This window comes from Adiantum capillus-veneris, chromosome 25 (genome assembly GCF_014529385.1).
Source record: "Adiantum capillus-veneris isolate H3 chromosome 25, ASM1452938v2, whole genome shotgun sequence".
In the NCBI taxonomy this organism is placed as follows: Eukaryota; Viridiplantae; Streptophyta; class Polypodiopsida; order Polypodiales; family Pteridaceae; genus Adiantum; species Adiantum capillus-veneris.
The window spans coordinates 111818722-111890810 of record NC_140955.1 but is presented as its reverse complement, the minus strand read 5'-3'; positions in this window follow the sequence as shown (position 1 = coordinate 111890810).

Here is a 72089-nt window from a genome sequence, read left to right as displayed (position 1 = left end):
GCCAAAGATCTGTCACACAACAATCAACAGACATAGATCGTATTTGAGCAAGAAAGGTAATCTCAATAACAAACCCCAAAGGCACCTTATCAGAACTTTAACCACAACAGCATCCCTAGTAAAATAGACCATTCCGCTTATCTTTAAACCTCTAAAGTAAGCTAATACCTACCATATAATATAGGGTCATTCACCAAGTTGTAAGAAAAAACTTCTATCAGTACTTTTTAGCTTAAAAAATCTCAAGGAAACCATTATCTGGAAGGGTACAACCTTTCAATGTTTTTCACTACTCATATAACGCCTATGACAAGTCAGTAGACATATATTGAAAGAAATCCCTAAACTCAAAAGGAGAGTAAAAAACCAGTGCCGCAGATACCAAAGGTTGCTCATATACACGCCTATGACAAGTCGTTCATATATTGAAAGCATTTTCTAAACTCAAAAGGCGCAACAATACACACCCTTGGAGGAAAAACCCTCACAATCCCAAGGTACAAACAACCCTTCACTAGTACACACGCACACCACAGAAGCACATAGGTACCAACCCTAAGTGAGCATGTAAGCTCACCTTTTATAGGGTTCGGTGCCAGTAGCCGCATTCCTTCCACAAAAAAAAGGCGGGTCCAACTTCATGAGGGAGAAGAACCATTACCGTTGCCTCACACACACACACACACACACACACACACACACACACACACACACACACACACACACACACACACACACACACACACACACACACAGCGCTAGAGAGCGCATTGTAGAGTAGATGCCGCTAGGAGGGAGCCACCGTGTCATCAAGCGGATGAGGAAAAGGTATACAGAGTCAGGCCAGCCCGCCCAAAACCCCGTCATCCCACTTAACTCGTAAAGTGTTAGGTACGATTAAGAATCCACCCCTAATTTCCCATTTAGAAATTCACCTAGTGAGTTCAAACCTTTATTCACAAGAAATTTCTCAGGGCAATACTAGTTATTGAGACCAATCCCCAACTAATATTTATACCTAGGAAGTAGCAACAAGCCACTCCTATATACCAGAAGGAGTTATATTGCATATAAACATCAACATGTGTGTGTGTATGTATGTTTGTGTTTTTAAGAAAGATTATCTAGCAATAGTTTGATTTCACAAACTATTGAACCATCCAATGTGACTAGAGACGGGTCGACATGTAAATAACCAAACCTTATGTATACATTAGATAACAAGTAGATAAAGTTAAGACTACAATTGACATTTACTAGACTTGATACTGACATATAGTGGATTACATGTTATTATAAAAGAATCATATACAAGGGTCATCTATCAATTCTAAAAATAACCGAACAGTCGATGATCTTATGTTATTGCTACAATTGTCATTGTAATCCCAAGGAAAGAATCTCTTACCTGTCACCATCCAAGAAACACAAGCCTATCAGATTTGGCATTCCTTGGGAAGACAGGTGTCAACGACTCCCTCCCCTTGTTATTGGTGTCCAAAATTACAACAAAAACTAACACCATAACATGGATCAAATATTAAGTTTAAAGAATGGGCTATTTATTTATGATAATTTTTACATCATTTAATTTCAAAAAAAATCGAACAACATCCTTTGTAATTTCACTACAAGAGGTTCTTCATATTAGCAACGCTAGCAGTGCGACGCTCAAAAGTTAAAATCCACGGCGTCGCTATGAGCGTTGCTATTTTCTTTGTTGCATAGCGACACTCATAGTGATGCCGACAGGGATAAAAAATAAAGTGAGAGTGCCAAAAACTCAGATCTCAGATCTGAGTTTCGGCACTCTTGCAAAAGAGGTAAACCCGTGCCTCTCCCTCCCTCCCTCCCTCTCTCTCTCTCTCTCTCTCTCTCTCTCTCTTCCCCCCTTCCTCCCCTCCCCCCTCCCCCCTCCCCCCCCCCCCCCCCCCCCCCCCCCCCCCCAACACACACACACATGAGGAGAAAAAGGAGAGCCAGGTATGCTCCTCCTCTCTCCTCCCTCTCATGTTCCCTTCCCCTCTTTCTCTCTCTCCCTCTCAATCTCTCTCTCTCTCACACACACAGACATTGTGTCTTTGAGTGAGAGAGAGAGAGAGAGAGAGAGAGAGAGAGAGAGAGAGAGAGAGAGAATGTACACACATGCATAAACAAAACACATACACACACATTGAATGTACAAAAAATTAGACACACGTGCATAAACAAAGAATGCATACACACACATTGAAAGAAGAAGAAGAAGAGAGAGAGAGAGAGAGAGAGAGAGAGAGAGAGAGAGAGAGAGAGAGAGAGAGAGAGAGAGGGGGGGGAGAAGATGAAAAGAGAGAGGTAAGGGGAGAAAACAAAGAGAGAGAGAGAGAAATAGATAAAAAAAGTAGAGAAAATATGAATTAATGAAATGTTATATTAAGATTTAGGATTAAGTTAGATTTAAAACTACATTTAAGATTAGGTTAGATTAATATCTAAGATTACGCTAGATTACATTTAACTTATATTTAAAATTTATGCTAAATTCAAAATTAGGTTAAGATTAAAAATTAGGTTATATTACATTTAAGTTAGATTACATTTAGGTCTAGGTTAGATTTAAGATTAGATTAGATTTAGGTTTATGTTGAGTTTAAGATTAGAATAGATTTAGATTTATGTTAGATTTAAGATTAGGACAAGATTTAAGATTAACGAAGCTAGATTTAGATTTAGATTTTAGGGCATGTCAATGAGGGTGGAGTTCCAGCTAAGCTTAACGCTTTGCCCAAAGAGAAAACACTAGGTACACAAGGCAATGAACTGTCCCATCAGAACTGACACCTATTAACTCACCCACTAACCATGTTCAATTAGCTCAGAATTGTTAAAGTTACAAGTCCAACACATCTACTTGAATAAGGTGGGAACAAAGGCTTAAGCATGATGCTATGGTAGCATGATGACATGGTAGCTTAGGATGATGACTTGACATCATTTTGGATGGTCAATAACCCTTGTATCATCAGCTATACACGTTGAAGCATCTACAACAACCACCAAGCAGTTAGGTGGAAAGGTACCTAAAAGGTAGGAGCAGATTCAGGAGGTGCAACACGCAGATTTGTAGGGATGAAAATAGCCACCTACAGCTGTGATCTCGTGGAGAAATACAAAGAGAAATTGTTCTACTCCATGTGGACTATAATCCTATCACAGGGTTTATCCTAATTCAGCTTCTACTATATTTGGTAAAGGTGCCAAGTTGGCTGCCTGCAGAGTTGCAGACTGCACACAGAGGATAACCTGCAAACTTGGGAGCTACCTATTTGGAGATACAGCCATGATCTCTTCTTGGACTATGAAGGAGATATGTTCCCCACATAATGGTGCATCTACCTACCAAAGGGATCCACGACTTATGCTCAGCATTGAGAAATGCAGGTATATAAAGATGTACCAGTACACTAGTTCGACAGTGAGACACAGAGAGAAAGACAGAGAGATAGAGAAGCAGAGAGACAGAGAACACACAGAGAGAGCTAAGAGAACTTGTGAGGCTTAGATCATCTTGTATAGAGTGTTTTCATCTGGGAAAACACACTCATTGTACTTGGGACTTTAACCTCTAGCTTGGGTTTGGGGATCAACCATTCAGTCTCACAGAAGTACCTTTACAGTGTACCATTGGTACTTTCCGAGTACCTGTCTAGGTACTTCCAGAGTACCATAACTGTCTGTTTGGTACTATTTACTCTCTGTTATTAGTACTGTTAAGACTGTGTCACAGTACCTGTATTGGTAGTCTGCAGTACCCGCATTGGTAGTTTGCAAGTACCAATATATTATCTCAAGGAAGCTTCATCATCAATAAAGATATTCCTTTCAGTATATCATTGTCTCTCTCATATATTTCAGTTAAACACTTGTCATTCTCACACATATCTTAGTACAAAGATCCATCCCTTCACTCCCTATTTTTTCACATGGTATGAGAGAAGGTTGTAGTGCCAAGATAGAGTGATCTTGAGTGAGTGCAAAAATCCCCCTTCATCACACTATTTGTGAGAAGTTGAAGATGGCACCAAGCCTACATAATCTACATTTAGAGGGAGCTGAAAAGCTCAATGGCAACAATTATGCAACTTGGAAGGTGAAGATGGAGTCCCTACTGCTCTTCCAAGATTGTTGGCAGCTGGTTTCCATGGAGAGACCAAGTGAAGAAGAACATGATGAAGAGTAGCTAGAAAAATGGGACAAGAAGGCCATGTTTGCAGTCCACATGCTGAAGTTAAGTGTCAAAGATGACATCCTTAGCCACCTAATGGATGTGAAGACTCCCAAGAAGGCTTGGAACACAATGAAGAACATCTATGAGTCAAAGAGCACCTCAAGGCAAGTAGCATTGAGAGCTGAACTTACCAACACCAAAAGGAATCATGGAGAGGATGCTACAAGCTTCATCAAGAGGCTCAAAGCTCTACATCAACAACTAGTAGCTGTTAGAGACAAGATGACAGACAATGATTTGTCTACAATCATCATCCATGGATTGAGAGAAGGATACGAAGGTCTTGTCCAAGGGCTTATTATCTTGAGGGAGAAGCCATCACTTGATGAGATGGAACAAATCCTTAGAGATGAGGATCAAAGGCAAGCAGCCATGAAGATCATACATGAAGGAGGAAAGAATACAAGTAGTACCACCAACAATGACAAAGCACTCTTTTCAGCAAGAGGAAGAGGAAGGACAAACACTCAAAGAGGAAGAGGAAGGCATCAACCCAACAACACTCATGATCAGTATTCTCATGAAGGTAACTCATCCTATCATGGTAGAAGAGGTCATTCATCTAGAGGTAGAGCAAGAGGAAGAGGTAGGAGCACCTACTACTCTATGCAATGTTATAAATGCTCAAAGTATGGGCATATTGCAAGGGATTGCAGAAGCAACCGAGCTGATTGGAAAGGAAAATCAGCCAACTATATGGATGGAGAAAAAGAAGAAGGAAGTTCACATTGCTTTCATGAAGATACATCATTGCTGTCCTTGGAGGAGATGGCAACTCACACTCATGAAGACCCATGGTGGATTGATAGTGGGTCAAGCTCCCACATGACCTCACATGCTGAGTATTTCTCTAGTTTAGATGATACTCATAATGGCATCATATATACAGCAAATAGTACTCCTAATAGTATTGCAGGTAAAGGAGATATACCCATTCAATTGGGCACAGGAATGAAGAAGACTCTTGGAAATGTTCTCTTGGTACCATCCCTTACCAAGAACCTACTTTCAGTTGGAGCTATGACAGAGAAGGGCCTCAATGTGGAGTTTGAAGGCCAACAATGCCTCATTAGAGATCCAAAGAATCACTACAAAGTACTTGCCAAAGGGCAAAAGCATGGAAAGCTCTTCAAATTGGAAGGAACACCATCAACATTTTCAGCCACAGGTGGTGGTGAATCAGCACCTATTTCAGCCACAGAGTTATGGCATAAAAGGTATGGGCATTTGAGCTTCAAAAGCATGTGTATGCTAAAGAGTCAAGGCATGGTTTTGGGCATTCCAACCTTACAAAGGATTGGAAAAGTATGTGAAGCATGCTGTCTAGGAAAGTAGTCTAGAAGCAAGTTTCGTAGGAGCAAGACTAGGTCAATTGGGATAATTGATTTGATCCATGCAGATGTGTGTGAATCAGCCCACACTTCCTCACTTGGTGGGAACACTTATTATGTGAGTTTCACTGATGAATTTTCTAGATATACTTGGGTTTACTTCGTGAAGTTCAAGGCTGAAGTATTTCAGATTTTCAAGCTCTTTCACATGATGATTGAGAAGAAGACAGGTAGAAGAATCAAAGCTCTCAGGTCTGACAATGGAGGAGAATTCTTATCCAAAGATTTCAGCAAATACCTCCTTGAACATGGGATCAAGAGGCAACTAACTTGCAGCTATACTCCTCAACAAAATGGAGTAGCAGAGAGGAAGAATAGGACACTCTTTGAATCAACCGGGTGTATGCTCAAAGACAAAGGACTTAGCAATAGCTATTGGGCTGAAGCTATCAACACTTCATGCTATTTGATGAACAGGTCTCCTACAGATATCTTGAAGGGAATCACACCATATGAAGCTCTACATAAGGTCAAGCCAAAGGTAGATCACCTCAGAGTCTTTGGATGTTTGGCATTTGCTCACATTCCAGATGAGAAGAGGAAGAAGCTGGATGACAAGTCAAGGAGATGCATACTTGTTGGATATAGTGATGTAAGCAAAGCTTACAAGCTATATGATCCTATAAAGAAGGAGTCATTCATTTCAAGGGATGTCATATTTGATGAGAGTGTAAGCTTCAAATCAGCCACAAAGTCAGAGGATGCAAGATCTCCATCACCTCTCAAGATGGACATACCATCCAGCATGCAAGAGGAGATTATTGAAGAACTAGAGGAAGAAGATGAGGAGCATCAAGCAGCCCTTAGAAGGTCTTCAAGGACTAGAAGACAACCTCAAAGATTAACATATCACAGAGGTAATGAATCAGATCTTCAGCAATGCAATCTTGCACTTGTTAGCTCCATATTACAGCATGAAGAAAATACAAGGTAGCTAGTACCAAGAAGGAATGGAACCAAGCTATGGAAAAGGAGATGGATGCTCTCCACAAGAATGAGACATGGGATCTATGTCCATTACCCCCCAACAAGAAAGCCATTGGATGCAAGTGGCTTTACAAGCCAAAGTTCAACAAGGAAGGGAAGATTGATAGGCACAAAGCAAGATTGGTAGCCAAAGGCTTTGCTCAACAATATGGTTTGGACTATGATGAAACCTATGCTCCTGTAGCCAAGATGAGCTCTATTAGGTTGTTAATTTCTTTAGCTTCTCTCTTAAAGTGGAAGCTTAAACAAATGGATGTCAACAATGCCTTTCTCAATGGGCTACTTGAGGAGGAAGTCTACATGCAGCAACCAGAGGGATATGTTGTTGCAGGGAAAGAGGACATGGTATGTAAGCTCAACAAGAGTTTATATGGATTGAAGCAAGCTTCAAGAGCTTGGTATGGGAGGATTGATGATCACCTCCAATCTCAAAGATTTCAGAGAAGCCATGCTGATCACACTCTTTACTATAAGGTACAAGGCAAGGATATTATTCTTGTTATCATCTATGTGGATGATCTTATCTTGACAGGTAGCAATGAAGCTATGGTGGAGGATGTTCAATCTCAACTCTCCAAGGAGTTTGAGATGAAGGACCTTGTATATTTACACTACATCCTTGGTATTGAAGTCTCTAGGCTGAAGAAGGGAGACATCTTTATCTCTCAACAAAAGTACCTCCACTCCATTTGGAATGATCAGCTCAAAGCCTATTTCTACACCTATGGAGTCTAGTCTTAGACTCACTAAGGATGAACATGGTATTCCCTATGATGCTACACTCTATAGATAGCTCATAGGTTCTCTTATCTACTTAACTATCACTAGGCGTGATATTTTCTTTGCTGTCCACTCACTTGCTCAATACATGCAAGCCCCAAAGATATCTCATTGGAATGCAGCCAAGAGAGTACTTTGGTACTTGAAAGGTACTCCTTCCTTAGGTATTTTGTATGGAGGAGACAAGCTGAATCTACATGGTTTTAGTGACTCTGATTATGCAGCAGACTTGGTGGATAGGAAGAGCATTAGTGGCAATGCTTTCTTTCTAGGTGTAGGAGCCATCTCATGGAGCTCCAAGAAACAAAACACCATCAGCCTTTCATCAACAGAGGCTGAATATAAAGCTCTTACTATAGCAGCTTGTGTAGCTATTTGGTTGCAAAGATGTTTGGAGGAACTTGGTTTCTATGGAAGTGGCCAAGCTACACCTATCATGTGTGACAACACCTCAGCTGAATCTTTAGCAAAGAATCCAGTGCTACATCAAAGGACCAAGCACATTGAAGTTAGAGAGCACTTCATCAGGGAGAAGGTGCAAAGTGGAGACATAGTCTTACACCATTGCAACACCATGGAGAATGTTGCTGATATCTTTACCAAAGCTCTAGGGAAGGAGCTTTTCTTCAAGCATAGATCAGCACTTGGCATGATGGAGCTTCCCTTAAGGGAAGGAATTGAAGAATAAGGGAAGGCTCTTCATGCAAGATCAAGCAATAAGGGAAGGCATCACAACAAAGCCTTCAACAATTTAATGTTTGGTTTGCTTTAGTTGTTTTTGATTTCAGGTTTTACTCTTTTCAAGATGCTTATGGACTTGAGGGAAGGTGTTAAAGTTACAAGTCCAACACATCTACTTGAATAAGGTGGGAACAAAGGCTTAAGCATGATGCTATGGTAGCATGATGACATGGTAGCTTAGGATGATGACTTGACATCATTTTGGATGGTCAATAACCCTTGCATCATCAGCTATACACGTTGAAGCATCTACAACAACCACCAAGCAGTTAGGTGGAAAGGTACCTAAAAGGTAGGAGCAGATTCAGGAGGTGCAACACGCAGATTTGTAGGGATGAAAATAGCCACCTACAGCTGTGATCTCGTGGAGAAATACAAAGAGAAATTGTTCTACTCCATGTGGACTATAATCCTATCAGAGGGTTTATCCTAATTCAGCTTCTACTATATTTGGTGAAGGTGCCAAGTTGGCTGCCTGCAGAGTTGCAGATTGCACACAGAGGATAACCTGTCAACTTGGGAGCTACCTATTTGGAGATATGTTCCCCACATAATGGTGCATCTACCTACCAAAGGGATCCACGACTTATGCTCAGCATTGAGAAATGCAGGTATATAAAGATGTACCAGTACACTAGTTCGACAGTGAGACACAGAGAGAAAGACAGAGAGATAGAGAAGCAGAGAGACAGAGAACACAGAGAGAGAGCTAAGAGACCTTGTGAGGCTTAGATCATCTTGTATAGAGTGTTTTCATCTGGGAAAACACACTCATTGTACTTGGGACTTTAACCTCTAGCTTGGGTTTGGGGATCAACCATTCAGTCTCACAGAAGTACCTATACTGTGTACCATTGGTACTTTCCGAGTACCTATCTAGGTACTTCCAGAGTACCATAACTGTCTATTTGGTACTATTTACTCTCTGTTATTAGTACTGTTAAGACTGTGTCACAGTACCTGTATTGGTAGTCTGCAGTACCCGCATTGGTAGTTTGCAAGTACCAATATTGTATCTCAAGGAAGCTTCATCATCAATAAAGATATTCCTTTCAGTATATCATTGTCTCTCTCATATATTTCAGTTAAACACTTGTCATTCTCACACATATCTTAGCACAAAGATCCATCCCTTCACTCCATATTTTTTTACAAGAATCACCATATGTTCAATTAGGTTAGATGTAAAATTAGATTTTGGATTTAGTTTTAATATTAAAGTCTACCTTCAGGATTACGGGAAAAAATTGGAGTTAGGCCAATGGTGATCCCTCTCTTCCTCTCTACGGATGCGACCTTCAGTTGGAAAGCTTTCAATGACATGATACTCAGATTGGAAGCCAACATGTAATGTGCACAGTAATCTCTCGAACAAGGACCTGTTGTAAAGAGATGTTAAGATGCTGTAAATTGCTACAGCTAAAGAAGAGGCAAAGGGGTTTTGTCCACTACATGCATTGCCATGTAGAAGTGGGTGTGTAGATTTCTCATACCCATAAATATAGGCATTGACCAATAAAGATAAGATTATAACCCGGTGGTTCTAATCTCCGTGCACCTCGAGACCAAGGTGTGTGGAGATCGGACATGACTAGAGAATGTGAGGTAGTTTACAATGTGATCAGAGAGAGAGAGAGAGAGAGAGAGAGAGAGAGAGAGAGAGAGAGAGAGAGAGAGAGAGAGAGAGAGAGAGAGAGAGAGAGATAAGACAACAGAATGCTAATAGAAGATTAAATTTATTTCCAGGTTGTAAGGTTTTTACATTCATTACGAGTAGTGATAATAATGTGGGGCCGTCCAACTGAAACACCTATCTCTCAACAAGGATCTTATGTCCTTGTAATCAATGCAAACATGCTGTGCGACCGACAAGACGCGTTTTCTTGCAGCATGTTCACGAATTTGGTGAGTTTTGATCCATCTATTATAGATCGAGTTGTTGCCAATTATAACTCATCGAACTCTAACGCTGGCCAACAGGAAACAATCTTGCAACCCAATAGACGTATTCGTAGGCGCTTTGATCAAGCAGCATGCGTGAGGCCACAAGATGTAGCCTCTGATAGCTCGGAGGATGATCATGCAGACCACATTCCCAACGAGGCTATGTTTGAGCCCGAGATCGATGAAATGATCGATACAATCATGGATTCAGAAAGGCTTATCTATGATGATATGAAAAGTGAAGCCGATATGCCATTGTATGACCTCAAAAGCAAGGCTTCTACAAAGGAAATCATCAAATATGGATACCGAAGCCCAATGTCTATCAAGTCATCAAGCAAAACGATAAAATGAAAAAGACAGTCACACACGAACCAAAAACAAGATGGGTGCCAAAATTGCTAGTGGAAACTCAATCGACAGTAAATATTTTTCACCTACATGGTAAATGCAAATCACTTTTTACCTACATTAACTTTTTTTACCCATGGTAAATATTTTTTACTGCACCATAAGTATTTGGTAGGTAATAGTTCACTGTTACTAGAAACAGTGATTGGGCATCAACAATGCAGTTATAGGAGGAGAAAAAGGGAAAATCTTATGGTAAAGGTGAGTCAACAGGGATAAAGACTTTTGAGTTGAAAAGAGACATGCTGATTTTTTCAAAGAACACATGTCAAAAGAAGCCATGGTTGAGGATTTTTTGAGAATTTGATATTCAGGAGGACCCAGCAGGTCCCCCCCTGACATGTGCAGAACCTCCAGTTTCAACAGCCACCTTACCTGCTCTTAAATGTTGGTTAAGGCCTTATCCCCATGTGTCACAATCAGAAAAATCAGCATTTACCCTCCCCTCTCACATCACTCTAGAGAATATCTTGATGGTGACATATCAGGTGACCTCAATCTGTTGACCACCCTAAGCAAAAAGTAACCCCAATCAGCGGGTTTAAGCATGTTTATCCCTAATCCTAAACCCTCTCAGAAACCTATATAAGGAGGCCTTCTCTCACTCAAAACCAACACTTCACCCACTTCACCAAGCAACGAAGCTATGACGACATTGCTCACAACGAGGAGCTATGGAGGGAGCTCTACTCTCTCTCCCTCTAGTATGCTACATTACTAGCCCTAAAACCTAAATAAGGAGTCTTCTCTCATGCTCCATGGCCACCATCCTCGCCATCATTCTCTAAGGTATTGATGTGTTGCTAGTAGGATCATACCTACTTGCTGGGTTGATTGTTTTTGACAAGGGATTATGCCATCCTTGGCTTGCTTCTCTATATCCTTGTTATGTATGATCAGATGCCGTTGTATTGTTAAGCTGATGTCTTGTGTATATATATGCTACATAAGGTCCCTAAGCTTCGTTTCTATGTGTTTTGCCATATGTTTTGATGCCATCATAATTCCAGAAGTCTCACTTGCCTATGTGCACTATGTGTGAGGTCCCTAAACCTCTTAATTTAGGGTGGTGCCCCCTTTGTTTTGTTCTTTGCTTGTTTGCATGAGGCGTGGTTTGTGGAGTGTGCACGAGTACAGAGGCCACCTGATTGCACTGCTCTTTTTCCCGCTATCATTTTGGTGCCCCCACTGAGGAGGGCTACACAAAATTTCAGTCCACAAGCAATGAAGATGTGCAATCTACAACATGGACGAATGGCGTGAGGAGTTTGCAAATTGGAGAATAGAAGAGGAGGAGGCTTTAGAGGCCTTAAAAGCTTTCATCGAGGTCTTGTTACCAGGTTGCAGTGTCATTGAAATTCAAGAAGTAAGTTCTTCTACATGCCTTGTTCGTGATCGTCGCCAACGAAGGAGAGTAAGAAGAAGAGCTTGATATACCTCTCCTCTCAACCTATGAGTGCTCCAGAAACCTCCAACGCACACGAGCTTGAAATATTCTACATCAACATACACGAAGGTACTGTGACACACATTAAGGGAAGAGAAAGCATCACCAGACCTCTCTTTCCTGAGAAGCCGACTAAGAGGAGGAAGATCACCTCTACACCTAAGTGGCCCAAGGCCGCAGCGCGTGCTCAAGCGTAAGGTAACATTTGGCTTAATCTCATTAATAAGGGATTACATGACCACTACAGGCAAGAAAAAGGCTAGTGAGCAACCAACTTCAACCTCCAACTTGCAACCACGACTCTCATCCCTAAATCCTCCTGAAGCAAAGAGGCGAAGGCTTGCCTACAAGATTGCCGCCCGTCTGCGAGTGCTCCCAGTGCACTTTGTGAATCCAGACACCACCAATCCCAAGCCAACCTCCTGTCCATGTGAAGATCACTTTGGATATTGTCCAAAGTGCTTTGGAGACCGGGTGAAAAGCCTCCCTGCCCTACCTTTGTTGCTAATTTTCAAGAAGTTATCTCAATCTAAGGAAACTATCTTAGTTGATGATGTGCTGCACATTAATGGTGTCACTTTCATTCGTCATGCTGATTATGGTAATAGCATCCAATTGTTGCTTGCTAAAAGGCTCAGCATTGTACAAAGTGTTGCCATCATGCCTTACGTCTTCACAGATGCATCAGGAAGAGTCGAAGTGATCCGAGGTGCTGACCTTCTGTGGCTGATCAGGCTCATTGGTCCCAACGTGGTGCAACTAAGCTAGGCTCTTGTGTGTAAGTATGGATGCCAATAATGAGAATGATGATCCCCGCATGTTTCCTTTCCATTTTGTGCGTCATATCCGTGTGAATATTTGTGTTGATAGAAAAATCTTTTATCAGCAAAGAATAGCCCTGTTGTTTGGAGCCGAGAGACTTGGGGAAATCTTGCGCTCTCCTCATCCTGTCATTCTACCCTTACTAGACTATTACCATTCCTTTGATGTGTCGATTTTCATCCTATTTTGAGCTAAGTTGTGCTAAAGCTCCAAATTGTAATTACCATACTCTATTTTAAAATAAATTGGAGCTGTTTGTGTAATTATTTACTCTCTCACTTATGGCCTTCCCTAATTTTTATGGTAAGCCTGGGGAGGTTGCTCCAGAATTTTTGGATAATTTGGAAATGGCCTTTCTGGTATCGGGAAGGGATGATGAAGCTACTAAGTTAAGGGCCTTTCCTTTGGTCTTGAGGGAAGGTGCAAAATTATGGTATCAAACTTTGGCACCTGAAGAAAGAAGAGACTGGGAGTCCTTAAAGATGGCCTTCATCGAAGTGTTTCGCCGTCATGAGCCTCCAGAGGAGATATGGAGAAAGCTCTTAGAGCTACACCAAACATCACCCAATGACTATAGAAGCTATGAAGGAAAGTTTTCCAACCTGTGGGAGAAATGGTGTGCATCACTAGGTGAAGGAGAAAGGACGCCAGAATGCCTAAAGAAGGACTGTTTCCTGGCAGGGCTTTACCCCATCCTTCGAGAAAAGGTAAAAGGTAAATTCCCAGATACCTTTGATAAAGCTATGACTTATGCAAGGGAGAAGGATAGGAAGTTAAAATTCCAAGCTCAACTACAAGTGGGAATGGAGCCTCCACCGCTAGCTCAACCTACGACAAGGGTAATAGCAGGGACAGGAGCAACATACCAAGAGTCCTCTCAACAAGAATTACTTCAACAAATCACCAATCAACTAGAGAGCCTGTCCATCAATCTGGTTCAAGGTGTAAGGGCTCCCCAGCCAGGAAATGAACGAAATAGACAAGAAGGACAAAGGCAAGCACGTGAGTACATTTGCTACAAATGTGGAGAGGTAGGTCACGGCATGTATTATTGCCCCCATCCACGACGCTATCAAGGAAATGGTAATCAAAGACGGCCTCCTCGCCAACAAGTCACTCCTCCTCGAGCTAGGCCACTAAATGGACAAAATGCACACGTGGCTCCACCAATCCAAATATTGAGACCCCCTCCTCCACCACCACAAGCACCGGTAGAGATCCCTCCACTACCATCGGGAGGGGAGGACAGGGCTGTCTCTGTCATAAGTCTTGACAATGGTAAGGATGAAGGGAAAGAAAAAATGGAGGAAGCTGTTGCCATGCCAATAAAGAGAGTTAGGAGACAAAGAACTGATGAAATGGAAGCTTTAGAGCCGGATAAAGGGAATGAGGGTTCCTCCCAAGTGATAGGAGACAAGAAAAGGAAGAGTAGGTCAAGGAGGCACATAGGAGTAGAAGACTTTCCACTTGGGGTAGGATCCATACCTTACGACCTGGTAGCAGATGTGAGTAAGCAATGACCAAAGATTTCATGGCAGCAACTCCTCCACCTTTCCCCAAAGATGTGTAGAACCTGGTCTAAGATGGTCAGCACCAGGAGGGCTAAGGCAAAGTCAGTTGGGTCTATTAGTGCAAGATGCATGAAGGATATCGTGCCAGTCATTGATGCAGAGATTAAGAGTCAACGAGTCTCCAATGTGTACGTAGATGGTGGAGCCGAGATTTGTGTTATGACAGAGAAATTAATGCACAGGTTGGGTTTGGAAGTAAACAAGCAAACTTCCTTACAAGCTAAGATGGCAAATAATGTAAGGGTGGCTTGTGTGGGAAAGGTTAATGGAGTGAAGGTTTCAGCTTTTGGTGTTGCAATCTCAATTGATGCTTATGTGATCCCAACTAAGGGGGAGGGCTATCCGCTAATCCTTGGAAGACCTTGGCTTATGGCTATGAAAGCTAGGCAAGATTGGGAGACAGGTTCCCTTGAGTTGTGACCAAATCATAAGGTAGGTGGCAAGCAACAAAAAATTGTGTATGACATGAAGTAGGGTAGACAACAAGACCTAGAGATGGAGACTTCTATGGATGAATGGAGTACAAGCAGTTGCTCTTCATCTGAGGAGGATGCTAGCTCTTTGGAAGTCATGGGCATAATATTGCGAAACCCAGAAGGAGAAGGTGGTCAAGACTCTCTAAACAAGGAAGAAGCCACAGGCTTAGAGGAGATGCTAGCTAAGGACCTACTAGAAGAAGAGAGAGAACCCTATTTGCAGGTACTAAAGAAGCATGCTGGCCTCTTTATAATGGATTACGAGCACATTAAAGGAGTGACGGTAACCCAACACCATATCCAATTAAAGGAAGGTGCCAAACCAGTGGTGCAAAGGCTAAGGAGATTAGGGCTAGTGCAACAAGATGCACTCTTAAAAGAAGTAAAAAGATTACTCAAGGCAAGATTTATCTACCCAGTGGAAGATTCTGAGTGGGTGTCTCCAGTTGTGGTAGCACCAAAGAAAAATGGGAAGTGGAGGGTATGTGTGGATTACAAGCCTCTAAACGTAGCCACAAAAAGGGACCATTTTCCTTTGCCTTTTCAAGATGAAATACTAAATTAAGTGGCTGGTCATGAAAGGTACACAGTGTGTGATGGGTACTCAGGCTACTTCCAAATCAGAATTACAGATGAAGACCAAAGAAAGACTACCTTCATAACACCTTGGGGGTGTTTTGCTTATAGAGTTATACCTTTTGGTTTAACTAATGCCCCAGCTACTTTCCAGAGGTTTATGAACTTGGTGTTTCAACCTTACTTTGGTAAGTCCATACGAGTCTTCATTGATGATTTTTGCATTTACAGCTCTAGGGAAGTACATCTGTCCAAGGTTGATGAAGGTTTCACCCATCTGGCCCAATTGGGTGGGCAATTGAATAAAGACAAGTGCCACATAGGTGAGAGCAAGGTCACTCTACTAGGCCATGTTGTGTCTCAAGATGGTATTGAGGCTGACCCTGAAAAGGTAAAGACATTGTTAGCTTTACCTACTCCTTCAAACGTGAAGCAACTAGTCTCCTTCATTCAAAAGGTTCGCTACATGGGACGATTCATACATCTCCTTTCTCAAGCAATCTATCCTTTGCAGCAGCTCACTAAACACACTACATTGACATGGAGTGAGGAGGGTGAAAGGTGCTTTCAAGAAGTTAAAACCATTTTGAGCTCATTGCCTATCGTCCTACAACCCACATGGGGTGAATTATTCTATGTAAATCCTAGTGTAGGTCCAGAAGCTCTAGGAGCTATCTTGATGCAAAAAGACCCAAGGACATCTCTCATGAGACCAGTCTACTTCTCTAGTAGAGTGATGACAGCTGCTGAAAAGGGTTTCAGCGCAACTCAGCAATTGGTGCTAGCTCTTAAGTTTGCAGTGGAGAAGTTTCGGGCTTACTTACTTCCGAGACAATTTGTGGTGATCACAACTGAGGAGGTTTTTCCATATGCCCTACAACACATGGAATTGTCTCAAAGAATAGCAAAGTGGGTGGTGCAGCTTCAAGAGTTTGGCTACACACTACAATTAGAGGATTCCACCCGTGCTTGTTTGGCAGATGTCCTCACACAAAGGTGTTATGAGAAGGCCAAGAAAGAGGCACCTAGTAAGGTACCGCCTATTCCAGAGCCTGAAGTTCTACTGGGAGCACACAGTCTGTATTTTGATGGGGCTTACAAGAGGACCAAAGACAAGGCATCAGCACGCATAGTAATATTAGGTCCAGAGAAGGAGAAGATCTTTGCAAAAGGGTTTCATCTAAAAGAGGTTCATTCTAACAATGAAGCAAAGTACCATGCCCTTGTTTTAGGGTTACAATGTTGTCTTTCTCAGGACATCACAAAGCTAAATGTTTTTGGTGACTCCATGTTGATTGTTAAGCAAATGGTTGGTGTATGGGCCTGTAAAAATGACAAATTGTCTGTTAAGATGAGGGAAGCAAAGGCCTTGTTGAAGGGTTTTAAAGAAGTTCGAGTGCACTTTGTACCTAGGTCCAGAGAAGGAGAAGATCTTTGCAAAAGGGTTTCATCTAAAAGAGGTTCATTCTAACAATGAGGCAGAGTACCATGCCCTTGTTTTAGGGTTGCAATGTTGTCTTTCTCAGGGCATCACAAAGCTAAATGTTTTTGGTGACTCCATGTTGATTGTTAAGCAAATGGTTGGTGTATGGGCCTGTAAAAATGACAAATTGTCTGTTAAGATGAGGGAAGCAAAGGCCTTGTTGAAGGGTTTTAAAGAAGTTCGAGTGCACTTTGTACCTAGAGATCAAAATCGAGAAGCAGATGCCTTAGCAGGTGAAGAACTACAAACTCTCATAGTAGGTGCTATCCTTGTGAAAAGTCCTTTATACCAGGGAAAGGAGGAGCTGCATGATTTACTTTACTTTCTTGAGCATTGTGAAGCAGCCTCTGGTATGAGTAAAAGTGAACGTAGGTGGTTGGCAAAAAAGGCTACCAACTATAGCTTAGTGAATGAGGACTTGTATTGTAGAGGGAAAGATGCTGTCTTAAGGAGAGTTCCTGCATCCCAAGCGATAAAGGATATTTTGTTTAGTTGTCATGAAGGTGTGTGTGGTGGCCACTTTGCACAAGAGATTACTAGCAGAAAGATTTTACAAGCAGGGTTCACGTGGCCAAGCCTCCATCGAGATGTACAACATTGGTGTCGCACATGTGAGGTTTGCCAAAAAGCTGGACCAAGGCGTCTTACCCATGAAAATCAGCATCCAATCAAAACCTATGGGCCATTTGAAAAATGGGGGATAGATGCAATAGGGCCACTACCTTGCACTCAATCAGGGAAGGAATACATCATTATGGGGGTGGAGTACATGACCAGATGGGCAGAAGCTCGTCCCACAAAGCGCATCACAGCCAAGGACGTGAGTGATTTCATTTTTGAATGCCTTTGTTGCCGTTTTGGCACACCTTTGGAGATTCTCTCGGATAGGGGACCGGGATTTCGAGCTGATTTAGTCGGGCAATTGATGAGCAAGTTAAAAATCAAGCGCAGGCACTCTACACCATACTACCCTCAGTGCAATGGTCTCGTCGAAAAGGTAAATGGTCTTATATGTAAAATCATCACTAAGCAAGTGCATTTACATCCTAAGGCATGGGACAAACACCTAGATGCATCACTTTAGGCCTACAGAACATCCTTTAAAACATCCTTGGGGTATACACCTTTTCACTTGGTTTACGGGCAAGAGGCACTATTGCCTATAGAAGTGGAGCTAGCGAGCCTCCGAGTTCTAAAAGCACATCAAGAGGATAGTCAAGAGAAGCAGGTGGAAGGAAGAATCATCGATTTGGAGAGGTTAGGGCTAGATCGAGAGTCAGCAGTGAAGTACTATGCAGCTCAGGCAGAGAAGAAACGAAAGAAGTTCAATCGCAACCTTGTCAAGAAAGGTATCAAGGAAGGTTCTTTAGTGCTCAGATACGACAATCGCTTTGATCGCAGGAAGGATGGTAAGTTCTTGCTTAAGTGGGAAGGCCCTTTTGTAGTGATACAGAGGTTCTCAAATGGTAGTTACCAACTAGGTGACCTAGATGGTAAGGTACATCAGACCCCGGTAAATGGTTGGCGATTGAAGGCCTACCAATGTCGTCTTTCACAGCCATATGCTGGTGAAATCAATGCTAAGGATGGTTCAGAGGAGAGCTCATCATATTCGAGCTCCAACTAATGTAACAATCATGTACATAGTCGTTTCAAAAAAAAAAAAAAAAAAAGGAAAAAAAGAGAAGAAAAAAAGAAAAAAAGAGAATGCTACCAGTGAAAGTGGATATTGACAATGGATGGGGTATGGCTTTCAAGGGTCTAGGAGACCAGTTGTTAGTCATGGATGGATACAATTATTCATCAGAAAGGACTAAACAGGGTGCATCAGCCAAGAAAGCAGTAACATGGCAAATTCAATTGGTACCAGGTGGGTAAGTATTCAAGAGAACCCTATTGTAGCACAACCTACAGCTAGAGGCATCAAATACCTCTAGCTTAAGGGGGAGGGCTATATGATGCATGGTTTTTAGGACCCCTTCTGAAGATGCAATAAAGGCACAGTCAGTTGTTAGGGAGATGAGGATACTCTAGTCCAAGGGATCTCGAAAGAGAAGAAAAACCTACTTCACAAGCACCAAAGAGTAAAAAGTGCCATTGACAGAAGATACGTGGGAACGAGCTCTTATGCATGCCTACAACCTATATCTTACAGAATAGCCCATTCTAGGTGTGAATTTCTAGTGAAATTTACACGAGGATGTTCGTGTGGACTCACAGCACAGCATACTCCGTTTTCACTTTTTTACCGACAGTAAATATTTTTTACCTACAGTAAATATTTTTCACCTACATGGTAAATACAAATCACTTTTTACCTACATTAACTTTTTTTACCCATGGTAAATATTTTTTACTGCACCATAAGTATTTGGTAGGTAACAGTTCACTATTACTAGAAACAGTGATTGGGCATCAACAATGCAGTTACAGGAGGAGAAAAAGGGAAAATCTTATGGTAAAGGTGAGTCAACAGGGATAAAGACTTTTGAGTTGAAAAGAGACATGTTGATTTTTTCAAAGAACACACGTCAAAAGAAGCCATGGTTGAGGATTTTTTGAGAATTTGATATTCAGGAGGACCCAGCATGCCCCCCCTGACATGTGCAGAACCTCCAGTTTCAACAGCCACCTTACCTGCTCTTAAATGCTGGTCAAGGCCTTATCCCCATGTGTCACAATCAGAAAAATCAGCATTTAGCCTCCCCTCTCACATCACTCTAGAGAATATCTTGATGGTGACATATCAGGTGACCTCAATTTGTTGACCACCCTAAGCAAAAAGTAACCCCAATCAGCGGGTTTAAGCATGTTTATCCCTAATCCTAAACCCTCTCAGAAACCTATATAAGGAGGCCTTCTCTCACTCAAAACCAACACTTCACCCACTTCACCAAGCAACGAAGCTATGACGACATTGCTCACAACGAGGAGCTATGGAGGGAGCTCTACTCTCTCTCCCTCTAGTATGCTACATTACTAGCCCTAAAACCTAAATAAGGAGTCTTCTCTCATGCTCCATGGCCACCATCCTCGCCATCATTCTCTAAGGTATTGATGTGTTGCTAGTAGGATCATACCTACTTGCTGGGTTGATTGTTTTTGACAAGGGATTATGCCATCCTTGGCTTGCTTCTCTATATCCTTGTTATGTATGATCAGATGCCGTTGTATTGTTAAGCTGATGTCTTGTGTATATATATGCTACATAAGGTCCCTAAGCTTCGTTTATATGTGTTTTGCCATATGTTTTGATGCCATCATAATGCCAGAAGTCTCACTTGCCTATGTGCACTATGTGTGAGGTCCCTAAACCTCTTAATTTAGGGTGGTGCCCCCTTTGTTTTGTTCTTTGCTTGTTTGCATGAGGCGTGGTTTTTGGAGTGTGCACGAGTACTGAGGCCACCCGATTGCACTGCTCCTAGATTCCATTCTCTTCCTAACGAAATGAAGCACATCTTGAGATATTTGAAACATAGGGAAAACAACTGCTTATGATTTTGGAATAGTGATATATTCATTGTGGGTTACACGGATGTGGATTATGAAGATCAAGATCCATGTCTGGCTATGTATTTCTCAGGCATTACTAAAATGAGATCCATCTTGCATACCTCAAGTTGTGATTGCTTATGTGATGTTTCTTGGCAAGCAGAGGAAACAACATGCCATGCAATGAAGGATACATACATCTACAACATGTTCAAACGGATGTCAATGGCATGAGAAGTCTTTCTTGCTATGGCAATGCAAGCATTGTGGTCTATCCAAGAACAAATTTTGTCAGTGAGAGTTAATTGAGAGTAATTCATGTGTTTGAAGTGAACATATCAATATGCCAATGATGGAGAAATAAAAAAAGAGAGGTGAGAATAAAATAATCAACATGGTATATAAGGAGATAGCTCCAACATTATTGATTGGGAAACTTAAACATTAACTATAGGTATTCATAACATACAAAAGTTAGGGCCCAATGGCAACACTCACGATTCAAAGAATTTTTGGCAAACATTGCAAGAAATATTTTGGTGTCAATGAAAGACTTTTCTGACACTCCAAACAGTGTTTAGAATGCTCGGAAAACATTCTAAACAATGTTGTGGTGTCAATGTTAGATTTTTTTGAGAATTCTGCTTTCCAAAAACAAAACAAGGTACAATCAATGCATTGGCTTAGTGAGCAATGTACAATTCTTGTGCATATATGCTACTGGTAGGAAGAAGGTGAGTTGGTAGAGGAGTTAATGTGGCATGTTCCACCCATGTTTTATTGCTTTTTGCACTTCAAAAAGCTTGTGCTTGCAGTACTCAAGCATCCGCACCTTCATCAGGTCTTCATTGAAGTGCTCATCTCAATTTGACACGGGAAACTCATCATGCATCATGATGATGACTCTGTCTTTTAATACATTTGGCACTTCACTCCAGGTGTTTAGTATGTAGTGTCAGAACACCTAAGAGCAAAGGCCACGCATGTGCGATATCACCTTCTTGCGGTCATCATCCAAGATGATCCTGACGCTATGGTCGACAGAGTATGGCAAGCCCTCTCACCTCGCCCGTGGACCTGGGTGTCTCAGCAGGGGTCTCCTCAAGTGGCATCTCTCTCTCTCTCTCCCTCTCTCTCTCGCTTTATCTTTCTCTCTCTCTCTCTCTCTCTATTTGCTTTCTCCCCTTATCTCTCTCTCTCTCTCTTTGCTTTCTCTCTCTCTCTCTCAATGTGTGTGTATATGTGTTCTTTGTTTATGCATCTGTGTGTACATTTTTTGCTCTCTCTCTCTCTCTCTCTTCCTCTCTCAATGTGTGTGTGTGTGTGTGTGTGTGTGTGTGTGTGTATGTGCTCTTTGTTTATGCATGTGTGTGTACATTCCCTCTCTCTCTCTCTCTCTCTCTCTCTCTCTCTCTCTCTCTCCCTTTATCTCACACATACACATGTGTGTGTGTGTGTGTGTGTGTGTGAGGGAGAGAGGGAGAGAGAGAAAGAGGGGAAGGGAACATGAGAGGGAGGAGAGGGAAGGAGCATACGTAGCTCTCCTTCCTCTCCTTGTGTGTGTGTGTGTGTGTGTGAGAGAGAGAGAGAGAGAGAGAGAGAGAGGGGGGGGAGAGAGAGGGACACGGGTATACCTGTTTTGGAAGAGCATCAAAACTCAGATATGAGATCTGAGTTTTTGGCGCTTGCGCATTATTTTTTTACAAGGTCGGCGTCACTATATGCGTCTCTATGAGCATTGATATAAGTGTCACTTTAGTATTTGTTGCATAGCGATGCTTGTAGCGACACTCATAGAGATGCATATAGTGACGCTTTGAATTTTCACATTTGAGTGTCGCACCGCTACCGTCGCTACTATGAATAACCTCTTGTAGTGCTATCCCTTAGCTACCTGCAATCCCTGCGGATGATGATCAACCTCTGTGATGATGAGTATATCGATGACTGGAGCCTCCTCACTTTAGCTCGATGATCCCTTTGCATCAACCTACATGAAATTTCTGTTTGCATCAATTTGCTCGCTTGGTAATCGGCATACCATGTTTCTATCATGTAAACGTACAATTCACAAGTACTCATCTCTTCATTAGTTAGCACTTAGTTCTCACTAGCTTGATCGTCCTACAAACAATTTAGAAAGCCAAAACCTCAAAAACGCAAGCCAAACCTATCATAAGAGCACAAGTTCTTGGTGCCGTTTGTCTACAAGACCTGCAATACGACTGCCCTCATGGTGGACAAACAAACCACTAATGAAATCATTGATGCATCCTCCTCTTAGGTGGAAGGATTCTATAATATGTTTCTTCCTTTCTTAGGAGACTCATGTTATCTTTCTTTAAGATTTTTTCACATTAAACTTGTCTTTTAGTAATGCGATACCTTTTTTGACATAGAAAACCAATGTCTTCACTCGGTACAATCACTAACATGCATAAATTTAGCATTTTAGAGATATTTATATTTGCAAGTAATTATGAGTAATAACACTTGCACTTTAAATTTTTACTGCAAGATATTTATACTTACAAGTAATTATTAGTAATAACCCAAGTGGTGATGCGAGCTCCCTGCCTCTACTCACGCTCTGGCTGTTTCCTTTTGTTGCTTCCACTTGTCAAGACTCTCGTGTGCTGCTGTCTTTTTGCATTCTTCCAATCTACTTTGGCTAGCCAATCTAGCCTATTCTACCCATGTTTTATTGCTTTTGCCACTTGAGAAAGCTTGTGCTTGCAGTACTTGCACATCCGCACCTTCATCTGGTCTTCATTGAAGTGCTCATCCCGATTTGACATGGGAAAGTCGTCATGCAGCATGATGATGACTCTGTCGTTTAATTAATTTGGCACTTCACTCCAGATGTTTAGTATGTAGTGTCAAAACATCTGAGAGCAAAGGTCGCGCATGGGCGATATCACCTTCTTGCCGTCATCATCCAAGATGATGCTTTCACTGTGTTGACAGTATGGCAAGCCCTCTTGCCTGTGACGCATGAACCCGGGTGTCTTGACAGGGGTCTTGAGTGGTGTCTCTCTCTCTCTCCTCTCTCTCTCTCTCTCTCTCTCTATTTTCTTTCTCCCCTTCTCTCTCTCTCTCTCTCTCTCTCTCTCTCTTTGCTTTCTCCCTCTCTCAATGTGTGTGTTCTGTGTGTTCTCTTTGTTTATGCATGTGTATGTACATTCTTTGCTCTCTCTCTCTCTCTCTCTCTCTCTCTCTCTCTCTCTTTTCCTCTCTCAATGTGTGTGTGTATATGTGCTCTTTGTTTATGCATGTGTGTGTACAGTCTCTCTCTATCTATCTCCTTCTCACACACACACACATACACACACACATACACAATGTGTGTGTGTGTGTGTGGGAAAGAAGGAGAGAGAGAAAGAGGGGAAGGGAACATGAGAGGGAGGAGAGGGAAGGGGCATACCTGGCTCTCCTTCCTCTCCTCATGTGTGTGTGTGTGGGTGTGTGTGTGAGGAAGAAAGAGAGAGAGGTGGGGGGGGGGGGGGGGGGGGACAGAGAGGGACACGAGTATACCTGTTTTTGGAAGAGCACCGAAACTCATACATGAGATCTGATTTTTGGCGCTCGTGCATTATTTTTTTACAGGGTCGGCGTCGCTATATGCATCTCTATGAGCGTCGTTAAGCGTCACTATAAGCGTCGCTTTACCTCTCATAGTGACACATATAGTGACGCCGTGAATGTTCACATTTGAGTGTCACATTGCTACCATTGCTACTATGAAGATCCTCTTGTAGTGCTATCCCTGAGCTACATGTAATCCCTGCGGACGATGATCATCCTCTGTGATGATGAGTTTATTAGTGATTGGAGCCTCCTCACTTTAGCCCAATAATCCCTTTGCATCAATTTACATGCAATTGCCCTTTGCATCAATTTGCTCGCTTGGTAATCAACATACCATGCTTCTATCCCATAAACATACAATTCACAAGTGCTTGTCTGTCCATTGGTTTAGCACTAAGTTCACACTACCTCGGTCGTACTACAAACAATTTAGAAATCCAAAACCTCAAAAACGCAAGCCAAACCTATCATAAGAGCACATGTTCTTGGTGCCGTTTGTCTACAAGACCTGCAATACGACTGCCCTCATGGTGGACAAACAAACCGCTAATGAAATCATTGATGCATCCTCCTCTTAGGTGGAAGGATTCTATTATATGTTTCTTCCTTCCTTAGGAGACTCATGTTATCTTCCTTTAAGGTTTTTTCACATTAAACTTGTCTTTTAGTAATGCGATACCTTTTTGGACATAGAAAACCAATGTCTTCACTTGGTACATCACAAACATGCATAAATTTAGCATTTTAGAGATATTATACTTGCAAGTAATTATCAGTAATAACACTTGCACTTTAGATTTTTAGTTATTACGATATATCTTGAAAATAACAATTGAAGCTGACTTTGAATAGATTGCGGACTTTCATAGTTGTAACAATTTTTTGGTTATTCATAAACTAATTAGGCTAGCATATAACCTTATAAATCTGTGATTAAAGAGTTAAAATTAATCCTTATGTACAAAAATATGATTGCTAAGCAAATAAAGCATAAACTCCCTTTAATGTAGTACTTACAATACTCTTTGAAACATTTGGTATAAGCTTGTTACTATAATCACAGGTACTTATAGATTTCAATTTGCTAAACATTTTGCCTCTCCCTAGGACATTATGGGCCCCTTCATTAGCTATAATTGATAGATTCTATTCTTGCCCTTGATTGGGATATGATGTAGTCCATACATAGATTCTGTTTACACATTATTAGAGTATCAACTCTAGCAAACCACTTGCTTATATTGGTCTAGAAAAAAAAATGTTTGTCATCTTCGAACTGTTTTTGATGCATGGATAATAACTACTGGGTCCATCCATCCTATAATTGTTGGGCATGACCCCCCACTAGCCTTGCCCGCCTTGATTGACTTGCCTTTTATTTTTCTCAGCTTTTTTGGGCCCCACCATGTGTGCTTTACCTACAAATCAGTTGGTGCATGCTTGATCCACCCCTTTTTCCTTTTTCAAGGCTTCACCAGGCTCACCTCATTTTTTGCAATGTTGCCAAGGGCCCATCAAAGCCACACACACACACACACACACACACACACACACACACACACACACACACACACACACACACACACACACACACACACACACACACAATCTGTATAGCATAGAACTCAACTATTTTTATCATTTGATAGCATTGGAGACTCTCTCCTAATGGTTAAAATATAGTACAATTTAAATCTAAAAGGTTGCAGGTCTTTCCTACTCTCACAATCCCTCCTTTTACGTACAGATACTATGGTCATAGCCCTTAAATCCACATTCTCTCTAGTAGTCAAAACTTTGATCTTATACTGTTATCAATCTAGTAATCCATGATGGGCGCTTAACACAAAATTAAAGTTCCTTGACTGTTGCCTTTGCTTTCCAACATCTAGTATACATTCGCTTATTTTTCTAATGGGATCGTATCTTTGACTCCCCAATCACACCCTCGAGCCTCTTTTGACGAGACCCTCACATGCATATGGGTATATGCATCTTCCTCGACACATATTCTCTAGTGATACTTGCATACACTTTGATTTCTCTCTCAAAACTGTATGGCGGGTTAAATTGGGCATTGAATCTTGATGCATCAAGGACTTTGACATATACATAAGTTTTATATAAGTTTATTACTCTGCAAAAAATGTTGGAACTTTTTGAGAAGTGATTTCCACTACAACTACCCCACCTACCTTCCCTTTGGTCCTAGTTGTCTAAAGCCTTTTTGGCACTTGGCAGATAAAAACAAGAGCTCATTTGCTTCTCATGTGCATGCAGCTACAGACACATGCACACACACCCTCTACAAGACTCCCAAGGTGGAATTATAAATGGGAATTCAATGTCTCTCCCTATCTTCTTTTTGTGAACCCTATCAAGAGCGTTTTTTGTCCCTGGCTACGCATGCTCATCCTTTTAGTAGCATTGCATTCTGTATGATAGCCTTGTACACACATACACATGGGTGTTAAATTGAGATATGTACACACACATGCACATTGAACTGAGCCCTTTTTTTTGACATGCACTTGCAGATGTTGTTTCACCCTGCTGGAGTATCCACAACCCCTATAGCTCACCTGTAAGTCGTGTCCACCATTGAACCCTGAGTAAACGGCTGAAAACACACATGCACGCACACACACACACACACACACACACACATGCGCGCGTGCGCACACACACACACACAATCTATCTATCTATCTTAAATCTCTCTAGCTATGGCCACTACCGGGACCTTTACACCTACTCTTACACTACCTACCTTAAAACTAGATTCCTAACCCCCTAGCATGGGGCGCGCACACACACACACACACACACACACACACACACACACACACACACACACACACACAATACCTATGAAGGCCGCTAGCTATTCCAAAAAAAACCTACATTACTCTTAACATTTATTCCTACACACTCGTACACTTACTCTAATACTACCTACCTTTAAACTGGATTATTAAACTCTCTTGCATGGGGCACTACCCTTACATGATAAAACTTATTATCTCCTAATATTGGGGGGCATATGGCCATTACACTTAATGCCCTCCCCCAAATCGAGCCTGCCTGCGATCTCTGTTCTGTCTCCCCACTCTACACGGCGCACTCATTCCCTCACTCCTGCACTCTGTCGCGCGGATTCCTATACGCTCTGCTCTGCTCACTCAGAACGCCACCGAAGGCATTAACCTCGGGGATCGTCCGTATGGATCTTTCCCACTCCTCCAGCTGCGCGAGTTGTATATAAAGGTGAGCTCTCTTGGAGCTCACTTAGTGTTGTGCACTTGTTCATTTCGTTGTGGGTTTGCAAATACCACTTAGTAGTCGCACTATCTCTTGTTGGGGAAAAGCTTTGAGTGATGGTTAAAGGGAAAGATAAATTGGCAGTTGTGGAGCTGGCTGCTCCAACTCAAACACAGGTATTACTGTTGGACATGGGCTTTCAAATACTTGATCTCTTGTTTGATTTTTGTGGTAAAAAGCTGGCTTGCGGTGATAGCCGTTTTTCGGCTCTTTGTAATTGCCACAGTGAGTTACCTCACCCTACCAAAATCACCCAAACACTGTGGCTATCCCTACCATTTCACTGTACATAGGCGTGCGTGAGTCACGGGACTTTTCCCATATCTTCTTAAAAAACCCTCAATTAGCTAGTCATTGGGCTAGTTGAGCCAAAAAAATTAAAAAAATTAAAAAATATAAGTATATTATGGCCCATGCGTATGTAAATATTTCTTTGTATATAGGGCCTAAATAAAAGATTTTTTCATAATTATTTTGGTATTTATTTAAATATTTCTACCTAGGTGTGTGTTATTTATGCTCTTTACATTGCCTCACCATTACCACAATTTTTTCTTACCATTTTTCATACTCTTTATTCCATATAGAAATATTTTCATGTAAGCTTCTCTTATATTTGGTGTAACTCCACCCCAACAAAAATCCAAAAAAACTAGTTTTATTTATGCGTATATTTTTTCACTATTTTGATTTTTCCCTTCCTACATCTATTTTGTTTTTTTTTTCTAAAAAATTAGAACACCAAAAATATTTATCTTTTTATGGTAGCCTCATAATGAGAGAGATTTCTTTTGACCCCTTTATATTTTTTCCACTTATATTATTTATATTTGACATGTACATATTTTTTAGACCCCTCAATATTTGATTTTCTTAGTTGTACTATTCGCTTATATCATAATCTCAACAATATCTTCAATTATAGACCTACCAAATAAGGTCAAGGGTAGGTGGCATGCATACATGCACTATGGAGGGCTCACTCTTGGAGGTATTCAAAAGAATCATCCAAAGAAGGACCCCACAAGGACCTTGTGCAGTGGAAAAAAACGGTCGGTTTTGCTGAATTTTTAAAGTTCACTTGCTCTCCGAATTTGAAAAGGTGATACAAACAAAAGTTGTAGCTCGTGGGCTGAACTTTTGCCTCAAATTTTTTCATATTTTTTTGAGCTACGAGCTGTGAGCTATGATTTTATTAGTGGACCCCAGTTTTCCCATGCTATGCAGCCACACTCTCTCTTCCACTTTATCATTTTCCTCTTTCACACACACTTCTCCACTCATCATCCCCACCTCTCTCACCACTCCTCTCTGCACCCTACTCACCTTCTCCTCAACCTTGAAGAATAAGAGAAACCATGGTGAACTCATACCTCCCACACACAATTCCATTCCAAAATTGACCACCTAGTCTCATTTTTCCTTCTCCAATTTACCCATATCTATCAAAAAAACCACAAAATTCAGCCTCTTGTCTTAAAAGACAGCATCATGGTGGTTGATTACTCAGCTTCAATTACCTTGTCTCTCAAGGAAGGTCAAGAGTGGAGAAAAAATGTACCGTCAAAGCTAGTGGACCGTCAACAAGCGTCAAAATTGGCCCTACTCAAGACACTTGGAGCATCAACCTTGTAAGAAATCCACCTTTTCTTACCTCTTAAGAGTTTTTCTTCCTTATTTGTATCCTACATGGATACTCCCATTGTAAATATCCAATTCCATTTGCAAATTAATACTAACTCTACTAACACTAACCCACTATGAAAAGTCCTATCACCTCCATTTCTCTCCTCTCTCTTTCCCCACCAACTTCTTGATAATTCCAAACAAAAGAAATTAGATAAATGGCTGAAAATCTAACCCAACCATGGTTAGAGGAGTAACCCTAGCCTTCAAAATTGCTATAAAGGAGGGTGTAGCTAGCACAAAAGCGGGGAGCCATAAGCAAGAGCACTATGCTATAGCTTGAGAAGCCAAGCTCAACCTCTCTAGAAGGAGCTCTTGAGTGGAAGCTCATTGTCTTATGCATGTGCATGTGTTGTAATAGGGGATTAGCAAGGGAACTCTATGCCATTGTAAGAGAGAGAGTGATCATTCAATTTGAGAGTAGGAAATCTATCATTTCTCCTACTAGTGTAAGCCCAACATTTGCTGAATCAAGGAGGGTGGATTTGGACTAAGCTTGGATATTTTGTCTCCCTTCCAACGTGAAGTAATGGACAACAATGATGCGTAAGTGTCTTGGTGTTTTTTGTTAAGTTCTTGATAGCTTGTTCTCTGTTGTTGTCATCAACCTAGCCATAAATCCCACATACTGTAAGAGGGCGACAGGGTGGAGAGGACTCCCCTGGCTTTAAGACAGTGATTGGGGTGGCTTTTCTTGTGATGTGTTGTGGTGAAATTTATGCAAGCTATGTTGAACAAATACTAATTTCACTTTGATTTGTCATGACAGATTTGTAAGAAGGTATTAATGCAACAAGCACCCCCTCCCCCTTTCTCTCTCTTTCTTAAATATATAGCTGTGTTTGCTTGATCATTGTCGATACGTTTCAAAGCAGCCCGAGCACTATCTCTCTCTCTCTCTCTCTCTCTCTCTCTCTCTCTCTCTCTCTCTCTCGTGTTTTAGTGTGTGAGAGTGTTCCATTGGTGTTAGGGTTAGTGTAAATTCCTTGCTTGTTTGTGGGTTGCTCTAACGATTCTCCTCTTTTGCGTCCTAGTTCGCTCTTAGACTAGGTGGTGCCCCTTGTGTAGTTGGGATTTGGCTGTGGGTTTGTTGTTTTGGTTTGTGTTTTGTTGTGCCCCAGCCCCATTGAGCAGCACGGGAGCCTTGAAGGGTGTCTAGAGGTTGCTCTTCTTGTTGCCCGCCCCGGACCGCCTCAGCGGTTTGGAAGCAGTCTAAATAGTTTTTTTTCTCTCCTTTACATAACTCAATGTAGTTGGGTGTTTCCGTTATAATCCGACTGTAAGTTGCCTACGACGTTTTCATATCGTTGTTTTGGTTATCTACCCATGACTAAATGAGTAGGAAAATCTCATTGGATTGGTTGTTTTCTGCTGGCCGGAGATTTTGGGGATGGTGCTGTAATGAGAAAACTCTGATCTGGAAAATTTTGAGGTTAAAATATCACCCAGGTTCTGTCTCTATTTTGTACTAGTAAAGGATATCCAGATTTTGTCGATTATTCTATGAACTTCTGTCTAGGCTTGCTTGCTTTGGAGACTGGACTATTTTTAAAGGGCTCTTGTGCTTAGCCAAGCAACTTATGTTCTATGGTTATAACTAAGTAGTGGGATTTTGGTCTTTTGGCGTGAATACCATGCCTGACTTAAGGATACTCGCAGAACTCGGTTGATTGAATGCTTATGCCTGCATTTATATTGAGCTTTATTTAGGTTCAGCTTCATGTGGTTTTGTAGCTGCTCTTCTCCATTCTGATAGGCCATGTGTGGCATTACAGCAATATAACATACATATTATGACTGGTGATTTTGGTGGAACTTGGCCTAGTGGAGCTTCTCTAGGTCTGCCTATGGTATATGAATGGTTCTCTGTTTGGGAGATGTGTTACTGTTCTGTTTGGGGTTGAGCTACATCTATATGGCTCCATGAAAGTCTGGCCATTTCACCGCTTTGCTTAAGGGGGCAACTGATTGTGACTGAATTCGAATTCACTTTTGCACTATTGGCATGAACTTTATTTATTTGTTTGGAAAGCCGTATCGGTTATATTCTACAATCAATTTACCTATACAACTATGAGGTGGATACCTTGCTTTTTAAGCTTCATGTGTTTTTGCTGCTCTTCTTTATTTTAATAGGACTTATATGGCTTATGGACTGGTTCTTATGGTCTTTTTTCCTACATCTCATGACAGCATTATGGCTTGTTTGATATAGCCGATGGTTTTGATAGAACTTGGCATGCTGGAACTCCACTAAGGTTGACTATGGGTTTGGGAATATTTGAGTTTTGGAGCTCTGGTTGGGAGCTAGGCCGCTTCTCTGTTTGGGGCTGAGGTGCATCAGTATAACTCTATGAAAATCTGGTCAATGTGTTGGATAATGGAGTGGCTAATCATGGCTGCAGTCTCTTTTGTTTTGTTACTAACCTGAACTTTTTGCTTATGCAACTATGTAGTTGGCTTGTGACTTAATGCAACTATGCTATTTTGTGGTATTGGCCGTCTCTTTGTTGATTGAATGCTTATACCTGCATTTGAATTGAGCATCATTCTTGTACAACTTTTTGTGTTTTTTTTGGCTGCTATGGTGTCCAAGGACACAACTTTGGCAACATTCGGATACCGGATTCTTGGTTTTTTGTCAAGATAGCTTGCGGATCTGGAAGCGGTCTAAATGGTTTTGTGTCTCTCTTTTACTTCACACAATATAGTTGGTTTGTGTCCTTTAGGCCTGGATGTTTCAACAGCATGTGGCCTACGATGGTTTCGTATCTTGGCTATAGTTTTCTATCCATGGTTAAATAGGTAGAAGCATCTCATTGGGTTGGTTTGTTTTTTGCTGGCCAGAGATTTTGGGAATGTTGCTATAGTGGAAAACTTTGATCATGCTGATCTGGAAAAATTCTGAGAATAATTTTCTTAAAAAGTTATCCAGGTTTTTTGTATTAAAGGGTATCTCATGGCTCTTTTTCACTGGGTGCTGATTGATTTTCTGTACTAGATTTTGGGCTGGGTCTTGCTTATTTTGGATGTTTAGCCATAACCAAATATGGCGCTCATAAGCTGGCTAAAAGTTTTCATCGCACTGGTTAAAAGTTTTCATCTCTTTACTTTAATTGATAGAAATTTTAAAGTTGGGTGACATCGATAACAAGTGGGATATCTATGCATCACCTGCAGTCAGTGCCAATACTAACTAAATGTTATATTGTCTCTATGGATGCAGGTGAGGGTTACCTTCTCAACTCTAAGCTATCAAATTTTTGCTGGTCTGGAGATTTGCAGGACTTGTATCTCTTCATCCTTACTAGGGAAGCTTTTTAAATTTCCCCACTTGTGTATAAGACCATTTTTTGACATGATAATGGAATTATACAGCCCTCTTTCCTGACATAGTTTCTAGTGTCTTTTGAATCTGGTCAAATTCTTTGGTGTCTATGTATTAATATTATTGAAACACACACACACACACACACACACACACACACACACACACACACACACACACACACACACACACACACACACTATGGTTAACACTATGGAGTCATATATTTTTCCCCCCCCTCATAGGGTTTCTTCATAAAAAAGAAAAAAAAAACAAGAAAAACAACCCCCCCCCCTCCCCCTATTGACAAAATAGGGCCTTCATTGCTACATTGTGCCACCGACTTGGGTATTGGACAAAGGGCTCTTAAAAAATCCTCAAACTATCATTACAATGGGAAGGCGGCTCCTTCCACCCTCGGACCGTGTAATGGCGCTCTCTCCCCAGGCAGTAATGGCTTCTGACGCGTGAGGGGCTCTCACAGCAAGGGGCGGCTCTGCTCTTTTCACTTCAGACACTCAGGAAGCGTGCAAACCAACCTATAAATTCTAAGGTGAGGGCACTCCTTAGCCCTCACTTAGCTTGAGATTCAGTGTTTTTTTTTTGGGTAAACCCGCTCTGTGTTATTTCTACTTGAAATTTCAAAAGCAATGGAGCTTGCTGCTCAGACTCCGCAGGTACTATGGTTTACCTAAACTTTCTTTTGCCTTTGTTATCAGAGGCCGACTGTTGTTTTTTTGGGGAGTAAAAGGCTCCTCTTGAGCCAGGCAATAAAAAGAAATACCATCCGCACTATGGGTTTTTGTTTCTTTTGCATAAGTTGTCATAAACCCTTAAATAAGGTAGCAAAGTATTCTCTCGCTAAATGGGCACCTGATGAAGACTTAGGCAAAGTTTTGAGGGATCTACTGTCGACTGTGTACAGATGCTATATTACTTCTGTTGGTAAGCATTTAGAAAACCTGATATGGTTATACTTAAGGGTATTATACCGCCGCCTTGGATAGCACTAAATGCTCCCTGTATAGCACTATGTGCTTCTTGCTTTGACATCTTGCTGAACGTAGTAGGAAAGCAGGGGTTTTGATGGTTTTGCTTAACGAGTTATCTCTGACAATCAACCACTGTGGTTCTTAAGATGTTTTAGCATGGCATATGGTCGCTAATTACTACATAAGCTCTCAAATGCTTTAGGAATCGCTGAACTAACTGCAGACTATGATTAGGCATTACACTGGTTTTTGGTCTTTTTGGAGTATTCTGCTTAACGGATTTTATAAACGCATCCTATGGTTCCTAGAGATAGATTGTGGTAGCATAACATATGGGTGATGCTACCTACTCTTAGCCCTCAAATGAGGTTGGACCTTACCTGGTTGTTTTTGTGGAAAGGTACCTGGGAATGAGTTGTTGGTTATGGGTTTTGTGGTAAGGTACCTGGTTACGGATTATGGCATGGTTAGGCTTCAATTGGGAGCCTGTTGGTATAAACACTAATTAACTGGTTTTTTTTGAATGAAACTACTGGGCCGGGGCATGTTTTAGCATTGCCTTAAGACTTCATATGCATAGAATGGGACATTATTGTGGGCCTTGGGACTGCTTGTGCATAAGAAAACAACTGTTTTTTCTTTTTTGGCCTTTCTTATGACTGTACCAATGGAGATAAACACCTGAGGGAATGGTGTTTGCTTAGTATGGTAACTATGGGCATGCTACACCCCCATCTGCTATGGGCTGACATGGTATCATATAACATCATGGTAATGCAAACGGGAGGTGGTCCTAACCTTGGACTGGTTTTGCCGCATCTTTGGTAAACTGTTGGGGTCTGTCGGCTCTTCATACTGTGTGTGGTTGGCACCTCTTAGGCCAATAAAAGATAATGACTGGCTGGAATGATTTGGCATACATTGGTAGATAGGGTTTTTCTACTGTTTTTTTTGGAAAGGAACTGTGTGCAGTATACTGCGATATGATCTTGTAAATGGGTTTCTTTTAAAACTGCTGCAGGGAATTACCGTCTGCATGCTTTACCTAATCTCGGCATAACTGGTCTTTTTTCAGAAAAATTGGGGTTATTCTTAATAACTGAGGCGTTGTTTAATTTTGCACTACTGTACAATTCTCACATTTCCTAGTCTCGGCATAACTCGTTCTTTCAAAAAATGGGGGTACCCTTAGCCTATGTAGCAACTGAGTCACTAGGTAGTCTATATCACTGTGCGTGCTCGCATTATGAAGAAAGGATCATCATCTATATTTAATAAAGCTGGTTAGAACCCAACATTTTGGGTTTGCTTATGGTTTATGAAATGGTCCTCTATACAAACTGTTTGAGAAGGTAAGTATATGGCAGTTTTTGGCTTCAACAGTAGCTCGGAAGGAGTGTACCTAACAGTCTTGCTAGCCAGTTATACTGGTATCTTATTGGTTGTTAAGAAGCAAGGTAGTTATCATCCTCATTTGATACCTTTGGTTGACAAAAAGTAAGTCGGATTTCACATCCCCTTAGCTAAAGGGGTACCTTTGATACCATGGGTTTACTAATTTTGAAGGTAAGTATATGGTTTATGTGCTATGGCTCTCGAAATAGTTTGACTCTTAATGGACTTCACCATGTAAGAAAGTAGACTATAACACTCACTTGTGAAGTAATAAGAAAAGATGACTAAAAATACCAGTTCTAATGAATAACCTAGCTTGTCTAAAGTAACTAAAACCTATAAGATCGGCATGGATAACAACTGATTTGGTCCATTGATACCTGTAATACACATCCAAGGCTAACTGAATTGTTGTCTTGTTTGGATGGATGCAGGTAAGGACTCTATCTTATCTTGGAGGGTTTCTTTGGCAAGCAACATTACTATTATGAAATATCCATTGAAGAACGGGGAAGTTTTTTACTACCAACCACATTGAAAGAGGATCTCTTTCTTACAATCATTGTACTTAGATAATTCTGATACTGAGTTATTTTTGTACAAATCAGTTCATTGATCCTTGGCCAGTTGTCTTTAGAATGTAAAAGTCCAATTATGTCTTATTAAGTAAGATTTAATACAGCTACACACACACACACACACACACACACACACACACACACACACACACACACACACACACACACACACACACACACACACACACACACACACACACACACACACACACACACACACACACACACACACACACACACACACACACAAGAGAGAGAGCTTCTGTTAGAAGTGGAAGCAGCCTTCCCACTTCTTTGACCTGTCCCTTTCCAACATTCGGATGATAAGCATCTGCATCTCTTCACTTGGTTGATGATCCCTAATTACATCCGGAATGGCATACGGATAGGTGCTTATGCACCTACTCAGTACATTTAAAAGTTTTGGATTCTCTAAAAATCGGTCTGTCTTCATTATTAAGCATGTCATGCCAAGGGTAGGACTATGGGAAGGCATGGCCCTGGCCAAGGGCCGATAGATACACATGCGGTATAGGGGCTATATATAGGAGGGCCAAGGGCCTATATATAGGTATGGTTGGGTGGTTATTGGCATGTCTATCTCCCTATGTCCTCTCATTGGTATCAGAGCTCAGGGGAGGAAAGAGCTATGGAGGAGAGAGGAAGGCTTTGCATGTGCTATCTCTCTCTCTCTCTCTCTCTCTCTCTCTCTCTCTCTCTCTCTCTGGGGTTGTGGAAAAATCCTCTAACAAGGGAGGCGCGGGCTACCATGGGCAGGCGCCCTAAGCAGGAGATGGAGGAGATCTTTGCTACAGTGGGCATGGCCCCTTAAGAGGATGAAGTCAAGGCCATCGGCAAGAAATAGGGCAGTGGGAGCGGGTGCTTGCAACCAGGGCAGGCTGGAGGCATACACGGGCAGGAATAGCCTCTTGCAAGGAGGGGGCAGCTGGAGTCGATTGCGCAAAATGCATCAAGCGAGCAATTGCACCGAGTCATTTCATATTTGGGTGCCCTAAGATCACCCTAGGGGCTTTCCCATAGCAAGAATATGCATGCCACCCACCTAGGTCGCTCCCACAGATTCGGCCACACACGTTCGTAGTCGACGATCAAAGTCGTATGCATGGATCATGCAAGACGTACACAAGCAACAGAAAGTTGTGATATGACCAAGCTTTGCACGGCGGCGTAAATTTGTACAAGGCGTCATGTATGAGCAGGTCTCGAGAAGGCGGTATCGAACGAACATGCCCTCACAAATTCTGCAGAATCTTTTGGCACGACCAAGATTTCTTTAGCCATACATATTGACCTTGAAGCGACTATCACCATCTCTCTGACAAGGCTCGGTTTTTGGTGGTTTTTGATGACGTATTCCTATATCGACAAAGACGATAATGCTCATTGATTTGAGGATATTTGACGCATTGATCCCATAAAGCAGAGCAAATTGCCAAAAGCACTCAGTTTACTTTTTCCGCAGTTGTTGTCGCATAACCACATAAAGGTTTTCATGGCATGTTTGCATGTCAATTCAGCATCGAAATTCAAGGAACTTTGAATGCATAAGCTATGTGCCCGACAAGGTCGGGCAACTACAAGTCGAGAATGAGGCATCAGGTGGCAAACTTGGGGCAGTTTTGGCAAATATGCTTACAGGTTATTTCATTATGTGACACACGAGCGTATATGATACATGGGACGTATCTGTACATGTGACAGATCCACTCGTGCAATAGATATGTCTATGCACCATTTTTAAGAAAGTCTTCTTCCACGGATGATCGGGCCAATTGGTAACAACAACGACCATGTTAGCCAATTTTACAATCTTCTTATTTTTCCATGTTTACATCCTTGATTGGAAACTATTGCTTTTGTGCAAAGCGATGTGCTTTGACAATTTTACATGAAACAAGGCTTCTTCCTTGTGCTAAGGTACTGCCCAATGACTTGGCATCAAGGGCATTGGCACACAAGTTTGGGAAACTGGAAAAATAGGGAATCTCAGCTCACAGAATCCCTACCAGTTTAAACTGTGCAAGGGACTTATGGTTTTCGCTCTCACGTTTGAGGCCATCATTTTTGCTAAGGGCTTAAGTTTATGTATGCATGGCATGCTAGCTAGGTGGATTCAATTCTACCGCCTCTTGAAACACGCTTTCGCTATAACACCAGACACTGTGTCAAGGACAAGATAAGTTCTGGATTGTTTCACATAATTTTGGTTGCTGTCAACGCACAACAACATTAAAAAGAACCTAAATCAAGGACTTAATTCAAAGGCAAAGTGTTATCATTAAGTCACACTGGTGTCGTCACAACCACATAAACGGTAGGTGGGTCAGTCTGTGACTTGTTCGTGTTTTTCTATTACCTCTCTCAATGAGGGAGTCATAGCAGAAAATTGTTGCACGCTTATATGATAAGCTACATGATACGCATAAGATGCACACGAGCATGGGAATAGCATATACAAAGTGGTCACTTAAGGAAAGTTCCTCAACCCAACATTCTCTCTCACTCTCTTTTGTATTTCTCTCAAAGAATAAAGAAAACATTTTTAAGAATCTTTTTATACATGTTTTGCTCGTGAGTCAGCCTGAGCCAAGGTGCTCTAACTCTCAGCTAACACATGGCTAAGATGCTACTCAAATTAGTCTTCATCGGTTTGTCCATTGAACACTAATGTGCATAATGGCTATGAGCCACACGGGCTAAGAGCCATTGTCAGGCCAAGGGTAAGACCTAACTATTGGCATTTCTTGGGTGATTGTTTTCAAGATCGAACAGATCTACCCTGGGAAGTACACATCGGGGTTACTGGACAAGCAAGAGTCTTGTCATTACGGATGTCTAGGGTGTCATTTTTGAACTACATGTTTTAGTGCGACACTCAAGTTGAGTTTTTGATAATGTTCAACTCACAGCAGCTGATCTCTACAAGGAAGTATCGATGCAGCAATCAGTTGAGACAGCATGGTTGCCCATAAGAGCTAGGCATTTCACTTTTGTTGATTTCCTTCTCTCTCCATAGCACTACCAGTGGCTATGGACGCATTGTTTTGGGGTAAGACCCCATGGGTGCTTACTGAATCACCCCATAGACATAGGGGATCACAGTTTGATCTATTCCACTTATACTTTCAAGGAAAGAATTCTACAATCTACCATGTGGTAGTGGAAAAATTCTACTTTTCAAGTTGATTCTCATCATTACGTAAATGGTTAACTATGTTTGTTATCGTTACCTGCTAGTTGAGTAGTTTCTACAAGGGTCTGACCAAGGGGTTTGACTACATAGATTCTACCCAATGGGTTTGGATTGCGAAGGGAACACCTAGTGTTTCAGTGCAAGGTTGCTTGGTTTTTTCACAGGTGTGAGACGTGCTCCTGTGCATTTGAATACGGGTAACTGAAATTTCAGTTCAATCCCAAGGGCCATGCCAAGGGCATGTCGGAACAAATATTTTGGGCCGTAGTGTCTAATGTACATTATGTTGTTATGAGTCCACTTGTCAGATTCGATTTGGCACATGTTGTCACATGGGATACAACATGGTCTAGGGACTCAAGAAGTTTGGTTTAGCCACTGTGAAGCGATGAATGAGGGTCCTCTCACTCTTGTCATGGAGTGTTTAGAGTTACCTCCACACCCAAGTACATCTCGTACTTGAAGGACGTTTTTTCAGACGTTTACAGACAGTCAGTTATCCAAGGGGATAGGAAAATTACAAAGTATAATCTTGTGCTAAAGGATATGCAAAGTGCGTACATTAGCACATGCAATCCATTTGATAAGCATTTATTGCTCTACTTGGAGTTTGCTTACCATCAGATAAAGCATGTTTGCGATTAGGTTTAGTCTCTTCATGTATAAATCAGGTTCTCAACCTTGAACACTAGTTATGGTGGGGTTGTTTACTGATGAAATTTGAGAACAAGTCAAGGACTTATACTTGGCTGATGAGTTATGTCAGCAAGTTACTTTCATGGAAAGTGGAAAGCGGTACTCTTTTAGGTACATCTTTGTTGTGATAACTCGTTTAAGCATGCTCATCTGCATTCTAAATGGAGTCTACACACTAGATGGTTCCAAAAGGAGAAAAATGTGCAAAATCATGATGTTACTCTTGATTTCATTGAACCTCCTACTGTACAGTGCTTTGATCAAACAAACGGCTGGATCCATGATGGATACCACTTTGGAAAACATTAGTGTTCTTATGAAGATCCAACCACTTTTGTTTTCACGGACGAAAATGCTTCTCCAAGGGGGGAGGTAATGTCATGCCAAGGGTAGGACTATAGAAGGGCACGGCCTTGGCCAAGGGCCGATAGATACACATGCGGTACAGGGGCTATATATAGGAGAGCTAAGGGCCTATATATAGGTATGGTTGGGTGGTTATTGGCATGTCTATCTCCCTATGTCCTTTCAAAGCATACAAGTATGTATTCTGGAAAAGATTTGTGTCGACCTTTAAGGAACTTTGACCTTTATCTGATTGCATTTACCTGGCTACCTACCTATACATAGCTCATAGTATAACTTCTATGCCATGGTATTGGACATTATGGTGACTCTACTAGACTTTAGGGTTTGGAAGTGGATTTGTGTAACATTCAAATTGGTATTTTGATGCACTTTTTGGGTCCTATAATGCATTTGGATGATGTTCTACTGTTATTTTTGGAAAAATGGTCAGATGCACAAGCAAATTACTGGCATAATTCGTACTCAGCTCTGAAAGTTAATGAAAACGGTTTTTTTTAAAAGTTACTCATTTAGATCTACATTTAGTCATAGAAGGATCTGAGAAGTCTCAGCTGAAAGTTAAGGAAAATGTTTTTTTACTCATTTGGATCTATATTCAGCCATAGGAGGCATATTCCTAATACTGGTGTGTATTCCCTCTAAGCTAGAAATGGTACAGGATAATGATAAAGTTTGAGTACTTGTACTTTTTGATGCACTTTATGGGCCTTATAATGCTACCCCTCTTTGGTTTTAATAATAAATACATGCTTTGTATGATGACTTTACATGAAAATTTAAACATCCGCCTCACAACATGGTTTTGGTAGACCTGATTTGGGGATCCATTGGCAATGGTATCTGCCTGGGTTGCTAACTACGTTAGTGAAAGATCTTGAGCAAGATGTTACTACCTGGTTCAAACTTCTTGTTACTACATGGTTTTTTGCAGTTGATGTTGACCTTTTTCACATTTATGGTGGTAGGTGTATGACTATAGCTGTATGGCTGTAGTTGAGTATATTCACTTTAGTAAATTCAGTAATGGGAGCTGCTTTTCAACACTTTTCTCTTTGTTGAATAGATGCATAACTTTTGAAATTAGTGTTAGTGTTTTACTTTGAAACATACTCCAATGTTTTTTAAAAGAGCCATAATCCTCACGTGAGGGTCTCAGATGAGATGGCATTGGACTGGACTTTTGAAAATTGATTCAAACACTACAAGAGGTTATGTGCACTTGTGACACTTTTAGCGACGGAAATACATTGGGTTTTTTTACTCCCTGGCATCGCTAAAAGCGCTACTAAAAGCGTCAGTATAGGCGATTTAGCGATGCATATAGCGACGATTGCAGTTCTTCTATAGCGACACTCATAGCGACGTTGTAGAACCTTATATAGAGACTCTTATAGCGACGCCCGATATTTGTTTTTTGGGTGGTAGAGCATTGAATGCCCTGCCACCCATGAATGATATTGAATGTTTCTAGAATAAAGTATACCTAAATGAATCCAAGATAAGCACAGATTCACCTTTGAAAGAAAGTGCAAGGTATAGGCCCAAAGTAGTCACCCACAAGAAAATATAACCATTCACTCCATGATGCATAGTATTGTTTGCAGAATAAAGATACAAAACTGACAAAAGTAATTGGAAAAAAGTGAATTGATGAAAGTTAGTCAATGACAAAATTATACACATCATAGGCAAAATCACTTGATTGTTAAGCTTTGCAAATGTAATAGTTACAACATAATTGTCATGGATTTGGGAAAATACATCGTTTTTCAATAGTTACAAAAAGACGTATACACATCATCTCATTACGCATGCTATGACAAAAGAAAACTAGTGCTATCTGGCTACAACTATAGACTAACGTCGTCTAATCAGACGTATCATCGCGTCCAAGCGGCGTATCTATCAAATTTTGCAGAAAAAAACAATAATACTTTCTGTAAGTATAAACATAAATCACTTGATTGTTAAGCTTTGCAAATGTAATAGTTACAACATAATTGTCATTGATTTGAGAAAATACATCATTTTTCAATAGTTTCAAAAAGACGTATACACATCATCTCATTATGCATGCTATGACAAAATAAAACTAGTGCTATCTGGCTATAGCTATAGACTAACGTTGTTTAATCAGAAGTCTCATCCCGTCCAAGTGGCGTATCTGTCAAATTTTGCAGAAAAAAAAATAATACTTTCGGTAAGTATAAACATATAATTACAAAACAATTTATTATCTGAGGTTATTATTAAAATACAACAAATGTAAAATAGTAAAGAGAAATACTAACCATGCCGCTGCAAGAACTGAGAATGTCCATCAGGGTGTTGAAGCCCTTTTTACCCACGTACTCGTGCTCGTATGGGGTGGTGTCACGTCCTATCATCGACCACTGTTTAAAACATACAAAGAAAACATTATGTTAGAATTTAAAAGTACAAATAGACATAACTACCAAACCTAAATGGCAATGCAGAAACACTTACAAAATCGGCCTCAAATGATGTCCACCCGCCGCTCCCCAAGTGGTGCAAGCTCCCTACCTCTACTCGTGCTTTGGCTGCCTCCTTTTGTTGCTTCCACTTGTCAGGGTTCTCGTGCGCTACATGCTTTGCATTCTTCCAATCTTCTTTGGCTAGCCAATCTAGTATGTTCCACCCATGCTTTGTTGGTTTTTGTACTTCAGAACGCTTCTGCTTGGAGTATTCACGCATACAAACCTTCATCGGGTCTTCATTGAAGCATTCATCCCGACTTGACACATGAAACTCATCATGCAGCATGTTGATGACTCTGTCTTTTAATTCATTTGGCACTTCACTCCAGGTGTTTAGTATGTAGTGTCAAAATACCTGAGAGTAAAGACCGCGCATGGGCGAGATCACCTTCTTGCCTTCATTATCCAAGATGATGCTGTCGATGATGTCGATCGAGTACGGAAAGCCCCCTCGCTTGTCATGCGTGAACTTGGGTGTCTTGGTAGGGGTCTCGAGTGGTTTCTCCAGTGGCGTCTCGATGGGGGTACGGAATCCAGGTGTCTCCACTAGAGTCTGGGCTCCGAAGCAAGGAGTGTCGACTGGGGTGAATCTCGAAGGAGTAGCTAGAGGTGTGTAGCCAGGAACGGCCGATAGCCGTGCAAAACCTGGCGTAGATTGCGAGGCCGTGCTTGGTGTGGGGACAGGCAAAGAAGGGGAAGATAAGGAGCCTCAGCGAACACGAGGTGATGTCGAGGCATCAGCGGCGGCATCCCCATAGCAACTACAGCTGCCACCACTAGAGCGACGGTGCCTAGAAGAGTGTGAAGATCGTCTCGTTGACATTGAATTCTCGGAGCGCACTGAATGCTGCGAAACAAAGGGAGACACTGAAGGAGTGGAACCACGTGGTGGTGCTCCAGAGCGATGACGCTCCTCGTACCACCTCCTCTCTTGGGGTGACAAAGAAGAAAGAAACTCATCATCATCCATACCTGCATTAAACACATGAACATTTAATCTTAATATTGAACGAAGAAGAAAATATGGACAAGTTATAATGTATACTATAGATAATAGAGAGAGAGAGAGAGAGAGAGAGAGAGAGAGAGAGAGAGAGAGAGAGAGAGAGAGAGAGAGAGAGAGAGAGAGAGGAGACTCATAAAAAATCTTATCATGCGTTATTGTATACGACAGCATCAACGACAAGGTGCTCAACAACAGAAGCATATAGACAAGAATAGACAAACAGCCATGTGAATACAATATATATATTATAAAACGGAGTGAAATTGTTCAAATACAATGTTTATGGATTTAAGAGGTCTCTCTCTCATTATTGCAAGTGATTGATTGATCATGAGTCTGGGCCAATATGGTAACACGTACCATACAGAGAGTCTCTTCATCCCTGGGGGCAAACCGTCATCATGCATCTCCTTCAACTCTAACCATGCTTGTGCAAACATCCTTGGTGGCTCTCTTCTCAAAAAATCATCTCATAACTCATGATTCTCAGGAAGATGTGCTTGATGACCTTCATAGATTTTCTTCTTCAGTGAGGATGTCCGACATGCATTAAGTCTAGGTCCACATGTGACTCATGCTCTGTATGCGCTTGTTTGAAGCCCTGCATGTACACACATGAAAAATAGATAAGGTTGAGAAAAACCAAGATTTATAGTGTTTGAGTTTGAGTATAAATCACCTGAGCATTTTGTTAGTCTGGGATAGTCATGCGCATGGTCCACATTAGAATGCCTCTGATCAAAGCATTCTCTCGACCTGTGTGTCGGCTCATATCCACCACTTCTATGCCAATCCACAATTTTTGTAGCTCTTCCAATAGTGGACAAAGATACACATCCGTATTCTTCACTTTATACCGCCCTGGCACAATCAAGCTTAGAAACAGGTGCCCCTTCTTGGTAGTCAACCACAGGGGAATGTTGTAGTTGACGATGACAACGGTCCATACACTGTAAGATGTTGACCTCTGACCAAATGGATTTACGCTATCCATAGCTAGCCCTAAAAGCAAATTTTGAGCTTCCCTGACAAAATCCGGCCATGTGTCATCTATATGTTTCCAGGCTGCACAATCTGCATGAATCCGTAGCACACCTTCCAAAGATCTATTCTCCTCGTGCCATGATGCTAGGGCGGCCATGGACTTACATTCGAAGAAATTCTTGATGCAAGGAAGTAGAGGAAAGTGTCGCAAAACCTTCTATGGAATTTTTTGTCCGTGGAGATCTACTTGATATTTCTCGGAATCACATTTCGGACACTTCTCCATGTCTATGTATTCCCCTCTAAAAAGAATGCAATCGTTAGGAGAAGCCTGAATTGAATTGTAATCCATCCCCAAGTTTTGCAAGATCTTTCTTGCTTCCTCTCTAGAATCCGGCATCACATTATCAGCTGACAGTATTTGCTCTTTGAGCAATCTACACTACAAAAAAAATGCGTTACATTTGTATAAGTAACCTATCAGATCATTATACATCTAGAGTTTTTTATTGAAGTAAACACATTGTAATAAATCACCGGAAAAGCGCTGTGATGCTAGTGTCACTCAGTCCAAACTTTTCCTGCATGTTGAGAAGAACTAGGAGCGCCTTCAATCTAGACACACGTTGGAGAGGGGGATTGGGGGAACACGCCCAGCACAAACAAAAGGGCCTCTCTATAGCTGAGGGTATTCACAGCACCCCTATCCTCTCAGAAAACACCTTCAAAGAAACACTCTACACTAACAGACCACTGCCTGCTCAATTGCCACTTCTCACACACTCTACAAACCACCACACAAGATACACCTACTACCACTGCCTGTCTCCACCCTTACACACACACACACAGCCACTCAATCTCACTCTCTCACTCAAAACACCATCGGTCTGGGGGGGGCACACACTTCCACAGAGCTGGCACTGAGGAGAAATATGAAAGCAGGAGAAAGAGAAGGGGGGAAGGGGAAACAATGGCACGGGAGGCAATTGTGGCTTGATTGCACTTCAGAAAACATATAGATGGGCTTGCACTGCCATCACTATGACCATTTTCAAGAAAAATTTACCAAGGGCCTAGCTTGATAGAGAACTCCTCTTTGCAGGCTTCAAATGACACTCCAAAAGGCCAAGAAAAAAACCCCAAATTTGATCCCTTTTCGACTTTTATAGGGGGGGCCTTTAATTTGGGAATTTACAATTTAATTGGTCCACCTGGCACCTTGAATTGGTAACTTTTGGGAAGGGGGGCACTGCCTTGCTCTATCTCTCTCTTCTACTCTTTGCACTTGGGGGGGGGGGGGGGGCATTAGCGATGTCGCTATTGCCCCCTAGCCTCTTCATTTTTTAATTTTTTCTCCACATTCATTTTTACCCCTTTGTGGCCTTGACCTTGCACTGCTCCAAATGCTTGACTTTGACTCCGATTTTTCTCTATCCGACTCCTCTCTAGCTCCTTTTGGCCTTGCTTTTGCCCGGACAGCCCTTGGTTTGGCTCATTTGGCTTTACTCATCTTTGGCCTCACTTTATGCTCCCCTTTGGTCGCCATTGTGGGATCTCCCTCTTACCTGAGAAGGGGAGGCAATAGCGATGTCGCTATTGCCCCCTCTCTCTCCTTAAAAATTTTGGCCCCCCTAGGACCGCGGGAACGGACCCCCCACTGGGGCCGCCACATCGTTGTCTTTCCAACAACGCACCGCCACACGGGCATGCCACTGTGCCATTCCGTCTTGTCGAGCGTCGCCAAAATCCTGGCGTTTTCGCCTAGCGCAGCGCCTGCGGGCCGTCGCCCACGCTCTCCACCATAGCCAAAAGCTCCAAGCTCTCCACACCTCTTTGCATGCTAATGGATGCTCACGGAAATACCTATATAGCACGAGGTCCCGGCACTTGGCAGTTCATATGGGTTCACTCACCAGGCCACGTGGCAGTCTTGTGGACGATCCTCCGTTGGGGTAGCCTCCAAGGCTCTCAAAAAAACCTCCCCTTTTAAACTTGGAAAAACCCTTTTTTTTCTTGTATTGGGTAATCTGATGTGTCCTGCCCAGTTGGCCTATACACTGGCTGTTAAACCCGACCGATAGAGCCGGTTCCCGACTTCAAATCTCCCCGTGTTCACTGCACTCCGAGTCCTCGGGCTCGCTAACCAAGGCCATGAAAAACTTAAAAAATCATCTGCAATTGTTCACTGCCCAAAATGCTCCCAACTTCGTCTCGCAATGTTTGACCAACCGAATATCCGATTGACGCGCAGTCGATTTGTGCTAGCTCCACATGACTCCCCCTTCCACCAAAAACCTTGGCGAGGCTCAAAAGACTGCCAAATGGCACATCCTCCAATCCGTGCAAGTGGGCTGAGACCCGGCCCCCAGAAAATCTTCAACTGACCATAACTTGCCATCCAGAGCTCTGATTCGCAATCCGAGAAGACAAGCATGCTCCATAATTCAAGCACTACACATATATACAATGACATTAGCCCGGGCCACCTGCCCCCAGCTGCCCTGCCCGTCAAAAATTTGCTACACACTCCAACTTTAAACTGTAATATCTTGCACATCGGGGCTCCGTTTGACGAGCTGTCTGGACCGGCTTCTAGAGCACACCGAGCACCACCTTTCAAAGCACTGACTTGGCCTTTTGGACACCTTGACCCGCCATCCCATCTCGACCATCCCACAACACTTCGGGCCTAAAAAGCCGCTTCAAGCATACATTCCTGCTACCCTTCGGCTGCCTAGGGCCTTGGCACCTACCCTAGCCTTCTGCATTGCACTCGATTGCTGCCTTTATGTTCAATTGAAAGCATATGCACATAACTTTAAAACTGGCACACCAAACGATGATTAAAAGCACTCACAAACCATAACTGTATGTACAGGCTATGTACAAAGCTTTATCTTCTTCCTTCCACACTCTGCATGCTTTAGGTGGGTTGCCCACCCCCCTCGACTATAATTTGCTGCACTTCAGGCACTAGATCCCTCTCGAAATACAGTTTCAGCCGCACACCATTCACCCTATTTCTAAGAAGCTTGCCATTTGCTCTTACCAGTGGATAGGTCCCATTTGGAAAGGCCTTCTTCACTTTATACGGACCTGTCCACTTCTTCTTGAACTTCTTCTGGAATGTGAAATCCAGATAGCTTTCGTACTTCATGACTAGGTCTCCTCCCTCTATCTTCTTGTCTGGCAGGTTTTGATTGAACTTGGCAACCCGCTTCTCCCTCTGCTTCACATAGTAGTCTACCGCTGCCTCTCTGTCCTTTTGCAAAGCCTCCAAACTGGCTATCCGATCCTGTAGAACCCCTTGTTGAGTGGCATTGACATGCCACATACCCTTCAAAGCACCTAACTCTACATGCACTGGCAACACAGCCTCCTTACCATAGACTAGCTTGAATGGAGTGAAGTTTGTAGCCACTTTATAAGATGTTCTATACGCCCACAGACACTTCTCTAGATTTTCTTCCCACTCAGCTTCCTGCTTGTACACATATTTCATTAACGTCTTGACGATTTGACCATTAGCACTCTCGACTAGACCATTGCATTGGGGGTGATGGGGTGAGGAAAACTTATGCTGAATCTTTAACTTTTCCACTAATGCGCTCATGAGCTTGCTTCTAAACCCCTGACCCCTATCAGAAACTAATACCCATGGAACACCAAAACGGCAACAGATATTATCAAACACAAATTGAGCCGCCACGTTAGCATTTACTTCTTTCATTGCTTTGGCCTCGACCCATCTTGTAAGGTAGTCAATGGCTACCACCACGTACTTCTTACCACTTGTAGACTTTGGGAGAGGGCCTATAGCATCCAGACCCCACTTATCGAAAGCACTTTGTGCGATGATGACGCCCTGTGACTCCGCTACTAGTCGTCTTTCACCTATAATCTGACACTCGTGGCACGTTTTGCACCAGCAATGTACGTCTTTCACCATGGAAGGCCACCAAAAGCTTGCTCTAAGCACTCAAAACAGAACTTGATCTTTGCCCTGATGTCCACTCTCTTCATGGCATTGCTCCAGCACCATCCCTATCTCTTCTTTGTACAACACCCTTCTAAGCACTCCGTCACGCCCATAGTTCATGAGATCTTCACCTACCAGTGTGAATTTGCGGGCCTTTTGCACCACTCTTTTCTTTTGCAGCTTGGACAAACCTTCTGAACATTTCCCTGTACCCAAAAAACCTTCAATCTCCTTTAGAGTCTCCCTACCTGCATAAGTGGCTGGGGCCACATATAGACCTGCAACATGCACCTGCACTTTGTTGCTAGCTAGTTGATCTGCCTCTTGGTTCTACTCTCTTCTCACATGCTTGAATTGGACTTCCTCAAAAGACTTCAACATCTTCTTGATGGAGAAGAACCAATGCTTCAAAGAATCGTGCTTTACCTGCCATTGGCCTAACAACTGCTTGATGACTAGCAATGCATCTCCCTTCAGCACCAACCTTAAAATACTGAACTCTATGCACTGCTTTAAACCCAAATGCAGAGTGAGATACTTTGCCTCAGTATTGGTGTGGACATCCTCTAAATCATACGCCTTCAAGAATATAGTTTTTCCGTGTGGGTCGTGTATCACCACACCTCCTCTTGCCTTCTGCACTACCCTTCAATAGGCTCCATCGAACCACATAGTAAAAGCATCCTCCAAGTCGGGTTCCTCCTTAGATTCATCTCGTACCACTCTTGGATAGGCCGGCAAATTGATGGCATTGCTGACGAGAATGTCTGCCAGGTGAGACCGACTCGTGTGATCTACCTTGAACTCGAACTCGAACTCCTGTAGCTCCAACACCCACTTCATAATCCTCCTTCCTGGCTTCAAATGTAGCACTACCTCTGGCAATAGATTATTAGCCGTCAACACAAAAAGCTTATGCACAATCAAATGGACTTTGAACTTCTGGCAAGCAAAGACCAGAGCCATCACCCATTGCTCTGCCTCGATGTAGGTAGCCTCTCTTGGGCTAATCACCTTGCTCTCGAAGTATATCGGCTTGTAGATTCTCCCTACATTTTGCAGTAGAACCGCTCCAATGGCAACTTTGCCCACCGTCATAGACACATAAAAGTCGTCCTCTCGATTGGCAGGACACACCGCTGGCAACTGACACAAAATCTCCTTGACTCTATCAAAAGCCTCCTGAGCTTCCCCATCCCACTCATAACCATGCACTTGCTGAGCCCTCTTTTGAAGAGGATGCACATATTGCGACAACATCCAAAAGAAACGTGATAAATACTTCAACTTATGAACAAATGAAGTCCAAACCTTGAGCATCTGATGGCGGCTCCATCAACACCAATGCCTTCACCTTCTCGGGATCTGTCTCTATACCGTTTTGCGATACCACATGACCTAACAACTGCCCTCGAGGCTGCGCTAGCTTGCACTTCTGGGGGTTCAATTGACCTCCTTCTTCATCAAGTCTTTGAAATCATAATTGGAGCTTCGATAGATGCTCTAATCTTGAACTGTAGCAGTCGATATCATCCATGAAGACCCTAATAAAACGGCCCAGGTATGGACCAAATACCCTGTTCATCCAAACTTGGAATGTGGCATAGGCATTTACTAATCCAAATGGCATCCTGCGGTAAGCGAAACTACCCCATGGAGATATGAATGTGGTGTTCAACTGGTCTTCAAGCACAATCCCTATTTGAAAATACCCCGAAAAGCCATCCATAATCAAGTATCTCTCATGTCCAGCCACCTGGTTTAGGATTTCATCTTGAAATGGCAATGGGTAGTGATTCCTCTTGGTCGCATCATTCAATGGCTTGTAGTCGACACACACTCTCCATTTCCCATTATTCTTGGGGGTTATGACCACTGGCGAGACCCACTCTGACTCCTTCATAGGATATATGATGCCTGCATCCAGTAGCTTATTAATCTCCTGCCAAAGAGCTTCCTTCTGGATTTCTCCTAATCTTCTTAGCTTCTGTGCTTTAGGCTTATGTCCCTCCTTAAGAAAAATCTTGTGCTCCACCCCCTTTGCACCTCGCAAATGCTTGCATTCCGTCGCAAACAAGTTCGGATAGGACTCACACATTTGAACATAGCCTTCCTTTTCACCCTTAGTTAAGTCTTCACTCAACATGTTTGAAACCTCCTCTATGCTTAAACCATGAGCTTGAGGCTGCATACCTTCTTCTTTAGGTGGAGAGTCGTCTATGGTGACCCCGAATAAGTCTGCATCTATCTTCAACATGTCGTCCTCGGTCTCCTCTTCCTCTGTGCTAGTATAGCCTTCATCATATCCCGTCTCAGTCTCGTACTCATAGCTCGTCGTATTGCCCTCATCTTTAACTGCCATAGGACAAGAACTGCTCTCTTTGGTCTTCAAATCAAGCACAATTTGTCTACCTTTCTCTTTGTCAGGCAAAGTGAACACCTTGCTCTCCCAATCTTGCTTTGCACCTATCGCCAAAATCCATGGCCTACCCAAAATGATAGGGTAAGCATTATCTCCTGCCTTCATCACAAAAAAGTCTATTAGGCACTCTATGCCGATCACCTTGACCTTCACATCCTGAGCCACACCCAGACACCTGGCTTTGATATGGTTGGCCATCCTCATGCGTACATTTGGATTGACTACCGCCTTGAGTCCCGTCTCTTTCATGGCTGCTTCCGTCATGACACAAACCTGTGCTCCACCGTCTATGTAAGCTTGTACCTACATCCTCTTCTCTATAATTGCATCTACCAACGAAAGAACATCAGTGGGGCTACCTACCCTCAAAGCCGTGTTTTGTACTGCTTGCACATTTCCCTTAGCTCTTGGCAGCCTGGTGCTAACACTTGTGGACAACTGCCTTCTTAACTTTGGATTTAAAGCTAACAACTGACCAAACATAATATTTGCCTTTTGATTTTGAACATCACTCACCAGATTGTATTCGGGATAGCCACGCCCTAGCTGGAAATGTGCTTGCTTGATCTTACAACACCTCCTTCTTTTGCTAGGCTCAGGCTGCTCTCTGCCTTCGTACACCTTCTCTTTGCCCTTGCGACCTTTAGTTTACCGCTCTGTCTCTGTCTCCTTCTCAGCTCTTGCTCTCTTATTGGCTAAAACTTCGACATCCTGTTTATCCACCCCTATGATGTTTACTCTTGGAACTTCACCTCCGTTTTGTGGAGCTGGTTGCACATGATTCTCCACCGCTTGCTCTCTTGGACCATTGTATTGTCCTTGACCTCGACCTCTACCAAAAAGTGGATACATACCTCCTCTCTCTCTTTGTGGTTGAGGACAATTGGGTGCATAGTGCCCTTCTTCTCCACAATTGTAACACCTATCAGGCAGTGGCCGTGCCTTGCCCCTTGCTCCTATTGCCTGTCCTCTATCCATGACACTAAGCCACAACTTCTGCATCTTCTCGGATAAATCTTGCATCGTGTGCACCCAATTTTGTGGCACAACAACTACACCTTGATTTCCATGATTATCTTTGTGTACAGCTTCTCTCGGACTCTGTGGTTGAACATGGGCCATCGTCTCGTAGCCTGACACGCCCTGCTCTATCTTCTTCTTTATCTTTCTGCTCTTCGATCGTGCAATGGCTACCGCACCATTGTAATTCTCTGGGCTCTCAAAATCAACTTTATCTCTCACCTTGGTATGCAGACATGCCATGAACTTGTCTAGCTTGAAATAGTCTCCATTAGCCAGCTGCATGGCTGCCGCTAGCTCTGCCCAACACTCTTCAAAATGACCCAAAAACAGATTGAATTCTTCACTTACATCTTGCTTAAGCGACTTCAGCTTGCATCCATTTCGATTGGGGAAGTCTCCTTGCAAAGGTCGTGAAGAAACCTCGCCCGTAGAGCCGGCCACGCTTGCTTCGGCTCACCTTCCAATGCGTCGTACCATGCTTTAGCTCTACCACGCATCACCAAAGGAAAAGTCTTCATTTTGCTATCCTCGTTTGGGATATGCAATGATAGCATATACAGCTCAAACTCTGACATCCACTGGTCAGGGCTCTCTTCTCCTGTGAAAATCGGCCCATAGCTTCTAGCTGCCATGACTTCCAACACAAAAAACCACTTCTTTTCGATCAACTAGGAGGAATCAGTGTGCTCCTCAGTGGGGGCACCAGAAGATGGAGAGGGAAAATGGGGGAACACGCCCAATACAAACAAAAGGGCCTCTCTATAGATCAGGGTATTCACAGCACCCCTATCCTCTCAGAAAATACCTTCAAAGAAACACTCTACACTAACAGACCACTGCCTGTGCAATTGCCACTGCTCACACACTCTAAAAACCACCACACAAGATACACCTGCTACCACTGCCTGTCTCCACCCTTACACACACACACACAGCGACTCAATCTCACTCTCTCACTCAAAACACCATCGGTCTGGGGGGGGCACACACTTCCACAGAGCTGGCACCAAGGAGAAATATGAAAGCAGGAGAAAGAGAAGGGGGGAAGGGGAAACAATGGCACGGGAGGCAATTGTGGCTTGATTGCACTTCAGAAAACATATAGATGGGCTTGCACTGCCATCACTATGGCCATTTTCAAGAAAAATTTACCAAGGGCCTAGCTTGATAGAGAACTCCTCTTTGCAGGCTTCAAATGACACTCCAAAAGGCCAAGAAAAAAACCCCAAATTTGATCCCTTTTCGACTTTTATAGGGGGGGCCTTTAATTTGGGAATTTACAATTTAATTGGTCCACCTGGCACATTGAATTGGTAACTTTTGGGAAGGGGGGCACTGCCTTGCTCTATCTCTCTCTTCTACTCTTTGCACTTGGGGGGGGGGGGGGGGGGGGGCGGCATTAGCGATGTCGCTATTGCCCCCTAGCCTCTTCATTTTTTTATTTTTTCTCCACCTTCATTTTTACCCCTTTGTGGCCTTGACCTTGCACTGCTCCACATGCTTGACTCTGACTCCTCTCTAGCTCTTTTTGGCCTTGCTTTTGCCCGGACAGCCCTTGGTTTGGCTCATTTGGCTTTACTCATCTTTGGCCTCACTTTATGCTCCCCTTTGGCCACCATTGTGGGATCTCCCTCTTACCTGAGGGGGGGAGGCAATAGCGATGTTGCTATTTCCCCCTCTCTCTCCTTTAAAATTTCGGCACCCCTAGGGCCACGGGAACGGACCCCCCACTGGGGCCGCCATGTCATTGTCTGTCCAACGGTGCACCGCCACGCGGGCGTGCCACTGTGCCGCTCCGTCTCACCAAGCGCCGCCAAATTCCAGGCGTGTCCGCCCACCGCAGTGCCTATGGGCCGCCGCCTAGGCTCTCCACCATAGCCAAAAGCTCCAAGCTCTCCACACCTCTTTGCATGCTAATGGATGCTCACGGAATTACCTATATAGCACGAGGTCCCGGCACTTGGCAGCGCATATGGGTTCACTTGCTAGGCCACGTGGCAGTCTTGTGGACAATCCCCCTTTGGGGTAGCCTCCAAGGCTCTCAAAAAAAACTCCCCTTTTAAACTTGTAAAAATCCTTTTTTTGCTTGTATTGGGTAATCTGATGTGTCCTGCCCAGTTGGCCTATGCACTGGCTGTTAAACCCGACCGATAGAGCCGGTTCCCAACTTCAAATTTCCCCGTGTTCACTGCACTCCAAGTCACTGGGCTCGCTAACCAAGGCCATGAAAAACTTAAAAAATCATCTGCAACTGTTCACTGCCCAAATGCTCCCAACTTCGTCTCGCAATATTTGACCGACTGAATATCCGATTGACGTGCAGTCGATTTGTGCTAGCTCCACATGACTCCCCCTTCCACCGAAAACCTTGGCGAGGCTCAAAAGACTGCCAAATGGCACATCCTCCAATCCGTGCAAGTGGGCTCAGACCCGGCTACACATTTAATGGTCAATGATCAGGGCTTGTTAACAGGCCAAGTTTAATGATTAATGTATGCTAGATGTGGCTTAAAAGGGCAAATAGATGCCTTAATGATGACAAAAATGATTATGCTTGAAGTGAGCATAGATGGGAATTTATAATCTAGAACTACATTGCTTGAAGTGCTCTACCGGCCAGTCTTTATGGCTCGTCGATTAGAGCTACGGTGAAGAAGTTTATGGCTGCTTGACGTTTAAGTCGATTGCAAATCCATACCGGATTGGGCAACTGCAGCTGAGGTGACAGAAATGAAACAAATGCACGGGCCTAAAGTGCTCACTTTGTGGGGCGTGTCGGTCTTTTCAGATCAGTGATCGGAGTCCCGATCGCCAAGATGTTGGCCTATAAAGATTCACCAGGGGCCGGCTCCGTACCACTCCAGTCCGCTCGGTTAATGAGCTGCAGCGAGGGTTTTGGAGCAAAAGAGTAAGTGCTCAAGGAGAATCTATCCAAAATGTTATCTCTTGTAGTGCATTGCTAAGCAGGGTATACTGCTACCAGCGTCATTACGACAGTTTACATGTACGCCAACCTTGGTGTGCTTCTCATAAAGTATAAAAAGTGCTTGAAGAGCTTCATGTTCGGAATGTGATCTCTTGGAATGCATTGACTGTGGGATATATCCAACAAGGCAATGTCAATATGTACGCCAAATATGGTACCCTACAAGGGCCTAGAGCCTCAATGATTTAATAAGGCTGCCCATACTGACATCTTCAATGGCCGCCCAAAGGCCTCCTCAATGGCCGCCCAATAGGGTTTTAATAAAGGCAAATGGGAAAAAGGACATGGAGGCCATGGCGTGCAACAATCAGAACGAGTGCAGTCAGAAGAAAATAGCTCGCGTGGGGAGCCATGAGCATTGGATGCACATGTCAATGAAATGAAAGTTGCTTAGCAGGTGGAAGTGAACTTATTCGGCCCTGGTTCCACTCATTTCCATGCAGGTCATTGTCTGAGCTTGCCACGTCATAGCGCCAATTCCTCTGCCACGTCAGTGACGCCGGGCGCCATTGCTAAGGGGGCACACACTAATATTAGGACGGGGCCTTTTTGCATGCGCGTGTTGGCAAGAAAACGAGGAGAAGAGTTAACGAGGAGGCCATCAATGAAGGGCAAGGCGAGGGGGGGGGGGGGGGGGGGGGGGGGGAGCTCAATCTCTCTCGCTCTTGTCCTTGAGGCAAGCAAGCTTTCGTCTCTCCCTCTCACGATTGAATGAAGCAAGCAAAGCAAGCCGAGGAGGTGAGGGTAAGCAAGGCGAGATCTCTCTCTCTCTCTCTCTCTCTCTCTCTCTCTCTCTCTCTCTCTCTCTCTCGATCTCCAATCCAAGCAAGGCGAGCTCTCTCTCTCTCTCTCTCTCTCTCTCTCTCTCTCTCTCTCTCTCTCTCTCTCTCTCTCTCTCGATCTCCAATCCAAGCAAGCCGAACTCTCTCTCTCAATCTCCAATCAAAGCAAGGAGTTTCGTATCCCTCTCTCGGCCGTAATCAAGTGAAAGAGGGTAAGCAAGGCAATCGGGAGAAGAAGCAAGATCGAAGTCTCTCTCATCCTTGACCTCGACTTAGTTCAATAACGAGAAGGGTGCTTGGCAAGAGCAGATAAGCAGATCCCGTCAAAGGAAAGATAAGGCGAGTGAAGTTTGGCAAGAGCATATGTCGGAGCTCGGCAAGCATTCAGGGAGTTTGGGGGTTAAGTAGCAAGATAAGGGAGCGGTAAGGTAACCAGGAGAGAGGAAAACATCGCTCTACCATAATTGGGAATTACAAGGGCATCAAGTAGGGAATTTCACCAGATTTGTACATCCTAATCAGCTTCAAATGGTTCTAATGGTAGGCATAAGTGAGAGATTTACAGTCGTGATCTAATTTGAGAGCATTAAACTCTCCTAACACCATCAGTGCCATTAACGACAAACATTTGTAATCGAATTTCACTTCGGCTAATCAATCAATAGTATCTTGGAACATTCCGCTTGTGGATTTTTAAGGATTCAAGGTGTTTTCAGAGTCTTTTGCTTTGTGTCTTGCATCTAGTCTCTCACACCTCCCATAGCCAGAGGCCCACTGCCTGCGCGGCTCACGTTTCGAACACATATCCCCCGACATCTTTGGTGAACTCGACGCGAAACGAGCCGGGGTGGGAGGTAAAGATGGAGATGCCAGAAAAATTAAAGCAGTTTATTGAAGATTTCAGTGCCAATGGATTTGATAAAAATCTAGCAGTTGCAAATTTACCAAAAATGATGGAATTAGTTCAGGGATGTCTGCAAGAAGCAAAAGCCATGCAGTTAAAAAGGCAGATTGATGATGCTGTAGAGCTAGCACTTGATGCTCTTGGGGAGCAGTATTATATTTTTCAGGGATATGATCCAGAAGGTTGTATTGCATGTTACAAAGCCGATATTAAGTGCCGAGATGTTCCATAAGATCGGATGATTGCAGATTTTGAAGAGGCTCTAAACTCGAATGATAAAAAACAGGTTCAAGAACTGGCATAAGCATATCCCACACGGTGGGAGTATTTTGCAGAGGATTTTATTTACGAAAGCTCAAGGATTCTAGATCGGGAAATAAAGGAGATTACAGAACAAAGTAAGGTTGTCATTAATAAAGGTGAAGAGGATCAGACGCAGTTCCTCAACCATGATGAATTCTGGGAGCATATTTTTGCATGAAGTAAAGCCAAAGAAAATGTTGAGCTAGAAGTAACGGATTCAGTTTCAAAGGAGCTCAATTTGAGCAACGAAGAAAAGTTAAAGAATGAATTTAATGCTGGAACAGATTTATATGAATTTTTTTCAAAGATTGCTTGCATGGACGCTACCTCTAATAATGGTTATAGTGAAAGCATAGACTGTACAGCAAGTGGTTCACGAGCTGTTGACCTTGACATGGGTTATTCTGAAGAGCTCATCAAGCAGATGAGTATCTACATGATATTTCTAAAACTATCAGCACTATAGGCAAGCAGGACAGCATGTTTGCTACAGATGATTGCATAAACAAAGTTATTATATACATAGTAGCTGATGAAGTGACCAAGATTGTGGACCCAGTACAGGATGAACCTGAGGATATCAATGAACCTATTATTGCTACTAACCATATGTTTGCAGATGCTGATATCATGGAAGAAGATGCCATAATCAATGATTTCTTGTCTAGATCTGAAGGAGATGATTATGACAGTATAGAAGAGTTTTCTGATGCATGTACCTCTTCAGAGGGGGTGCCATATGAGCCTTTACACTGCTATGATGTATTGCTAAGTAACATGGATGCAGATGAGGAATCAGAGGATGACATGGATGATTATGAAGACTGCCTAGATCATGCTGATTGTGAATAGGTTATCGACAGGGATTTACATCTATGCTTGTACATGGGCTGCATGAGGAGATAACTCCTACAGTTTTGATTAATGTTGAGACTTCTAAGGGTGACTTTCCTACAGATAACTCCTACAGTTTTGATTAATGTTGAGACTTCTAAGGGTGACTTTCCTGAGGATGCTACGGATGAAGGTCTACAGGATAAAGCTGTTTTTCATGATCAAGCTGAAATCCGAATAGGTGAAAATTCGTCTGATGATACAAGTCGAGAGACTCCCAAGACTTTTCTTGATGGCTATGAAGCTAGAGGGGGTGATGATGGTAAATTATCTCTGATACTGCATAAGGTGCACAGGTTTTTTCATTTCTTTGGATAACGTGCCAAATGTGATTGGATTTGGATGCTATTCCTATTGATGCTTATGTCAGTGATGTCTTGGCTGCCAATAAAAGGGAACCATAATCCTTTAATGCTTTCTGGTAACGAGCTTAAGTTGCCAACAGCTTATGAGATGTGGGTGCTGCACTATGCTTCAGGTGAAGCTCGAGTATATTGCGGAACCCATCAATGCTATGTGATATCAACGGTGTTTGATCCAGGAGATTCTAAGGATGTTCGTAAGCAGATTCTATATGGATGGATACTGATCATTATGCATAGTAATTGCGTGCTATTTGAACCAGGGGTAGCATATCTGTACCAGAAATGCTTGATGTTGATTGACACAGGAAATGTATGCTCATGTGGATATTATGACGCTCCAGTGTGTGGACAATTTCTTATTACCGGATTTGATCCTGGGGGTTACTAAAGTGCAAGTTGCAGATGCAGAGGATACCAGATGCCTGATGTAGCAAGCTGCATGATGCAAGGTTTTGTTTCCTAGATTATGCTAAGTCAAAATAGTTTTGGTTATGCATTCAATAAGATTACATGGCTGGCTTCCAATTGACTTCTTTGGATAATTGATGAAGTATCTTCACATCTTTTGAGTTGGTTCTGCTACCAGAACTTGAAGTAAAGTACTTGACGGCCATTCCGTGTGCAACAACGTGAGGCATACTCTGTTCCTTAAAGAGAGCTTAATGGTCAAGCCGTGTGCATCATTAACTGGAGCACTTGAGTCTAGAGGGGTTCACTAAACAAGTTATCCATGCCTGAATGCTTTGAAGATATGGCAGATACAGTTCAGAGATTTTTGATGGGCAGCTACCTAATGATTAAGCTAGAAAATTGATGATAGGGTATAAGGCTTATTTCGTTTTTCATAATGTGAGTCTAATGATGACAAAGAGCTTAAGGTACATATAGCATATGCATATTGAAGTGCTGTTGACACAGACCGGAGACTGTGTAGGTTCAGAGAGGGTGGATGTCATGCAGCTCCGCTGCCATGAAGAGAAAACAAAGAAGAGAAATGCAAGCTAAGCTTCTTTGAAGCCTACACATTTAATGGTCAATGATCATGGCTTGTTAACAGGCCAAGTTTAATGATTAATGTATGCCAAATGCGGCTTAAAAGAGCCAACAGATGCCTTAATGATGCCAAAAATGATTATGTTTGAAGTGAGCACATATGGGAGTTTATAATCTAGAAGTGCAGTGCTTGAAGTGCTCTACCGGCCTGTCTTTACGGCTCGTCGATTGGAGCTACAGTGAAGAAGTTATGGCAGCTTGAAGTTTAAGTCGATTGCAGATCCGTACTGGATTGGGCAACTGTAGCTGAGGTGTTAGAAATGAAATGAATGCACGGGCCTAAAGTGATCACTTTGTGGGGCGCGTCGGTCTTTTCAGATCAGTGATCGGAGTCCCGGTCGCCAAGATATTGGCCGATAAAGATTCATCGGGGGCCGGTTGCGTACCACTCCGGTCCGCTCGGTCAATGAGCTGCAGCTAGGGTTTTGGAATGCAAAAGAGTAAGTGCTCAAGGAGAATTTGTCCAAAATGTTATCTCCTGCAGTGCATTGCTAAGCAGGGTAAACTGCTACCGGCGTCATTACGACAGTTTACATGTACGCCAAACTTGGTGTACTTCTCATAAAGTATAAAAAGTGCTTGAATAAAAGGTCTCCACCTTCTGAGCTGCAGAGGGATGAACTCAAAGTTTTAAGGGAAATCATTGGAATTACAAACAGGTAAAGCACTATTTCAAAAGAAATTAAAAATGGTATTTTTGGAATCTTAAGCACAACAAACCTCGGCTTAGGATTTTTCAGAACCGAATTCGGATAAAATCTGGAAAAGTTGCGGGCTCTGAAAGGTTACACTATGAATTTAATTAGTTAAGTACAATTGAATGGTTTCAGTAATTATTACTGCTAAAGACTTTTTATCCTAAGGTTCTAGAAATTGCAGATATTTCCAAAATTAATCATTAAAAGTCAACAAACTAGAAGAAAATCGATTCTGTGTATCTGGGGGGCTGTGTGGGGTAATGATGAACTTTCCTAGACTAGATTTAGCAGTAGGGGGCGTTTTTAGAGTTGTAGGGCTGCTTGGGATGCAAGTTACTGCCATTTTCCAGTCTGTGAGTGCCCAGAAACCTATAAATATGACCCTTGCTTCACAATTTCGGACAGACTCGGAGCCTTGGTACATTCGCTCTCATCTAGAGAGACCTCTACGCAGAAATCACTCGAGAGCAAAGCTCTAGTTGGTTAATCAATGATAATTAGCACTAACCTTTCTTAAATAGCAAAGCTAGGTTAACCTATTTACAAATTTCTTAATTAATTGAAGATTAAACCTATGTATACTCAAAAATCCTCTGAGATAATTAGTTTAACTAATTATCTCAACATAATTATACTATTTTTAGGAAAAATTAAAAGGGGGAAAATAGCAATTTGATTCAAAATGCTTTGAGATAATTATCAGAGGTAAATTACATTCTATGGAACCCGTGATAATTACCTTAACCTCAGATAATTATTTTAGCTAATTATCTCAGTAGAATCACACTGTTTTCAGAGAAAAATACAAGGGGGAAAATAGTAAAATAATTTAAAATCCTTTGAGATAATTATCAGAGGTAAATCACATCCTATAAAACCTATGATAATTATCTTAACCTTTGATAATTAGTTTAACTAATTATCTCAGTAGAATTACACTATTTTTAGAGAAAAATACAAGGTGAAAAATAGAAAAATAATCCAAAATGCTTTAAGATAATTATCAGAGGTAAATTACTTATTATGGAACCTATGATAATTATCTTATTGTTAGATAATTAGGTTAACTAATTATCTTAGCAAAATTACACTGTTATTCGGAGAAAATAAAAGAGGAAAAATAGCAAACTAATCCAAAAAGCTTTGAGATAATTCTCAAAGTTAAAACACATCTTGAGAAATGTGTGATAGTTAGATTAATTATAGATAAGTAGTTTAGCTAATTATCTTAGTAGAAAAACAATGTTTTTAAGGGAAAATTAGTAAATCATGTTATATGATTACATGCTATTTCTCAGAGTTAAAATACATGATACAAAGGCCGTGATAATTATGTCAAGGTTAGGAAATTGGTATAGATATTTATTTGAGTCAAATTATACTAATTTTAGTCAAAAAGTAAAGGGGAAAATTAACCAATCACGTTATATGATTACATGCTATTTATCAGAGTTAGATTACATAATGGGAAGGCCATGATAATTATGCCAAGTTTAGAAAATTAGCATAGATATTTATTTAAATCATATTATATCAATTTTAGTCAAAAAGTAAAGTGGGAAATTAGTATATCATGTTAGATGATTACATGCTATTTATCAAAGTTAGATTACATGATAAGGAGATCATGATAATTATGTCAAGGTTAGAAAATTACTCTAGATATTTATTTAAGTCAAGTTATACTAATTTTAGACAAAAAATAAAGGGATAAATTAGTAAATCATGTTAGATCATTACATGGTATTTATCAGAGTTAGACTACATGATGAGAAGGCTGTGATCAGTATGTTAAGGTTAGAAAATTAGTATAGATATTTATCTAAGTCAAATTATACTAATATTAATTGAAAATTAAAGATCAAAATTAGATAAGTGAGTTGGAAAATTAAAAGATAATTACTAAAGGTCACAAACATCCTTATCTACTTGTGATAATTATACCATAGTTAATTAGTCAATTTTAGAAAGTTATAATTGATCAAAAGTTTTATTTTTAGCACAAGATTAATTAAAATAAATAGACTTTGCGGTCAAAAGTTTCTAAGAAAATTAGAGTAAGTGTAAATGAGTGACATAGTATTGAGGAAATGAGATCTTTAAGAGAAAATAAATAGAATAAATATTAAGCTCAAAATAAGCAGATTTCAAGCTTAAAAATTTGATGGAAAAATTAGGAAAAAGATATAGAAAATTAGGAGAGCTTAGAAAACCCTTAGGGAAGCTTTGGAAAAAGTTATCATGACTATATAGATAAATAAGAAATTACTAGGTCAAGAATTTACCAAATTAAGTCTATAAATTGAACCTTGGATGGGTTACGGTTGAATACAAAGGTTAAGTTTAGATTTAAAATAATTTACCTAATGATTAGACGCCCTTTTTATAAGGATAAGAAGTTATGGCACCTAAACGGACCCGAGCAAATCCTACATCTGATGATGAGGATGTAGCTCCAAAACGAACTAGAGCGTCGCATGACGACGAAGCCGGGCCTAGTAGTACGGGCCTAGTAGTAAGCCTACGGAGGAGAGTCTTCAGGCGCCAACGCAGCAACATATGGCCGATCAGTCCCATGTGGGTTTCCCATTATTCAATTAAGTCTTTTAATAGTTTAATTTCTTTCATAAGTTAGCATTGCATGTGTAAGGAGTGAGTAAGAATCAGAAAAGGAATAATTGGCCAAAAACGAAAGGTAACTTCCAACGTGCATTTGTTTATAATGTAGGAAAGAATTGTTTGGGTTAAAACTGGTTGAATTAGGAAAGATATGATTGATCATCCTTAAGACAGCTTGTTTCAAGACACCTCCGACTCCTTGGTATAAATTGATGATAATGATTGGCTTTCCAGCCACGGATAAGTCGGTTACCCCCATGAACGATGAGTTTCTGCTCCGTGTCATGTCTTGATGTTTGTACATAAGTTAGGATACCATTTTTATCCTAGGGGAGCTGCCCAATTGTATGGGCAACCGGTTTGGTGTATGGGCACCCGGAACCTTGGGTGGGGGTTTATCCACTCCGGATCGTGAACAAGGAATGGGTGCCGTTTTTTCACCCTTAGGTGGTCTTGAGACAAGAAGAGTACTGCTCATGGTTATTCTGACAATGTTTTGATTGACAATACCCTGTCTTAAGTTTAAAGATGTCTGTTTGCTAAAAGAATTGTTTTCAATGATGTCTTTAATATTTGATTGAAGGAATTATTGTGACGAAACGTTAAAAGAAACCATTATTTTAAATGTTAAAACAATGTGATAGTAATTAAAATACAAAAGGAATCATGTGTGGGTGCGGGGTGGTAAGTGGGGATTGACTAAGGTTGTCAATCATGGATGGGTGGACTTGATTAGTCAGGTAACCATCCATCCCTACGCACTAAAAATGTTTAGAAAACTTCTCCACTTGGAAGAGGAGTCCACCAGCAGCTGTGCCCTCCCATATGTTAGGGGGAAAAAAGCGTTGGTTGAGGATACCTTAGCTCAATATGTGAAAGTTATAGGACCGAAAGACTTTTGGGATTGTTAATATGTTGTCCCGTTTTCGCTGCGAGACATGACTAGGTCTTCTTCTAAGGCCATAGACCCAAGACATTATCGATGGCAAGGGTTTATTCCTTGGATTTTTCTTGTTTAGAGACTCTGATTTTTATAAGGCCTAGAGACCTTTCAAGGACGCCATCCCGCTTTTTGGTGTAGGAGGGTTGGGGACCTCACATTGAAGAGCTTCATGTTCCGAATGTGATCTCTTGGAATGCATTGACTGCGGGATAATCCAACAAGGCAATGTCAATATGTACGCCAAATATGGTACCCTACAAGGGCCTAGAGCCTCAATAATTTAATAAGGCCGCCCATACTCACATCTTCAATGGACGCCCAAAGGCCTCCTCAATAGCTTCCCAATAGGGTTTTAATAAAGGCAAATGGGAAAAAGGACATGGAGGCCATGGCGTGCAACAACCACAACGAGCGCAGGCAGAAGAAAATAGCTCGCATGGGGAGCCATGAGAATTGGATGCGCATGTGGATGAAACAAAAGTTGCTTAACATGAGGAAGTGAACTTATTTGGCCCTGGTTCCACTCATTTCCATGCAGGTCATCGTCCGAGCTTGCCACGTCATAGCGCCAATTCCTGCGCCACGTCAGTGACGCTGGGCTCCACTGCTAAGGGGGCACACACTAATATTAGGATGGGGCCTTTTTGCATGCGCGTGTTGGCAAGAAAACAAGGAGAAGAGTTAACGAGGAGGCCATCCACGAAGGGCAAGGCGGGGGGGGGCTCGATCTCTCTCGCTCTCGTCCTCGAGGCAAGCAAGGTTTCCTCTCTACCTCTCGAGCTTAAGCAAAGCAAGAAAAGCAAGGCGAGATCTCTCTCTCTTGATCTCGATCTCCAATCCAAGCAAGGCGAGCTCTCTTTCTCTCTCTCTCTCTCTCGATCTCCAATGCAATCAAGGCGAGCTCTCTCTCTTGATGTCCAATCAAATCAAGGAGTTTCCTATCCCTCTCTTGGCCATAATCAAGTGAAAGAGGGTAAGAAAGGCAATCGAGAGAAGAAGCAAGATCGAAGTCTCTCTCGTCCTGGACCTCGACTTAGTTCAATAACGAGAAGGGTGCTTGGCAAGAGCAAATAAGCAGATCCCGGCAAGGGAAAGATAAGGCGAGTGAAGTTTGGCAAGAGCAGATGTCGGAGCTCGGCAAGCATTAAGGGAGTCTGGGGTTAAGTAGCAAGATAAGGGAGCGGTAAGGTAACCAAGAGAGAGGAAAACATCTCTCTACCATAATTGGGAATTACAAGGGAATCAAGCAAGGAATTTCACCAGATTTGTACATCCTGATGAACTTCAAATGGCTCTAATGGCAGGCATAAGTGAGAAATTTATAGTCGTGATCTAATTTGAGAGCATTAGACTCTCCTAACACCATCCATTAGGAAATTTTGGAGATCATTTGGAGGGCCTTCTAAGAAAAATAGAATTTTGAATTTCTCTCTCTAGAAAATAGGTGCGATAAAAGCAAATGTAAAGTTGGAATAACCATTTGAAAAGTGTAGTTACAAGTAGATTCTTCCCAGAGTGTCATAACGGCCGTGATGATTGAAGAATAAATCGTTTTCAGTTGCATTTAGTGAACGTCCTAGAATTGGAGGGAGTTTCCTGTACATGGAATGCATGAGTAAAGGAAATATCCTTCCAAACCTGCTCTCTCCTTACTCTCGCACTGTTTGTGCCCTGACCTTAAAGAAATCCTCCCTTTCTTGCCCAGTTGCACACATGGCTTCTTCTTCCACCCCGACAAATGTCCTCCTTAAGAGACCCTTCTATCATCTACACATTGACCTGGATCCCCAATATACGCCACTGTGTAAGCAAGGCAAAACTAACATCAAAGTGACACCGATCATGACAGAGAGACTCATAGCAGAGGGAGCAAAACACTTAGATATTTGGACAAAAGGCTCACTCTATCCATTGAATCCCATGACAAATGCTTTCCCAGCATTTTCAAATCCCACTAACTTATTGAGCTTTGCAGGAAATGGAGAGAACGGATTGCTTGGCTACTGTAAAGCTCTAAACAACAAATCAAAATCTTATAAAGACATGGTGAAGCACCAAGCAAATGAGATTCAAAGACTTTCGAACTTACATCATGAGGACCAAAAGACTGTAATGCAGCACACACAAGAATCATAGGTCTTGCGAACAAAATTACGGTCATTACAAAACAAAGAGACAATGTTAGGCACTCGTGTGCAAAAGAAGAAACTACAGGATCTTGAAACGTTGAAGGTAGGCTCTGGCGGACTCAAGAAAAGAATCCAAGCATTGAGGTGAGCATTGTAAACTGTCTAATTAATTTAAATTAATCTAAGTGTTTCTTTATGTTAGTTATGCTTTCTTTGTAGAGATTCCATCTATCCAAACAAAGAAAACATAGACCCGAAGGCCAATGTAGGAAAGCACTTAAAGCCATTCATAACTAGTGGTCTTGCAAAGGATATCATGCATGAAAAAAAGTTAAGGTTTTGCAACGAGATGTCGTTGACAGATTCATTTCAAAGAATGCAGTGCCTGCTAAGCATATACATGGTACATTGGACTCCCTTGGAGTTAGTGACGCCAAAAGCTAAGGAGAATGGGGCAGGTACAACTTAATGCTTTAAAGGAAGAGGTAGACAAGCTTCTTGAAGCAGGTTTCATATGTCCTGTGAGCACTGCAGAATGGGTGAGTCCTGTTGTTGTCACACCTAAGAAGGATGGAAAGTGGAGGATATGTGTTGATTTTAAGCCTCTAAACGCAGTCATGAAGAGGGATCCATACCCTCTTCCTTTCATAGATGACATACTTGGTTCTATTGCAGGGCATGAGAGGTATAGCGTATGTGATGGATTCTCTAGATATTTTCAGCTCACCTTGGCTATAGAAGATCAAAAGAAGACCACATTTATCACACCATGGGGATGCTTTTGTTATTGTGTGCTTCCTTTTGGTCTTATGAATGGCTGTGCGTGGTATCAAAAGCGTGTCAACAAAAGAGGCTACTTAGCTATTCAACAGTCTATCTCTTCCATGTTTATGAAGAAGGGATTAAAGTCTAAGCTTTTACCAACAGCTGCAAGTGTTTGGAAGGAAAGACTACAGATCAATAATGAACATACAGACTTCATTGTATGTGCATTTCATATTCAAGATATCTATAGCTCACAGGGAACTACTGTCACTTATGATAATACAACAATATCTTCATGGACCTCACTTTGTTGCAAGCTAGAATGGTAGAGTTCTACAATAGCACATTCGAAGAGACATGTGGCGTTCTACATTTTGTTTTGAAGCTAGATGAGTGTGAGATTCTTAAAGAGAAGAAGCTAGAGCGAGTTACAATCACATTAATGAATAGGGCCCTTTCCAAATGTCGCACTGATGACCCTTCATACTTAAGTGTTCAATCAGAAACAAACATATGGTGGCTTGGTACATTTGAGGTAATCCAATTATCTCCAATTTTGCAACTCTAGCAAGCCCTCTATTGTACCTAAATTTTAGTTTTAATTTTTGTATCTCATAAGGATTGATCTTGCAGGTAAAGAAAGAAGACCATGACATTTTATTTTGGGTGTTCCATCAAACCCCTATTCCCGATATCATTGACAGTCAAATGAATTGAGGAGAGGTATTGGATGTAGATGGGAGAGAAGACTTTCAAGCTCAATGGCATCTTGCAGTGACCTCAAAACACTGAAGTGTATGTATAATTGTGGAATGGGTGCCATGGAAAAGTCTCCATGCTTGTATTGCATGGAACCTGCAAAAGTGATGGACCCAAAGTGGTTGCGAAAGGCTCCTACTTGTCACAATCAAGACTCTAATTTCCGACCAGTTCTGAATATACCACTTGTTAATGATTTGTACAATGCATGCTCTCTGCCAAATTTTAGAGAAGTTGGTATATCTGTACATTGGGTTTGCTTGGAAAATCAAAAAGTCATCTGAATGACAAGTCGCTCTAGAGGCTTTGAAACTAGTTTTGTCAGATATTGATGTACATGGGGGCAATGTGAAAATACAGCGGGACGAAAAAAGGTCAACCAATGAGAAAGATGTACCCTGCAAACCATCCATAGGTGGGGTCAAGGCACGCCGTTTTCTATCTAAACCTCAAGGTATGAAAGATGTGAAGCTAACAAAGCGAGGGAGAGTATATCACTTTACCTACATTAGCAAAGTGGAGTATATGCACTAGAAAAAGTTTCATTTAGCAGTGAAAGACCAAGAGCCAACAACTTGTAATGCAAAGGGTGATGTGTGACGTTCGTGTTTAAATTTCTAAATAAATTTCTTCTTTTGCAGCACATTATTAATCATTTGCCATACTTCATCCAAAAGTATGGAAATCCAGGTATATTGAACACCCAGAGCCTGGAGAAGTCTCATTACATGGCTAGAAATGCCTACTTCAGACACACACAACATGGAGGCTCTCAAAACAAGGCAAACATTCTAAAGGAGTTATTTCAGTGGTTTTATTGCAGAATCATTCATCGCATGCAACAAAATCAAGGATTGGCCTCTGCAGAAACCGTACATGCAATCCGGCATTTGCAAATTCAGAAAAGAAAGCGAGTAGACGCATTCAACAACTCAAGTGCTCTTGAAAGTCAAATTAGGTGGAGAGAGACAATGCAATATGCTAATCATCAGTGGAACAAGAGAGTTAGAGTTTAGACGATCGATGTACCCCAAATTCCTGCAGAACTAAATTCAATATGTACCACAACTATTTCAACATTTTGATGATTTGCAAATATCATTTGGAACCTCACCCTTGTATCTGATCATTAAATGTTTTCCATACTCTAAGAGTTCAGTAGGGTTTTCTTTCCCTAAAGATAATGCCATTGCTGTGTATGTGTAGTAATATGCTGCATGGCCCCCAGTATATCCTGGCGAGTAACCAAAACATTCTCTCCCAAAAACCTTGTCAACGAGGATTAGTTTGTCAGCATTTTGTGGCAGCATTGGACCACCTAAAAAGCGAGATAGTGTCTTGAAAGTATAGGTTGTAGTATTCCCCTCTTGTGACATTCCGTTGTGGAAGATTAGGATGGGTGCCTCGCATAAACTAGGAAGATATTGTCCTAGAGCTACATCCCTACCACGGAACTGTCTTCTTCAACGACGAAGAAAGTCGTCCTTTTTAGCAATCCATGGCTATAAACAAAAGAAGTGTTTGTGTATGTGAGAGAGAAAGACAGACATAAAGAGATGTGGGGGTGGGGTGGGGTGGGGGGGGGGCAGGAATTTATACCATGAAACTCTCATCTTGCAAAAAAATATCATCCTTCCATAGGTCAACTGATCCGGTTGACTCCTGCGCTGGTCGCTTAAACCAATCCTCCATATCCTGTTTACTAGTTGATGGCTTAAGATTATTTCGAATAGCTTGAAATGTGGCTTCATCAGGAAGGGTTTCTTTATACTTTTTTGCCTTTTCAAAGCAGAGTTTAAGGCAATCCAGTGGGTTACTGAAGATCTCCATTGCCTCGTCATCACTACTGTCATCTGAAACAAATCCATTCATCTCCTCCTGATACTTGGAAATAGTGGCCAGTGCAAAGTCCTCCCGCAAACAAAAAATACTTTGTATATCATGGAGGAAAATGTATGTCCTATCTCCAAATTTAAACTTTGGCACTCCTGGTAGCATTAAGGTGTCTTGCTGCTCATTGAAACTTGACACATCTAGAGGTAGCTTGATATCTGAGGTTTTCACTAAGAGAAGATTGATTTGTTTCACCTCTTTTGCTTCTTCTTCAAGATCAATGGACTCCTCTATCTCTGTCACTTCAATATATTCCTCATTCTTTTCCTCTTTTTCATCTGCGGGTAAATCTTGTTCCTCTCTGACCTCCTTAGGATTTTTCATAAGACTTGTAAATAATCCAATTAAAAATATTAGAAATCCAAAGGACTCTTGAATCAGCTTGCACTCTCGATTATGTAAGCTGCACCAATGGGGCCTATACATAAGAGGCAGCTGATTATACTTCTTGTAAGACTGTCTTTTAGGATCACAGTTTTGCAAATGGACTGCCACGATTTCACCAACAATAATCCTGCCCTCTTGAGTGTGAAGATTAAACTTCTCTCGTTCCAGCTTCAAGTTTTCACTCTGCTCTGCTATAAACACGTCAAGATTAAATGGAGCATTAAACATGCAGGAGACCAAATCAGACTTATCACAAGCCCCAGATGTAACTGCAAAATCTAAAAGCCTTTCATCAATCACTGTAGGATCTTCATGAATAACTATCTCTTCATAAATAACTATCTCTTTTTTCTTTTGGATTTTTGCAATACATAGGGCACTCTGCAAAGTAGGTGTTGAAAAATCCACTTCTCTCTTAAGTGAGTTGGGTACTGTAAATTTTGGAGTAGAAGGGGACTCCAATTCTACAGATGGGAAAGTATCAGGCTCCTCCAAACCTAGAGCTGGCTCCTCCAAACTACTGGCAGGCTCTGCAACAGCTTTATCAATGGGCTTTGTGAAGTCTACATTTCTCTTCATTGATGTTTTTAACAGCTCTGACAGTCTTCTTGAAAAGTTTCCTTGGCCAACAATGCGCTCGAGATCAATTTTTGGCCTCTTCCTCCTATGTGAACTTAAACCTGCCATTTATTTCATAATCACAAATATAAGTTTCAATAAGTATATACAAAAAGAAGAGAACCAAATGATCATATAAGTTTTGAATAAACTATAATTAGGTATCTCACAATTGTTACCAACTAATCATGTAGTCAAAAAAAGAAGATGATCACTATGGATCAAATGCAAAACTAGGCAAAACTGGGTTATATATGTGAGGAGTAGAAGCCATACAGGTGGATCACGGCGTGCAGAGTACATAAACATATATCCATAGAGCTATAGGCGCGCCGTGATCCACTTACTCGGCTTTTAGAAAATAGAATAGCTTTAAATACATCAAAGCAATTGTACTTTACGAAGATTACTATGTACAAAGTCAAAAGAGGATCACGGTGTGCGGAGTATGAAAATTAACGTAAAAAACACTACTGGCGTGCCGTGATCAACTTTGTAGGCTTTGATGCATTGAAATACCTACAATATTCTTAAACAAAAAATTCCCTTTGTAAATATTAAAGATGAGGATAACGGCGCGTGGAGTATGTAAACTCATCTGCATAACGTAAATCGTGCGCCGTGATCCAATTATGGAATTTGAAAGGTGAAATGATCTTTAACATTTTGAAGAACACTCACAGAACACAACAAAACTAAGGACATAGTAACACTGAAGGGATTGGCTTTACCTTTGCCAGGACTAGACATTGTTGTTGGAGTAGAGGTTTTGGCCTTGGAATGTAGTTTGGAGTCTTCAAGATTCTGATTTTTGCACCTTGAAGGAGGCAGAGGTCTTCAAAGGTGTCTCTTTTCCCCTTCCTCACTTTCTCTCTCTGTCTCTCAAGGCTTTATCTCCGTGTCATTTGAGGTCTGTAATTAGCTTGTTCACACTAGTTAATCTATCTTTCTTTCCCTCCTTCTGTCTATCTCCCTCTCTCTCTCTCGTTATTCTCTCTCTCCTCACCCCTTTCATGCAATAATATATCTTATCGTTGGCGTTTTTAACGATGTGAGGCACATATATTGAACGCGTGTTACAAGGACATGCATTTAATGGGCGGTATGACTAAAAAGGTGATTTTTAACTACCCAAAAATACGTGTACATTTATAGTAACAAATGCACACTTGAGTTCATGATGAGAGAGAGAGAGAGAGAGAGAGAGAGAGAGAGAGAGAGAGAGAGAGAGAGAGAGAGAGAGAGAGAGAGAGATTCTCTGCCTTTTTCTCTTTCAGTGTAATGGCAAGGACCAAGGCAACAGCAAGGAAGGCAGGCAAACGACCAGGGCTTGTAAAGAAAGCATGTGGAAGGTCTGCTAGTAAGAAGAAAACTTCAGGTAAACCAATGAAGATATTGAAGGGCCCAAGAATGAAGAATATTCAAAGAAACATGGGTTTATTTAGGGAGATCAGGAAAGCTCAGAAATGTATTGATCTTTGTGTCCCTAAACTTCCTTTTCAAAGAGCAGTGAGACAAATCTGTGAGGAAGCATGTGCTGGTACAATGAGGTGGAAGGCAGTTGCCCTGCTATGTCTTCAAGAAGCAGCTGAAGATTTTCTTTTGGAGTATTTTAATGACATTACCATTGTTGCTGCTCATGCTCACCATTTGACAATAATGGACAAGGACAATGAGACTCTTAAGAGAGTGCGCTGGAGATATGATAAGCTCCTTATACCTAATGAGTTTATTGATCCCAAAATGAAAGATATATAACTAATACCACCAGGCCACTGAGCTCAACAGGTTAAGATTCATGAGGTTACTCATGAGGTGAACACAAGAGCGAGAGCTGAGCAAGAAGAAAGACAGCACTCTGAAGCAGAGAAGGTAAAGAGTATACAGCCTGCTACTGCTGATGAAGAGGCCCAGAGGAGAACTTATGGGCAAGTTACCACAGAGCTAAATGAAAGAAACAATGATGTATTACACTCCATGACAGAGGGAATGTTAGCAAGCATTCCCCTTGCTGATGGCAGTAGGCAATTAGCACTAGGTTGTGTTGATATTGGGATATTGAAAGATCCAAATGCACAAATTACCGACTCTATTGTTTATGTATGCCTAAAGTAAGTGCTTATCTTTACCTTTAAGATGTTTCTTTGTTGGTACTTGGCCTCTAATTAAATCCTTGCTTGTGATTGTAGCTTAATAAAGAGCCAGCTCCCTCAAGAAACCCAAAATGAAATTTATATTTTAGATCCACAAATGTCTGTGCCACTCCGAATAAAGAACATCCCTCATGGCACATTGGAGAGATGGTTTGTCCACTGTCCAATGCTCCAGGTGACAACACTGGTGTTGCCATATGAATCAACAAATCACTGGAGCCTTGTATGTATAGAATTGGACAAACAAGTGGTATGGACTATCAACTCCATACAAGCAACACATTCAGAGATAAGAGTGTAAGCGTTGATAAAACGTTTAGTGTTTATTTGGGGAATGGTTGATGACCTGAATATTGTTAATAATCAAT